Source organism: Cajanus cajan, chromosome 10, assembly GCF_000230855.2.
Source record: "Cajanus cajan strain Asha chromosome 10, NIPB_CcT2T_4, whole genome shotgun sequence".
In the NCBI taxonomy this organism is placed as follows: domain Eukaryota; kingdom Viridiplantae; phylum Streptophyta; class Magnoliopsida; order Fabales; family Fabaceae; genus Cajanus; species Cajanus cajan.
In genome coordinates this window covers 30329688-30401776 of record NC_138526.1, presented here as the reverse complement: position 1 = coordinate 30401776, position 72089 = coordinate 30329688, and the positions used below count along the sequence as shown (strand labels likewise).

Genomic DNA, 72089 nt, shown 5'->3' with positions numbered 1-72089 from the left:
TTCATAATTTTTCTAACCTAAACTACAACCCTAAAAAATCGATAGTAACTTCGGATAAAATCCATAAATATTTCTACTAATACGATGATAAACTAAAGGTCAATGCATTAAAAAGTCCCTCTTTAATGCATCTGGAGTGGCCCGTACTGAAACCAGAACGGGCCGTTCCAGGTTCAAAATAAACAAAGATTTATGCGTCTGGAACGACCCGTTCTAAAATCAGAACGGCCCATTCCAGCTGCAATAATTCTTTGTTAATTGTTTATCTGGAATGGGCCGTTCTGGTTTCGAAACGGCCCGTTCCAGATCAACAATAAACAAACAAATAAATCAAGCAGAACGGCCCGTTCTGGTTGTAGAACGGGCCGTTCCAGATGAACATTTAACAGAAAATTCAGAAATTAATTCGTTTAAGAAAGTTACCTCAAATGTCGAATGTGCAGAATCTTAGGCTTAGTCTGGAATGTGCAAACACACGAACTTAGACACTTAGAGATTGAGAGAAGAAGATTGAGAGTTAGATGAGAGAAAACAAAGGGACGCGAGAAATGAAAAGAACGTTAGCATTTTAGTGACTAATTTACGTCGAACCCCCCAATGTCCGACGTAAATTAGTCAGTCCATATTTATGGAATTGCCACCGTGTTTTTATAACGTCGGGTTTACGTTTTTATGACGTTAATTAGGTGATGTAAAAGCCTATTTTTGCACTAGTGCATCCATGAGAGAGAGCAATATATAAAGCAAGCTTGATAGTTTGAGTCTTGATAATTGGGTTGAAGGTGTCCTTGAAATCAATACCAGGTCATTGGTAAAAGCCTTTAGCAACCAACCTTGCTTTGCGTCGTGCAATAGTTCCATCAATGTTATGCTTATGTTGAAAAATCCACTTGTTGCCAACCATATTGTAGTGGGGTTGTGGGGGAACGAGACTCCAAGCTCCATTCTTCATGAGTGCATTGAACTCATCTCTCATAACTTGTTTCTAAACATCATGTTTTAGTGCCTATGTCACACATGAAAGCTCCACTCTAAGAATGGCATTGGGTATTTGGTGACAAAAAATATTTTCTTTGGCTTAAAGATGTCATTCTTGCTTCGTGTAATCATGGGGCGAGAGGCACTAGAGGGAATATCAGTAATTGTGGGGGTTTGTGTAACATCCCAAATTTTCTACTAGTATAAGGGTTAATTATTATTTATTTTTATGAAAATTATTTTTGAAAAATATTTTGATTTTTAGTAGTCCAGAACGGGCCGTTTCCAAACTGGAACGGGCTGCTCCAAACTACTAAAATGGCCTTTAAACCATAGACTGGAACGGGCCGTTCCAACACAGGATTTTATGAGCAATATGCGAACTCAGAATGGGTCGTTCCACTTTGGGAACGGGCCGTTCCAAACATGGTCGTTGTGGGTTAAATTGTAATCCCGGAACGGGCCGTTCTGGTTTGAGAACGGGCCGTTTTGGATATGAAATTTAAGCATGACAAATGAGTCCAGAACGGGCCATTTTGGATTCAAAACGAGCCATTCTGGCCACTCTTGATGCCTATAAATAGAACGCTCTGGCACTCCCAAAAGCACATTTTTTACTTCTGATCTCTTTTTCTTCTACACTCTCTGAAGACCAAGGGGGAACCCAGAGGAGGAGACCAGCAAGATCTGGCTTTAGTTTTAGCTCTTGCTTATCAAGGTAAGGGGGGAGTGAGAAACCTTGCTCTGGGTGTGGGAATATATGTTGGGTAATGGGATTGGCTCCCAATCCTATGTTTGTTGTATGCTCATGTGTGAGGGGTTTTTCCCAATTATATATGTTTCTTCTGTTGCTCTTCTTATATGTAAATAATTGTATGATTTGAGATCTCTATGGGTTCTTGAGAGAACCCGAAACAGGTAAAATATGAATTTTTTCTGTTTTGTTTTTTGATTGCTATATTGTATTCCTTGTTGAATCTAATGTGTGAATATGTGATTAATTTTGAGAATAAAAATGTTTTGATATGAATTAGAGTGCTCTATGGGTTCTTACGGGAAACCCTACGAGGAACAGACAAATTTCTAATATTTTCTGTTTTGTTTTCTGATTATTTTGTTGTATTCCTTGTTGAATAAGGTGTACGAATATGTGTTTACTTTCGCAAATAGATAACTTTTGATATGAATTAAAGTGCTCTGTGGAAACTATGTGAATATAATGAGATATAATGATGTGATATGATGATATGATATGATGATAAGACATGATGATGAGACATGATAATGTGATATGAGAATGCATAGAGTCTTGATTGACATGCATCATTTACATAAAGGTTTTTAAGTGTACGATATGAAATACACCGCTAAGGAAGGCCCCCTTGTGTAAAAGCTTGGGAATTAGTCCTTGGGGATAGCTCGGTTTGTAAGTCCTAGTCTCACCCATTGTGTGCATGGGATGTATCTTGCGCGGCTTAGCTATCCCGACGAGACCCTAGTAGTATGTCCTTCTAGTGAGAGTGCGCATAAGGTGTGACCCAGCATGTACTCCTAGACTACTCTTCGTGTATTGCTAGCAGCAATATGCCATGTGATATGTTATTGGCTCCACGTGCATGATAATATGTAGTCCTGTCCATTACATGTGCATTTTAATGTTATATGTTAAAGTGATTTTTATGCCTTTGATGAGTGGAATGTGACATTGTTATTAATCAATCTATGCTATGTACATATACATGTCTTGTTTGTGTTTGACTATCCGGTGTGTATTTCTACACTAAGCTAGAGTGAGATGTTTCTCACTCCTTTTTCTTTTTGTTGTTTTCCTTTGACTGTTATACAAGTTATTATCAGCATGAGGATGAGGTGATGAAGCTTAGGCTTCTATGTTGGGCTATGCTCTGATAGGACATGTGACATCGGGGCGTAGATATGATTAGATTAGGGTGTTATTTCTATTAAATTATTTTCAAAACCTTAGCCTTATTTCTTTTGTAATTACCACCGATTATGCTATTTGTTTAAGTTATGGATGTGGTGCTCTCTATCTGAACACGTTTGATATTCTAAAAATGAAAGACTGTGTTATTCTAATTTTATTATTTATGTGTTATGGTATGCGAGGTAGAGGGTGTCACAGTTTACAAGGGACTGAGAGGATGTCACACTAGAAGGAACTACATGGAGGGTTAAACTCAAAGAGGGTTCTGTATTTGGAACATGAGGACTAGAGGAACATGGGGCAGGTGATTGGGGAATTAATGGGTGATGGGTAGTGAGTGGTAGACTAGGCGTGGAAGTTAGAGCTAATGAATTCATGGAATAGAACTAGAGTTTGAAGGCAAGGTGGTGTGAGTTGGTGGAGTGTAAAATGGAAAAATATCTTGAACAAATTGTACATGCCTAGAATGAATATTTTTTTATAAATTGAAACAAATATAGGCACTTTGAGAGAGACAATAGCCAAGAAACACACAAGGTTCAGAACGTGATTGAAAATTATTATTTGTATAAGGCTTAAGCCAAGGGAAACAAAGGCACCCAAAAACCTTTAATTTAGAGTAATTGGGATTTTGATTGAATAACTTAGAGAATGAGCTTTGCATTTTAAGGACTATAGTAGGAAGCCTATTGATTAAATATGTAGCTGTTTGTAATGAAAATGTCTAAAATGTTGATGCATGTTGCATTAAATCACAAGTTTTTTCAAGCAAATGATGGTGCTTACATTTTGAAAGTCCATTATGTTCTGGAGTGTGAGGAGGTGAAGTGAGATGTGAGATGCCATGAGCATGGAAAAAAGATCTCAATTTTAAAAATTCTCCATCATTATCAAAATACAAATTTTGAATTTGCATTCAAATTAATTTTCCACCAGATTCTTAAAAATAGGATAAATAAGGGAAACATCATATTTTGATTTCATTGGATAGATCCAAGAGTATTTAGAAAAGTGATCAATAAAAATAACATAATACCGAGAATAATCAATAAAAATAAAGGGTGTAGAAGCCAATATAAAATATAAAGGCTTATGACTAACTAAAGAAGATTTATTGAAGGCTAATTTATGGCTTTTACTACTAAGACAATTGGAACATTTATTAGAGGGACCATGAAAGGAAATATGACTGGACTTGAGAGCATGTAGTAGAGTGCAAAATGCTAGATGACCAAGATATCGGTGCCAAAGATGAAAGGATGATGCTAATTGTGTGAGAAGGATTGAGGTGATGGAGGTGGTAGTTTGTAGATATTGCCATCATTCAATCCCCACAAAAAAATCGCCTCTATGTTGATATCCTTGACCTCAAAATTCCATGGGAAAAATTCAATGGAAACATTGTTAGATTGGCATAATTGGGGAACCAAAACCAAGTTTTGTGTGACCCCAAGAACACATAAGACATTGGACAAATGTAAAGGTTTAATGGAGGTAGGGATAAAGGTGAACACAATGAGAAATAGATAGTTTTCGTAACATTAACAATCTACAAGTGATATGAACCATTTTAGTCAGATTTGATGAAGAGATTGTTGAAATCATTGGTTGTGTGGTGTTAGCTACGAAGTCGAAAATCCATTTAAAAGGGAGCATGGTAGGCTGATTACTAGTTTGCACAGCATTAACATTAGGAGATGCATGCTTGTGGAGATTTTTCTTAAGCTTGTAACATTGTAGAGAAGTATGACCTTTTTTGTTGCTAAACCGAAAAATAACATTCGAGTTATTGTTGCAACCACTTGAGGAAGACCAGATCTTGGAGACATGGCCTTTGTTACTTCCATTGTGACGTTGTGTATAATCGGCAATCATTGGGACAAAGGGTTGAAGACTTTCTTCACATCGGAGAAATAATTCAAAGTTTAGCAATTTATCAAAGTTCATCAAAACAAATAGGAGAGTCATGGGTTCTAATGAAAGCAATCAACTCACAAAATTTTTGACCTAAGCCATTAAGAGTATGGATGACAAGGTCAAAGTCATCAATAGGATGACCAATTAAGGCAAGCTCATCTGCTATGGAGCAAATGGATTGTAGATATGACATGACGAATCTAGAACCCTTGGAGATATAGTTGAGTTGTTCTCTTAATGATATGACTCTAGAGTGAGAATGGTTGGAAAAAACACGTTGAAGTACAAGCCACGCTTCACACAAGGTATCCATAAATGCCATGACAACCCGAGCTTCAACATCACATGATCCAAGAAGTACAATATATAGAAACTTATCCTATTTAATCCAAAAGGAGTAGGATGGATTTGAGACAAAAGATACCCTAATAGAGATGGTGGATAATGGGCAAGGTGTGGCACCGGAAACATAACCTTACAAGTCCTTTGCAATGAGAAGGAAGTGAAATTGATCATGCCATGCAAGATAATTGGAAAAGTTCAACTTGATTGGAAGCTGAACAATAGTGTTGAATTCCATGAGATCCTTTGAATTAGTGTTGGTTGTTGGGTTGGTAGTATTAGATGTTGTAATAGTGGAAGTCATGATTATCGAAATTGTTGTAAAGCTTAAAAAAAATCAATACCATAAAGAAGAAATAATTTAGCAGAATATGTGTAATTCAATTTTCAAGTGAGTTACATCAGAATATATATACACTACTAAATAAATAAAAACCATATGAGATACACGATTATAATCCAATAGATAAACCAAACAAACTTATCTTAAAGATTCAAATAATTGAAATGTGGAATTGAAGATAAAGGAAAGTAACAAACTTATCCTAAAAATTCAAACATTTGAAAAACAATTTTAAAGATAAGGAAAGTAACAAACTTATCCTAAAAATTCAAATATTTGAAATACAATTTTAAAGATAAGGAACGTAACAACTATGATAATATTCCAACAGTAAGAGTGTAGATGCCATGAATATCATGTTTTTATGATAATAATTACACTATGTTGTATGTTGGAATATTGAGGGTTAGAGTTGGTTGTATGATTTGGAAATTTGGTGTGATTTGTTTAATTATGAAATTTTTTGTATGAACATATCTCAATATTTAAGTGATTTCTCTCTATGTGAATAACTAAATAGAGCTCCATTTGTTAGACTACAAAATATACATTTGGGACTATATTTTAGACTCAAGAATCACATAAAAAAATATTAAGAAATAATCGAGTTATGTGAATTATAAGACGAGTCTCATATTCTATGCAAGAAAAGTAACATTTGTAACTTGTGAGCCTTGTAAGGACCCTTAAATGATGAAATTGAGTTTCCTGGTATTTATAAAAGTTGTAGTCTTGGATATTAGATTTTCAATGACATTGAAATCGCTTAAAAATAAGGTCTACAACTCAAGATATGATCAAATTAGTGAGAAATAGTCAAGTTGTCAAATTTAAGCTTACACACTATGATTTTGTAATTTTTAAAAATAGTAGATGGTAAAATCAACTCTTAAGGTGAACATGGAAGTTGTAGTTCTAATTAAATTTAGATTAATTTGATATCATAAGTATAACTCTAGATCGCGTTTAGATCATACATTGTCATAGAATCTTAGGATAAGAAAAGATAGTTTGTGAGTTATGATGGTTTATCCTTAAGGGCTTGATGCATTGCATTTGTAGACATTTAAGAAGCATTTTTACTTTGCTTTATTTACATGAATGTTTGTCTTTGTCCTCTTTGTTGCAAATTTCTCTTTATTTGTTGAACCTATTACACTTGGGTAGTTTTTGTTTCTATATAAATATAAGGTTAAAAGTGTTTAGATTTGATGTAAAAATAAGAATTTTGGAATTACATGGATCATCAAAGCATGATTAATTATCATGGACCTATAGAGGAACAACTTTAAAAGGTTTCAACCCTTTACTATATGAAAAATCATGAGGCAGTAAATGGCACGCTTGTGCCATTCATTGAGGAAGCCTCACAATCATTAAAGCCATCAAGACCACAATTGGCACAACATGCAACTCGATTGCACGCCCGTGCAAATGTCCACGATTTCTTTTCTATTTTTTAATTTTAATTTTAATTTAATTATATTTCCTTATCTTTTAGGATTGGGTTTTTTAGGACTTTAAATAGTAGATGAGTGGAGAGAGGAGGCATAATTTTATTTGCTTTCTACCATCTAGACTTGAGGATTTTGAGTCTTGCTCTCTCAATTCTTAGGTTTGTTTTTATGCTTTCTTGTTTTCTTAAGGGGAACTACCATGAACATGTGTGAGTAGTCTCTTTTATTTTAGAATCAGAGCTTAATCCTTGAGAACCTTTTTATTTAATCAAATCATTCAATAATTTATTAATTTATTCTCTTGATCTATTTTTTAGTATTATTACATATATCATAGACCAAGTTGGACAATCTTAATCTTCAATGCTTTTAGATCCTGGTTTCCTCACATTTAGCTTCATTGCTAGTATTTCACTTCATTCTCATACTTTTCACTTATGTCTTGAATTGATCTAACCTTGACTTATAACTATGTTTGTACTCCATTACAAAAATATACCATCCATCTAAATCTCACTTTTTATACAAGGTGAGACTCTATGTAATTCAAGATGACCTCCTTTATACATGGTTAATACGTATATGATAAGTCTCATATTAAATTTAACAAAATTTTAGTTGTATTTTGCATTAGTCTCCAAGTACATGAAATGATAGTGTTAACATCAAATCTATCACAATCAAGTATGCTCCTGAAGAATAAAATGGATTGTGATAAATTTAAAATTCATCAAATTTAAGGTAAAATTTACTCTCTATGCATTAACCAAGTACACGCACACAAAAAAAAACAATCAGCCTAAAATGTTTAATCACACAATTTAAAATTCAATATATTGATTAGTACTTTAATCATTTGTATTAAATCTAAAACAAAAAACTAATGTTCATCTATAGTGTATAATTTCAATGTAAAGTAAATATAATTTATCAAGCAAATTTAGCATAAATAAAGATATATTGCTAATTTACTAATTAATATTAAAAAGACTAAATTAGACTAAGTTTTATTGATTTTCAATCTTGGTAACCTATATTTTGTATATAGGGTACCTAATTAAACTAAAATATATAGTTAGTATACTAAGTATTAATATAGGTTAAGTTTTGATGAGGACTAAAATAGTTGCCAAGTTTTCATATGGGCTAAGTTTTAATCGTGACAAAATAAGTTTTAATGGTGACTAAAATAGTTCCCAAGTTTTAATATATCCAAAATTATGGTTGTTAAGTTTCAATATAACCTAAGTTTTAACAAAGACTAATAACCTATAGGCTAATTAAGTTATACTATAGGCTATACGGGGAAGCTAAATTGAGTAAAGATCAAGCTATTAGTTAAGGCATGTCACTCCAAACTAATAATCTAATATTCATAAACATTCTTCATGGAGGTAATTTAACAAAATATTCATGTGCATAAAAGGAAACATGCCAAATAACACTTAACCTAGCATAATCGAACAATTTTTTTTTTTTAAATGCAAAGTATGACACACTTACTATATCAAGCATTGAAATCACCAATTTTTTACGAAACGAAGGAATGCGACGTCGTCGTGCCCAAAGATCACTGAAGGAAGGCTCATTCACAATAGGTTCGAGGAAGATGAAATGAGACCACGAAAGCAAAAATAGCCTCTAGTGCGAATTAAATGACATTTTTGAATTGGTTTCCTCTTAAACCATGCAGGATATTTCTTTTTACATGGTTCACATATAGAAAATAGTATTTTATATTGGTTAAGTGACGACCAATATAGTAATGTTTACAAATATTTCAAAAATATCACTATACATTAAGTTTTCTAAAAATAATAAAAGGATATTTTTAATTAGTTAATGTGCTTTATAAAATAATTGAGACTTCTAAAATAGTTATTTGTGTTTTTAATTAATTGAGGAAGATTTTGTAAAATTATAATATTTATTATATGAGTTATTTTGGAGAGTATGATGTTTTGATTATATTTGTTTTGATTAATATAAGAGAAGGGAAGTGTTGCACTATGGTTAATCTTTTATCGTGAGGAATTATATTTAAGTTAAGTGGTTAAGTGAAGAAGGTTTATCGTTAGTTTCATTTTACGCTCTTTATTCCTACGTTTTCTTTCTCTCAAAACATAAAAGCTCTTGAGGGGAATGTGAGGTCATAGGAGTGCATCCTAAAGATCTTCGTCTCTCATCTAACACTCATCGAGGAAAGGAAAAGTAAGTGATTTCACCCTAAGGTGTAAGATAATTATTGTGTAGCAGGTTTGACTTCCAATCTCATTCTATGTATGTCTTGTTGATGATCTATTACTTAGTTTTCTAACTAAATAATTGTTTAAGCTCATTTTCTTAATTATTAATATAATTTTTGTATTTATTTTATTTAAATAATTCAAATGTCCTTTTATATTGTATAGCTCAATTTTTAGTGTCTTTAGGGTTCCTAAACCATAATGATAGTTAGTAGGATAATGCGAAGTTAATCCTAATAAAAAATAAGTGCTAGTGGGAATTTATTTCTAAGTGAAGTGTTAGTGAAAATTTACTATTTGTTATCTATCTAAGTCTATAAATAGGAATCTCTCATAAGATGCCAAGGGAGAGAAAAATTGAATTAATCTAAATTTGGATGTTTTTTCAATTGAGAAAATTGTCTCTCTCTAGGTTCTTAGGAACTACTTTTCATTCTTATCCTTAATTTTTTTAATTTAAAGTGACAAATCTTCTTCAACTTATCAATTTTTAGGGATTGTGACCATTCTTCCATTTCTTACCTCAATTCATATTTTTCCTTTTTAATTTCTTTATTTTCTTATAAAAATTGTACAAAGAATTTCATATTTTGGGATGTTGAACTTTGACCCTACGGGGTTCATATCAAGGGGACCTTTGGAGTCCCCTATTTTATTTAAGTTTTGAGTGATTGTTTGATATTGTGATTACATTGCTTCGTTTTGCTCTACATGTTGTAATTGATGATGAATTGGTAAATTGATGAATTTATAAAAACCCTTAGTTTCTGTTGAAAATCCAATTTATAGGGTAGAATGAAGATTAATGAAATTGGACCATGTTTGAGATATAGATGTATGTTTTTGATGAATTGATGGTAGGCTTTAATCATGTTTTCTATTGATTAAAGTGGAGGGTGTGGGTGAGAATTCAACTTGTGCAAAGTTGCACTTTTTGCAAGTGTTCATGAACTATATATCATCATATTGGGCGCTAGTTGAGTGTAGCCTAACGCAAGAGCTCTAGGAGCACAAGTTACTCTTTGTGACTCATGCACCAAGCGTGGTATTCACCACATTGGGCATAAAAGCTTTAGGAGCTCTCTGTGACTAATTCGTCGGGCATGAACATAGTCACGTTATGTATAAGGCCTTTAGAGATCAACATGTGCTCTTTGTGGATTTAGCACCAGAGGTAGAGTGAACCTCATGGGGTGCCTTTTTAAGGACAAGTGAGGACTTATATGCTGAAGTTTTTAGGTATTTTGATGGTGTTTCATTAGGGATATAATTTGTGGTATTCAGTGATATTATAAGAATAGTTAAATGATAAATCAAGGAGTTGGCTAAGATTGAACTTTAAGTATCTTGAATGGTTAATTGAAGTAGAAGTGATGCATGCTATGCTTGTGTATGGACCATGTGATGGTCACGTGACATAAAGTTTAAGTTGAGGGTTACTCGATTTGAAAGTCTTGGCATGTGTGCCTAGGTGTGATGTGATTAGCTGTGAACTGTGTGAAATGTGAATGATTTTTGCGATGAACATGTGATGTGAGTCTTGTATGACATGTATCATATATATAAAAAAAATTGTGATGGGGTACGATGTGGAATATGTGACAGGAAATATCTCCTTAGTGAGCTTGGAGATTCGTGACCTCAAGGACATGCAGAATTCGATAACTTTATTTTTCATCCATTGTGTGCATGAGGTGTAACTTTCCTAATTAACATCATTGCCCAGACATACCGTAATGTATTTTTTCTTTATAACTTGACGTATCAGTAGGTGACTCACCCAACACTTTAAATTAACCCTAGTAAATTTTCACTATCTCCATTTAACTTTATAAAAATGATTTATATAGTCATTCAACTAATGAAGTTTCTCCAAGGTTTAAAAAAATTATGAAATATTGACAATTAATTTTAAAATAAAATATTATATATATTTGAACTGTATGGACCATTAGAATGAACTGTAGGTGATCCGTTTACATCGGTCTTTCTTGATTAATTCTTGTGTCATCTTGATTACCTACCTTATACACATGTTTCTGAGTTCGTTGAATCTCACTGTATATGGTTGTTAAAATGTGTGGTATATATATTTGAAACCTTCAAGATTAAGCCACCATATATCACACTATTGATTAGTGATGTCATGATGATATATTACCATAGTACTAAAATTTTCAACCCCAAATGACTAATATTACGTATTGCTTAGAACAATGTAATAAATTAATAACTAGTACCTTGCTCACAAAGTTTTTCCTGTTTTGTTTTCTTTAATTTGGTGCCTTAAATTAGATATAATCTGATATTCAATTTGAAAGTTTTAATTTCCGTTAATTTTTGTTGTTGAATTTTTCGAACAAAAAACACCAAATTAACAAATGAAAATTGCAGAGGCTCAATTTTTCAAAATCAGAAATAAATGAACTATATAGAAAAAATGTTGTACCCTTATGAAATGATATGCTCTATTTTTTCAGCTTCTTGATTAACACTATCTTACTTTCTTAAATCTCTATGATACCCTACATGAAAATTCAATACATAAAATTGTATAACTAATTGCAAACAAAATAAGTCTTCGTAATGTAGATAAGTTTTTCATGCTTTTTGAAATTTTGGCCTAAGATTAATCAAAAATAGTTATTAAGTGAAGGAAAATTGTAGGAATCGGTCTATTCGGAAATTACGTATATATGTAGGTAAGTGTAGCCAAACTCTATTGGCTGCTTTTGACTCAAATATATAATAATAGTATTGAAAGCAATATTTCTTCCACTCCCATGCAAACAATATCTCAGTGCACTAAATAACTACGATGCCGCAACAACATGGAAGACATATCAATATTAATTTCAGATGAATGCAACTTATCCATATTCACACATTATAATTATTAAAAATTTGAAACGGAAATGGAATATATTTTAAGATTCGGTTATAAGGAAAATTATATAATTAATCCTTTTTTTAAGAACGATATAACACAAAAAATATTATTAAGAATATGAATAGAAAAAAGGGACTAATACTAATATGATACTATAATTTTTTATTTTGTAACTTATTTTTTCTTATAATGTGACACTTATTATGAGATGGAAGGAATAATTTATTTTTTCTTAATTAATGTCTTTTTTATTTTTTCTTAACATTCCTTCTACTATTATAATTAATGTTATATCTTTGAAATAAAAAAAATTATAATTAAGGTTGTAAATAAGATAAATGTTATAATCGAGAAAATTTTAGTTAGTATTTTCTTAAATTTTAAATAATAAATAGTGTTCTTACCAGAGATCAGTCGTAGGACGATCTTTTGGACAAGATTGGTGAGCCTCCTTCGCTAGGTACGCTTGCTGCTCCAAAGTGGGGGTGGTACCTGTAAAAGAGACTCTGATGTTCAAGTTAGTGTTTGCAGGTGTATGAGTCTCGTATAAGTAATGCACGTACCTTAGTGTGAATTAGGGTTTATCGGGGCCTTGGGCCCGAGATCAATAGATGATGGGCCTTTGTCTTGGCCGATGTCACGCAGCGCGTGTCCGATTTCAATCTGCGCTATGATGCCGAGCTCAAGCTCGGCTTCGCGGTACGGATAGTACACTAGCCCCCCGAGCTCTGAAGACCTTGGGTCGAGGAGTTAATACCGAGCTCGATGAAGGGTCGTGACTCTTTGCGTGCGCTTCTCTAACGTGACGCCATGTGTCATAAGTGTCACTTCGTTTCCCGAAACGCGTGGGTGACGTGTTAATGGGGGGTGACGATTATGTAATGATGGGTGCAGTCGTCATAATGGGCTCCATTAATGTGTCGTCAGTTTTTTTCCTCTCTCTCCACATGTCGCTTCCGTTTTAATTTTAGGAAACCCCTTTTTCCCTTTCTCCTTCGCGCTCTCCCCTTCACTTTACTCTTCCACTCCTTTTCTTTCTTGGCTTCTCATGCACGCCGAACTCTGCACATTTCTTTTCATCGTCTTTGTCTGACTCTGTCGTCGCCGTTTCCGGCAACCCAGTCACCATTAAGGTCACTTTCTGAGGAGGAGTACCAGGTACTTCTTTTCTGATCTCTTCTTTCCCGTTCTTCCTCTCCACTGGTCTCCCTCTTCTTCTTTCTTCATCTTTCTCCTTTTTCTAGCCTTTTCTATTCTCGATGGCTGGTGATAGTGGTGTCGCACCTTCTGCGCCGGCCAAGGGCAAGGGAAAGGCGCGCGGCAAAGTGGTGGCCGACGAGACGGTCGCTGCTGAAAAGAAAAGGGGTGAGAATAACCCTAGGGATTCCTTCCCCGTCATCACTGACTATGAATGGGTCAGAGGGGACTTCGGAGAGTTCTAGAGCATCCTCAAATGATTTCTTGAGGTTAATGCAATGTGGAAATCACTCAGGATCTGCCAAGGATCCATTTCCAAGCTCATCCGACTCGAGCCTTGTCAGCTCAACGAGCATGTGTATATGGGAGGTACTTCTAATCCCCCCTTTTTCTACATGTACCAGTGTTTTTTAAGGGATTTAGGTGTATGCCTACCCTTCACTCAGTTCGAGTGCGATATTTTAAATTTTATCAACGCGACTCCTTGCCAGCTTCACCCCAATAGTTGGGGTTTTTTTTAGGACTTTTCAAGTCCTGTGCTCGACCCTAGGAATAGGGTTGTCACTGCCTGTTTTTCTCCATTTCTACCAACTTAAGTTGGGTGAGCCTCCCCATGGTTGGGTTTCTTTGAATGGGAGTAAGCTTGGGGGGTTGTTTTCGCTATATTCCCAGTCATACAAGAGATTCAAGAAGGAGTTCTTCCGAGTTCTGCCTAAAGAGGTCGACCCGCTAAAGGATGAAGTATTCCATTTCGACGGGTTGCCGAGTTTCCCTCTCTACTGGCAGCAAGATCCAATCAAGTTCAACGGGTCGGCGGTCTTCAGCTAACGGCTTCGGATACTGTGGCCATTACCAACCTAGTCGTGCTCCCACATTCCTTGGATTGAAAGCTCGTCTTGTCGCTTGCTAACTCGGCGAACAAGGAGAGGGGTCTAGAGAGTGAGTATCTCATCATCCTTAGTCGTCAGGGCTTCTTTCATTTTTTTTATGTATTTGACTTTTGTGCTTGCAGGTATAATGGAGATAAGCAAGTGGCGCGTGCTGAAAGCCCGCTACAATGTTGCCGAGATCGAGGTTCTTGAGCCCCTCGAGGAGGAGGTTGCTCCCCTTGAAACTCGCCAAAAAAGAAAGAGGGGAGAGAAGGAGGTCGGGGGGACCTCTGCCTCTCAAGATGCTGAAGAGGTGACTTCGAAGGCTACTAATGCCGACGCAGTCGACTTAACTGGAAGTCCTCCTCCTGGGGGATCATCCCGAGCTGCTGTGGAGGAGGTCACTCGTGAGGCGCAGGTTTGTATTTTTCCTCTTATGGTTTTTCTTCCACGTCGTGTGATTTTCTTGTTTAATAACTTGGAGAATTTTCGTGCTTTATGTAGGCGGGGCCTATGCCAGTTGCCGCCGAGGCGCGGATGGAGCCGAGCTTAGAGGCGCCAGGGTTGAATGCCTCAACTGCTGAGCAAGCGACTCCCTCTTCAAATCCTGTCGAGGCCCGCATAGAGGGGCCGAGCTCTAGGGCACCTACGTTGACCCCTGCAACCGCTGTACCGCCTCCGCCTCCGCCAGGGATCATGTGAGCATGTCATCTGATGTGGACTCGATGTGGAGTTCAGGGATGACTGCCGAGACCTTCTACCCGCGAGGTTCGCTCTGCTCGACTGACAAGGCAATTATTGAGAAGGTCGGGGCAGTGGAGGGCTTGGACTCTGCAGAGGTCTTCATTCAGAGATCGATCACCATCATCGACCATTGGAAGCGCAAGTGGTCGAAGCTGCAAGGGGATCTCGAGAGTGCCAGGAGCCGAGTTCAGCCTTTGGAGGAGGAGAACAAGGCCTTAGGGGCCGCTCTCGGCGAGGCCAAGAGGCAGAACGAGGCCGAGCTGCAAGCCACAAGGAGGGATCTTGCGAAAACTCAGAAGTCTTTGGAGATTGCTCTGAAGGCTAATGAGGTTTATGCTGTCCAGATGGGCGAGCTGCAGGAGGTTGCTAATTCTGCTCGAGGCCGGGCACGCTCGCTAGAGGATGAGGTCTCGGTGCTGAAGGCTGAGCTGGCGGAGGCGGCTGAGAGACATCTCTGCGACGAGGTGCTGCTTGCTGGCAAGGAGGAGGAGGACGGAGCCTTGAGAGCGGACCTTGATAAGATTGTCGCGACTAAGGCGGAGCTAGAGAGGAGGCTCGTTGAGACCGAGCGAGCTGTTTTGATGGAGCACAAGAAGGGCTTTGTCAAGGCGGCTCGTCAAGCGAGGTTACTTGCGCCCGGGGTCGACCTTTCTGCTATGCACGTAGAGAAAGAGGTCTGAGCTGGGCGGCTGGTGAAGGAAGATGACCTCCCTGATAGCTCGAGCGAGAATACCACAGCTTAGGCCGCTGTTTTGTAATAGCTTAGTTTATTTTTCTCTCTTTCTGAACTCTTATTTTGTGTTAACGAACTTGTTTGTGTATATAATTTGCTTTTTTGATAAGGTTCGAATTCGACCTTAGTTTGGGATAAAGTAATTTGCACCAAGGTTCGAATTCGACCTTGGCTTACTGTAGAGTAATTTGCACCAAGGTTCGAATTTGACCTTGGCTTGTTGTACAGTGATTCGCACCGAGGTTCGAATTCAACCTTGGCTTATCGTAAAGTAATTCGCGCCGAGGTTCGAATTCGACCTTGGCTTAACATAAAGTAATTCGCACCAAGGTTCGAATTCGACCTTGGCTTAACATAGAGTAATTCGTACCAAGGTTCGAACTCGACCCTGGCTTAGCGTAAAGTAATGTGCACCAAGGTTCGAAGTCGACCTTAGCTTAACATAGAGTAATTCGTACCAAGGTTCGAACTCGACCCTGGCTTAGCGTAAAGTAATGTGCACCAAGGTTCGAATTCGACCTTAGCTTAACATAGAGTAATTCGTACCAAGGTTCGAACTCGACCCTAGCTTAGCGTAAAGTAATGCACGTACCTTAGTGTGAATTAGGGTTTATCGGGACCTTGGGCCCGAGATCAATAGATGATGGGCCTTTCTCCTGGTCGATGTCACGCAGCGCGTGTCCCATGTTAATCTGAGCTGTGATGTCGAGCTCAAGCTCAGCTTCATGGTAGGATATGTTTTCTTCTGGTTAGAAAATGCCTGGCTAACAACTGCCTATTAATAAATTATATATATATATATATATATTACAATTTTTTATTTTTAACATATTAGCAAGTGCTGGCACTTATTAACATTTTCTAAATTTTTTATAAAATATTTATTTAAATAAGTCCATAAATAAAGAGAAAGTCACATCTAACAAACATAAAATAGTATTTAATTATCAAATTTGATTTTTATAATATTAAAATAATATTTGACTAATAAAAATCACAATGTGTAGATTATTTTTTATTCATGAAAAAAATCATATAATCTGTTGATTGCTTGAAATCTCAATCTCTTTTTTAAGTTTTATTAGTTTTAATAAGGTCATCACTCCAGATCGATCCAAACGTTTAAAATAATTATTTTTATATTATTTATATAATTTTTTTTCAAAATCTATAACTCAAAAGTCACCTCTTATATTCATAGAAGTTGATTCTAAAAGTTCATCTCTAAATCATACAAATATAATTAACTTTTCATGATTCAATGATTCATCACTAAAACATTTTCATTTTTTATTTCCACTTTACGAGTATTTGCCGAAAACTCGACTTGTGCCATATAAACATTAACCACGTGTATAGTTCCGTCTCCCATTATAATTTCTCAAAATCAAAGAGTTCCTATGAGAGGAACTTGTCCCTATGTTTTGTCACTACCAGTAAAAGGACAAAAAAGGATAGGCCTTTTTCTCTTGTATACTCCCTCTGTTTTTTATTCATAGTCATTTTGTTAGAATTTGTCATTTTTTTTTCATTGTCATTTTACTAAAATCAATGATTTATTACTTTTTTTCTTCTCATTCTTATCCTTGATAATTAATGTATGTTTACTGAACAATGTGTCTATTTATTTCTAATGTCTATCTATTTTTTCTCTAATTACTTATGTAAAGTTAATGTTACATTTAAAAAGGCAATATGTTTCCAACGAAATACTATAAAAAAAATAGAGGGTAGAATAGGAAAGTACGTAATAAATATTTTTGAAAACTAAAATATCAATCATTTCTTTAAGTCTCGTGCAAAATCTTAAACGACTTTGAATAAAAAACGGATGGAGTAATTAGACAAACTTTCATTTCAAACCACGTTTAATAGCTGCTCATTTAATAATAATCATAATCATAATAATAATAATAATAATAAACACAAGTAATGTTGATTACATCTTAGGTTTTCTACGAGTGATTAACTCACTTTCACACCACTAACAATGTGAAAACTCTTGGCATACGCTTTTCCGAATTCATGTCATTTTCATTGCATTTTTAGAATATTATTATATTAACTATGATAGTAGGTTTAACACATCAAATATCAGAGTTTCATGTCCAACCAAAGTTACTTTTCCTTAAAGGAAACTCCAAGCACACACAGGACACAGCCATGCAACGTCTCTGTTTCTAAAATCACTATTTGGTATTGGAGAAAGCAGGTTTGCACATTTAAATTTATTTTTGAGGATATTGGTTTTCATTTGATTTTGTAATCCATTTCTGATGAATGCTTCCAATGTATATATAGGAGAGAAACATCAGAGAGGGTAGGCCATTGATATTGGAAGAGTTCATATAACATATTAATAGAAACTGAGGGTATTTGTGATAAGATGGGAAGAGGAAGAGCACCATGCTGTGATAAGAGTCAAGTTAAGAGAGGTCCTTGGAGCCCTTCAGAAGATCTTAAGCTCATTGCTTTCATCCAAAAGTATGGCCATGAAAATTGGCGTGCTCTCCCAAAACAAGCAGGTATGTGTTTCTGTAATGTCTTATCTTGATAATATCTTAATAAGAGTATGTTTATTTATAAGTTTAAAAGTGTTTTCAAAAAAATTTCTACTACACGAATAGAGAGATTCTCATATAACACTTATAATTTGTATCTAAACAGACCATAAGAGACATTAATTTCAAGTTTCAATCTCCTTTTGTATATGATCTCATTCATTTTGTATAAATTGCAATTTTCATATTCCATCCTTTAATCTGCATTATTGTATAACCATATATGAAAATTTGGTATTCTCTGGAAACATGGTTTGTGATAAATCAAATTTCTCCATTTGCATGGTTTCACCCACTTTTTGTTTCATTCACCGCCAATTCTCTGCTACCTGGTTTGTGGTTCAAATTAAATAAATTCATTAATTGAGAATAGTAAAAGGAATGAAGACATGATAGTTTGGCAGAAATTGGTAACATTTGGCTTAACCCATGTTAGTAACATAAGTTAGAAAGAATGGTCACCAATATGTGACTGTGGACCCTCCTTTCCTACCTATAACTGTGACATCTGAAATCATTGTTAGAGAAAATCAGACACATTTTAAATCACTAATTTCTGATAATGCATGTTCACCTACCATTCATTAATGCTAAAAACAAAGTGTGTTGAATTTTTTGAGGACTTAAATAGTTAAAGAGTCATCAATTGAGACATCCCTGTCAAATAATGTATCCACATGTAACGTAGTAGTAACTAGGCCCTTTCTTCTCCGTTTTCACTATCTTCCACCAGAACCCTCTCTCTTTGATCCCACTTTTTCTTTGCAATATTCATGCCTTTTAAACTAAGATGTCAAGAAATTGAAGTATTATAATATCAGTGTACTTTGCTCTCACTTATACTTAATATGTGAACTTTATTAAGGCCTTTTGCGATGTGGGAAAAGTTGTCGTCTGAGATGGATCAATTACCTTCGGCCTGATGTGAAGAGAGGTAGTTTTACACTGGAGGAAGAGGAAACCATAATAAGGCTACACAAGGCCTTGGGAAATAAGTAAGTCTTCTTTTCTTTTTTCCTTCAAATTAATCATAAAGATAATTTCTTGTAATGTTATTTTGGCTTCTTTCCTACTCATTTTATGGCATAATTATGTTAACAAAACTTAAGTACAGTTTCTTGAAGTTCAAGTTTTATCTCGAAAGTATGTGTACATGTATATTAATAAGACCTGTATTAAATGTAAATATATAATACAGAGGTAAAATTTAAACTTTGGTCAGAGAACAACAACTACTATACCTAAGTTTTATCTTAATTATATCTAGTTATGGTTTCTACACAAATTGGTTTCAGGTGGTCAAAGATTGCATCACGTTTGCCTGGTAGGACTGACAATGAGATCAAGAATGTGTGGAATACCCACTTAAAGAAAAGATCGGTTGCAAAAAAAAGCTTAAATTCAAGTGCAGATGAGTCCAAGCCAGATTCATCAATAACTTCCTCCTTTTCCTCTTCATCTGAATCATTTTTCTCAAATGAGAGACCAAATTCACCAAAGACCACAACACTTGGTAGTGAATTTAATGACCAACCATCACAAGAGACAGATAAAATTGAGCAAGATTTAGAGAAACAAGTATCCAATGAATTTATCATCATCACTGAGAATCCAAAAGAGTCATCAGTTTCATTATCATCAATTGAGTCAAATATTGCAACCTCAAGCCAGGATGTTGCATGCAAAGCAGAACAACTATTGGCTTCTCCATTATCCTACCTAGGATCCTATGATTTTGGTAGTATATTGGAAGAGGTGGATAAACCAAACCACCTGTTTGAAATACCATGGGAATCAGATTATGATTTTTGCAAGTTGTTAGATGACGATAACTTTGGATCTTTTCAATCAAATGAAGTCCAATTAAGTGAGTTCCCAGCAAGCCAAAACGTTATACTTGAAGAAGAGATAGTTCAAGATGTTAAAGTCACACAGTGGCCCCATGATTTTGAGAATAAGTTTGGAGTTGTAGGTGAAATAAAGGAGTCAAACAAGGATCATTTCTTACCAAAGAATTATGAAGTTGGGCCAGAAATAGACCACACTCAGACATTTGATCTCGATGACATGAGAACACCAGAAGCTGAATTAGACTTTGGTTACATTCAATTATGGCCATCTTGGTCTTAGAATAATAATCTTTAGTTTAATACAAACCAATAGTTGAAAAACATACAAGTCCATTTGAGAATCATCAAATTGTGATTTACTTAGGAATACTGACTATGGTAAATTAATCGAGCAGATTAGGTCTATTTGATGTATGATAGTTTCATGTATCCTCCACAAAATAATGTTAGAATAGGTTATAGATTGAAGCACATATATGCAATGTAATGTATTAAATAATCGGAAAATTGAAGTCCCTTAAAATAATGTCATTAGTTAAAGTAAGAAAAAAAGAAGAAATAAAAGTCAATTTATATTCTGTCAAATATGTGCACATCTATCTTTTATTTTTGAATTTCGAATAATATTATGTCTTCTTTATGTAAATTTTCATTATTTTTCAATTTTGAAAATAATAATTTATTACAACACACATGATATTTAAGATATAATTTAGGAGTTAAATCACAATACACAACATAAAGGACTAGTTAAAGAAAAAGAGAATAAAAGGAACTCGATGTTGTTGTGGCATGTGGTGGTGTGGTCTACATGGTAGCAAAGAAATAACATTATCTTTCAATAAGCTTCCTTTGAATTTCTACAACTAATGGAAACCATTAAATTTCTTTCTTGGACTTGGTTAAAAGCTAAGTCAGATATTCCAAGTATTGCATTTATAGATCGGTTCTACAACCCTCTAGAAAGTTGACAATTGTGTGATTTACTTAATATCAAGTGTGTAAATCATAACACTTATCTTTCTTTTTCCTTATTTTTAGTGTTGTTAACCTCTTTTTGATATAAGTACATTTAGTTTACATTTCTTTGAAATTTTTTATAAATATTGGCTTAAATCTCACATATGAATAACTCTTTTTTTTAGAGAAGTTGAAGATGAAGAAAGTTGCAAACGTTGACACTTAGAGAATCAATAAGAAAATTGGGATCGTTGAAGTTGGATTTTCACTTAGTAAGCCAATCCAATTGTTGAGCAAGGGTTGCATGATGTAGAGCCATAAAGAAGTTTGCTCGCTCAAAGAGAATGTGGTCGTTAAGTGAGAATTCGATGACCAACACAGATCAAGTGACTTGCTCAATGTGCCCTTTTTGGCTCAGCGAGACAAAAACACAAAGTTTCTCTTGTTGAGGGAGACATGGGTGTTGAGTGAGACAATCTTGGAGCAACAAAGACTTTTCTAGCTTAATGAGCCAATTTGGTTGCTGAGCGAAAGTTAGTGAATGCCTGGACTTATGAGACATAAAGAATGTTCTATAATAGGGATTCAAAGGCATTATTGCAAACAGTACTATTGGCAAAACTCTTAGAGGTTGGGAACATCCTAAGAGAGTTGCATTTCCTCACTTTTTCGATCCTTCTCCATCTTTAGTGGTTACAAAATAGATGATTGTAGCTAAACTCCCACTCATTGAGATTGGATGTAACTATAGTTGAACATCATGTATTCACTTTACTTCATTAATATATGTTTCATTATATTCAATAGTGTTTTTACTCTTCTCTTAATGCTCTCTTAATTTATTGTATCTTAAGTGATTTATTGCTTTAGCTTTTATTGGAAAATGCTGCTTTAGTTATGTGGAGTTAAAACACACATTCAAACTCATATGTAGGAATGAACATGAAACTCAATGGATATTTGTGAACTACCCATTTTAATGCTTGTATTTCAATCAAGTCAACGAAGACATTGGATATTTGAGTGAAATACATGGTTTTAAACTCTTAAGGAATTGGGGGTTGGAGACTTTTTGTAGTTTTGTTAATTAATGTTGAGATGGACAACAGAGGAAATTCTTTTATTAACTAATACATGATGATGGTCTAGTGAAACTCAATTCCAATGATTCTCTCCTTTTGATTTTACTTAAGTATTGTCTCACATGTTTGGCGAAAAAATCTCAAAAGAAAAGTTATTGTTATTACTTAGGTTGTTACTTTAGAGTTCATTTATGCAAAAACTCAACTTCAAACAAAATACAATTTCATTCTTTTGAGTTATAGTATAATGTGTTAAGTAGGGATGGCAACGGGGCGGGGCGGGTACGGGTTTCATGATACCCGTCCCCATCCCCGCAAGTTAAACTCATCCCCATCCCCGTCCCCATACTCGTCGGGTATAGATTTTCATCCCCATCCCCGTTCCCGTCGGGTATCGGGTATACCCGTACCCGTCAATTTTTTTTATTTTTTATTTTTTGTAAAAAAAATGATATTTTTAAATTATTTTTTTATATTATATTATAATTATAATTAAGTTATTTCTTTATCTCATATTATAATAAATAATCACACATAAAAAATATTAAAAAATTTTAATATAATTAAATTGAAAGTGAATATTAAATTAAAAATGAGAACGGGGACGGGTACGGGGCGGGTAAGTACATACCCGTACCCGTACCCGTACCCGATTTAATATATCGGGTTTTACCCGTACCCGGTCAAACCGGGTATTCCCCGTCAAAGTCGGGACGGGTACGGGTATATTTGCCATCCCTAGTGTTAAGTTATATTTGTCATACATTGCATAAGTTCTCTTGGGATATGATCTTATTTTGAAAATACTACACATAATTTGATACACTTGTTAGTCGTCCAACAAAAGCATGATTAGATAATTCTATCCACGAAGTACAACACTTGATTTTGGGTTTAGTAATATAGGTGGTGATTCTGATTGGTTGTATGTATTTGTTAGGTTGGTCAATTGAAATGTTATTTGAAATAGCATTTTTTCTGTTATTTGTCCATTGATATATTACTAGGGGGTTCATTTTTATGTTGTGGGGTTGAGACTCTATTGATATATAGGGGAGTAAATCCATCGTTACGTTGTGTCAACCTTATATTTTGTTGTTTGGCAATGCTTTTGCACCTCTTGTGTTATGTTGTTTAATAAAATTATTATTTGTCTATAAAAAAATTGAAAGTTAAAATTGAGTAAGAGATTAATTTTTATTCAATTATTGATATTTGTATTAATAATTTTTTATATCTTAATAGTGTATGAATAGTGTTATCTTATATAAGGATCATATGTGTTATTTAGATAAATAAATAAAGAAGATTAATATTCACTTTAAAATTAAAAGAGAAATGTGTGTGATTTAAAAAAAAATCTCAATACAGGTTGGTGCAATTTTCCATTGAATAAATTGTTTGAAAACAACAACTATCACACACACTAAAATGGGTAGGTGAGACTCTGCTATTGCTGTCACTAGTGACATTTTCTCTTCATCATGTTCCCAAACCTTTAAAGAATTGAAATAGCCTTGCAAGTACAAGACTTGCATCGTAGGATTATAGTTAGCCACAAATGTTGGTTTTTACCAATTCAAATTCTCATTGAAATCCAAATTTTTTATATATATCAATTTACAAGACTCAAATTGTACTTTAATTTTATTCAGCGAAACTAGCTAATTTTTTGTTAATTAAGTTAGCAACCATTAATTTCTAATCAAGTCAATTTATGTTTTGGAACAAAAAGTGGTAGAACGTGAGATTTGAGCAAGGTGTAAATAACGTGTTGGAACTGACAAGAAAGATCGATAATTCAAAAGATTATTACACATACCTAAATTACAAACAATTTGACCTCATAAGTTCTGTACAGGTAATATCGTTTGGCTACACCGTTCAGCACAGAAAACCAATAAGAGTGGCCAAACGACGTGGCCGAAGGAATAACTCTCGACAAATAGGCCAAAGAAGCGAAGGTCGACAATTGATCGCACCAGATAACCGACACTTGATCGGCCAAACCGAAGCCTTAGAGAAATACGTCATTGAGTTAGCAATTATCCTTAATCAAGGATTAAAGAGTAATCACTCGGATAAGTTAATTAGGGACGTATTACCTAATCTGGTAATCGATCCTAGTACAAGGCCCATGGAGGACAGGGCCCATTAATGTCACTATAAATAGCTCATGTTTCGAGGTAACGTCACTGTTCATTAATTACTATCAGTATTTGTGTTTGTCCTGACTTGAGCGTCGGAGTGCCTTTTGTAGGTACCCTCCCCCTCACCAAAATATTCGCTCGGAGTTCTCGTTCGACCTTCAGAGATTTAGAAGATTACTTGTGTGCCTTTCAGACAGGTACAAGATCCAAACCGATATTTCCACCTAAACCTGCCCCCACTATATTATATATATTATATGAGTTAGGGTTTTATTTTTATATTGATTAACAATATAATTTAGTTATTCTAATATTTAAATAATTTAAGTTATAATAGTTAAAAAATAATGTTAAATTTATCCATTTAAGTAAAAGTTTTATTTAATTCTTAATTTTTTATATTTAAGATCTTTTTATATTTGTTATTTTTTTAATAATTTTTTCATTAAAAATTAATTAATAACTTAATATATGATTTATTTAAAATATATAGGAAGTTTTTCTTAAAAAAAAAAGAATGAGGTAAGTTCTTTGCTAATTTTAGTGAACTCGAGAAAATCTCATGAAAATGACTTTGGCTTCAAAATTTTCAAATATATCTTTCATAAACATATCTCCCTTTGGATTAGGCACAGAAGAGTCAAACTTGTCATTACTCATCTAGTTGTTATGCTTATTTACTCATGGTAATTAAAACATATAAGTATGAAGCCAAAACAACAAATCAATTCTTGCAGCTAATGACAGACCTACATTATATATAGTGAGAATAGACGGATGCACTTCCTCATTTTAATTAAATTATTAGTGTATGCATACAAATATTATAGTTTTGTTAGATCAAAAGAAAATCTTAGACCTCTCAAGTTCAAAAAATTTGTTCAAGAAGACAACAAAGAAGTTATATGCTATGAGTGTAAGAAATCTAGACACATAAAGGTTGAATGTGTTACAATTAAAAAGCAATGAACCAGAAAAAAAAAGGGCTAAGAAAAGTTTAATGGCCACCTAGAAGGATCTGGACAATAGTAGTAGGAGCAGTTTATTACGATACACGATAGTTAAGTACTAACTAGTGGAAAAAGGCTTTTAAAATCGGTTATTTTCAACTTTTAAAATCGGTTCCGTAACCGATTTTAAAAGAGCCGATTTTAAAAGTTAGACTTTTAAAATCGGTTAAATAATTGATTTTAAAAGTTAACTTTTAAGATCGATTGTTTTATAACCGATCTTAAAAGTCCTGGCTGCGAAAAAAATAAACCGGAACGGGCCGTTTCAAAACTAGAATGGGCCATTCCAAAACTAGAATGGGCCATTCCAAAACTGGAACGGGCCGTTCCAGGTTGTTAAAAAGGCCTAAAAAGATAGTTTGGAACGGTCCGTTCTAGCATAGTTTAACCAATCTAGAACGGACATCAAAACGGCCCATTCTCCTTTTAGTACGGGCCATTTTCTCTGAAGAACGGATCGTTCTCAAAGGAGAACGGGTTGTTCTCCTTTCAGAACGGGTCGTTCTCCTTGTAGAACGGGCTGTTCCAGATTAGAAATTTACCCAAAATTGAACCTACAACGAAAATAGAGACAAGAGAAGAGCATGAGAAGACAAAAAGAGACACAAGAAGAGCATGAGAAGACGAAAACGAAAACGACAACGAAATTTACCTTATTGGAGACTTTAGAAAATGAGAGCGCAAGAGAGTAAAAAAAGGAATGGAGGGAAAGATTAAAGAGAATGAGAATGGAGGGAAATATAAAAGGTTTCTGACGATATTTTTAAAATCGGTTATTTAAGAACCGATTTTGTATACTACATACAAAATTGGTTATGAAATAACCGATTTTAAAAGTAGCACTTTTAAAAGAACCGATTTTAAAAGTAGCACTTTTAAAATCGGTCATAAAAAGATTGGTTATTTTATGACCGATCTTAAAAGTTATGTCTGATACAACTTTTAAGATCGGTTCTTTTGTAACCGATCTTAAAAATTGTGTCAGACATACCTTTTGAGATCTGTCATAAAATAACTGATCTTAAAAGTGTTCATATTATTTACAAAATTGTCACCGCGTCACTTTTAGGGTTTAGGGTTTAGGGTTTAGGGTTTGTCAATTTGAAAGAAATGAGGTTTGAACACTTGTTCCAAAGCCTGAACATTAAAGTATTATAGGAACTAGATGGGTCTTCAGAAATAAGTTAGATGAAAAAGGTAGAGTGATAAGAAATAAATTATATTAGTAGCATAGGTTACAATCAATAAGAAGGTATAGACTTTACTAAAATCTTTAAATTATTGCTAGACTTAAAGCTATCATGATTATGTTAATTTTTGTAGTTCATAAAGACATCAAACTTTTTCAAATAGATATAAAGAGCACCTTTTTAAATAGTATTATTGAAGAGAAAGTATGTAAGACAACCTCCTAATTTTGAAAATCCTAATTTCAAAGATTATGTTTTTAAACTGAAAAATGCTCTTTATGGTATGAAACAAGCTCTTAGAACTTTTTATGAAAGATTAAGCAATTTTCTAATAAACAATGGCTTTACGAGAAATAAGGTTAATTAACATAACTCTTTTTGAAAAAGAGTCTGACATAGATTTTATAGTAGTACAAATTTATGATAATGATATCGTATTTGGTATTACTAATGAATCTTTGTATGATGATTTTTCTAAGCTAATGTAGATGGAGTTTGAAATGAGCATGATGGGTGAACTCAAATTCTTTTTAGAACTATAGATCAAGCAAACAGATGAAGGCATATTCATTCAACAACAGAAATATACAAAAGGCATATTCCTTCTATGAGAGGATTCTTAGATATTCTTTTAATTTCATATCTAATTCAGTTTTTATTTATCTTAATTATTTATGAATTACATAATAATATTTTAAAAATAAATTATCAAAAAAAATTTGTATTACAACATAAATTATTTATCATAAATGTAAAATATAGTTTATATATTTAAAATATCTATTTATTCAAATTTTAAATATTATTCATAATATTTATTTATATGCATAATTTATTTTAAATTTAAATTATATATAATAAATATTTAATATGGACATTGCATATGCTTAAAAAATAGTTAAATTATAAAAGAAATTTAAAAAGAAAAGTATCTAAGCCATTAATCAAAAGGAGGGGAAGAAAAAGAAAAGAATGAATTGGTGGTTGTCATGCATAGTACCAGGACAAGATCTTACCAAACCAGAGCTGCCTAGAGGATGTAGTTATCATTCACTTCTTTCTCATTGAGTTCATTTCAATTACTCTACCTACCAAATACCAATGGGAAATGGGGAATGTTGAATTCAGGTTGTGTATTGTGATCAATCATTAGGGTGAGCAGTGAATTTCACTGAGTAAAGTATGTTTCATTTGCCTTTACAATTCTTAGGAGTAAAGAGATGATTTGATGAAAGCTAGATTTTGATGGTGAATATGATTGGATCAAAGCTAAGCATATATCGTTGTTGTACCTTATCCAGTATATAGTTACCACCAACGTTTAACTCTATATACAAGTTGCGTAGTCAGACATGAAAAATGGTTTATTTTGGACTCGCGGCTAAAGAAGCAAATTTAATTAGAGTATATTCTTTTTAGAATAAGTTTTTAATATCCCAACATTTTACAAAATTACTTTTTTGTCTCTCTTAAATTTTTTGTCAACTTTTATTTCTTCATTAACTTTTTATCACATAAATTAGTCTTTAAAATTAAGTCTTCTTTATTAAATAATAACATATAATATTAAATGATAATTAATTTGTTTATTGATATTCACGTAAATATATAATTGGTATTATATGACAAATATAATTTTTTTATTCGTTTATAATTAGACATTTTTTAAATAAAAAATCTTGTTAAAACAACTCTTCATTTCTGTAAGTGATCATAATAAAATTATACATATATGATATATATCCTGTGTAAGCATACCCATGTGAGTGTATAAGTAATCATGAGTGTGTGACTATTACACTACAATAAAATTGATTATTATCGATAATTATTTAGTGACAATAAATTAATTATTTTTATTTTATTATTTAATAAAAATATTAATGACTAATATATAATGATCACTAAAAATATATTTATATCACACTAAAATTTATTATTAGCGACAATTATTTATTTGGAAAAACTTAAGTCAATCATCGGCTAGAAATAAGATAATTAAAGAGTATATAAATGGATGATAACTCTCACTTTATAAGTTTATTTTGTAGGGTTAAGTTAGACCTATAACTTACTATTCTAATTTGGTATCAGATTATTCACCATTACCAAACTCAATAGTCCCTAAACTTGAGGGGGTGTATTAGAAAAAATCCAAATCCTACATCAACTATATTGATAAATTAATTAGGAGATAAGATAATTAAAAAATATATAAGTAAAAGACAATCTTCATCTTACAAGTCCCACATCGAGTAGAAAGTAAAAAATGTCACAAAAAGTTATATACTTTTTTCGACCATTATAAGGATTTTTACCAGTATTCAAAATAATTGTCGCTAAATATTTTAGCGACACTGCATTCAATGACTATTGTGGAAATGCTGCTAAAAGATTTTGTAACATTTTTTATTACTACTAAAAACCATATTAAATACCATTAAAAATCTATTTTATTGTAGTGTGCAGATCATGATGATGTGTTCACGGATACCACTGTAGGGTATAGTGCCCAAGTTTAGAGGGTAGAATGAGATTCACAAACTGTGAGAATATATCATTAATTACTAACACTTTTGTAGGCGTGAGTAGAAAATTTCGCCTCGACCGAAATCGAAAGTTTCCACGGTGAGTTTCTTAGTTCGGCTGGTTATTTTTGGTTTTTCCGGTTTTGCGGGTTGTTAGACTCGGTTTGTAATGAGTTATGTTGGTTGGGTTCGGGTTAAAATATTTGAACCCGTCGGTATCCATACCCGACCGACCCAAAACAATTAAAAGGTATGTTATTTATTCTTGTAAAGCTAGCACCGCGAGAGTAAAACTAAAAACCCTAAGCGTCTGCTCCGTGCGAAACCTTCTATTTTGCTCACAAACTAGAAACCCTAATCGCTGCTCACACCGGTAGAAACTACAAATTCTAGCACTACGAGAGTAGAAACCTAAGCGCCGCGAAACCTTGTACTCACACCAGTAGAAACTAGAAACCCTATCGTTACCCGTCCCGTCAGGATCATCCCCCTGCAGCACCCAACCACCACGTCCTCCTCGCCCACGCTGAGTGAAGCCTTTGCGCGCTTGACCGCGAGGCTCCGGCGAATGACGTCGCTCGAATGAACCCTAGCACAGAGGGAATGGTTTCACTCACATGGACGACGAGGTTCATCGCTGCAGCCAGAACGAACACACCTACGCTTGTTGCTGCGAGCTTCGTACTCCTCACTACGACGCTGTCGGATCTATCGCGGTCATCACTGTCATCACGCGGGACAAAACCATCGTCTCCAATTGCGGCGACTCCCGTGCTGTCCCCTACCGCAGTGGGTTCGCCATCCTTCTCTCCTCCATTGTTGTTATCTTTTTTTATTGTTTAGATTTTGAAAAAAAATAACAAATAAAAATAGGGCCCAATATGACCCAATCCGACTAAACCGACCCAGTTAATCCGAGACTCGACAAACCCGAACCCGATAAAACCCGAAACACTATTACGGTTAAAAATAGATTAATTTTTTTTTAGTCGGTTTGGATTGAGCTAAATATTTTTGACCCGAACCTGTCCAAACCCGACCCGTGCTCATGCCTACACTTTTGATAGGATCATCATCTTTCTTTCCCTTTGAGTGTCACTTTGGAGTCTTGTCTTATGATGGATGCTAGGTGGGATGTTCGCTACTATATACTCGTATGGATTCTTCATGCTGTTCGGTAATAATCGATGTAACACATTAATAATTAACATATATTATATTAATAGTTAATTAATGAGTAAAAAAAATTGTATAATATTTTAAAAATTAGTAATAAAATATATAATTTTAAAAGTTAAATGATAAAATAAAAAAAAAGTCTTAAAATATGAATGATAAAAGTAAAATTAAGTCTAAAAGTTTAATATACACAATAAATTATTGCTGATGGATATAACTTTATCCAAAATAACTTGCTCCAATAAGTAAAAGACGCATCAAGTAACATATTAATGATTTTTAAATCTTATCATAAACAATCAACATTAAAACATATAAGGCGTCTAAGGGTTTTACAAAACTATATAAATAATTATGATTTTGAAAAAATATAATTTTTTTTTAAAAAAAATTATTCACTTCATTCTTATTTAATTTTTCTCACTATATATACACATATTTATTTAAGTGTGTGTGTTTGACTAATTTTTTTTTTATCCAAGATGATTAAAATTAATTATACGGTTGAGTTTGTATAATATTTTTGTCAAATCCAAACTGTAAACTTAGTCATGAACAGGTTAAATAAAATTGTAATCATTTAAAATTATTTAATATTTTTTCTTTCTCAAATTTAATTAATTTTTATATATATAAATTCTATTTGTATCAATATTAGATATATTCGTCAAACAATATAAATAATTCAATACTACCTCAGGTCCTAGAAACAAATTAGAGATTTATTTTGGTTCAAATTATTAAAAAAAAATATTAAATCTACTTTTAAATGTATTAATTGATATTTTTTATATCATTAATTTATGATAAGTCTATTAATGAGTCATCTACTCATTTTTTATAAAAGTAAATTTTTTATAAAAGTAAATGTATTTATTAGACAACTAACATTATAATTAGTTTGATTGAAAACATTATTTCTTGAATCATGAATAGTGTTATTAAATTTAACTACTACTTACTCCATTTAATTTATTAAGTATTTTTTAAATAAAATTTTAAATTATGATATTATTAATTAAAATTAACTACTTTATTTCGTTGATTTTGATGAATTAGATATTTATTTTTTAGATATAATAAAAAAAGTAGTATAAAATAATATTTTTGAGAATAAACCTACTATGCTACAACTTATTGAAAAATGAGTTATATATATATATATATATATATATATATATATATATATATATATATATATATATTTATTTATTTTTTTATTTTTTTTTTCATGTATTTGTCATTTGAGGTACATGAGAGATAGTTGAAGATGAGGTTAGACATTTTTGTATTGATTGATTTGGGTTTTCTTAATGATATATACACCTCTATAATTTAATAAGTACGTCACCCTTCTTTCTTTCTTTCTTAATTTTTTCAAAAAAATTTTATATACCCTTTAATTTACTCCCATTTTTTTAATAAATTTTTTTAAAAAATTATTTTATCTCTTGTTAGCCACTTTTTGTTGATTATTTTTTTTTCTTTGTTGGTTTTTTTATATCTAACAGTCAAGACACACGTACATCATCATCTTTATTATTCTTAAAACCTAACATTTCATTTTATCTTCATTATTCTTTAAATTGCTCATTTATTTTCCAAAGCATAATTGTATTCTCTTATTAAAATATACTTCTAAAAGGTATTTTTTAAAATAATATATATACATATTATTTTGGAGAATGGTTTTTCAAAATATAGTTTAAATTAAAACACAATGTAAAGAAGTATTTTCTAGAATCGTACATATACTATTTTGAAAAATATATTTTCCTTAGATATATATGTTTTAAAACAAACATTCAGAAAATATTTTCTAAAAAATCTTCTGGCAATAAAAAGAAAATAAATAGAGGCAAGGAAAGAAAACGAGGGTGCACAGTGAAAGGGGGTGAGTGTTAAAAAGAAAAAGAAAAAAGAATGAGTATTCAATTATATTTAGGAATTAAATAATGAAAGAATAAAAAAGATATATTATTAATCAATGGACGTGTATTTAAGAAAAGTGTAATACATATGCCAAACCTATCCCCCATGCAATCTTATATTTCAGTCCAATATGTCTACCTGCATGAAAATGACAATAAAAACGTGACATTAAATTAAATAATAAATAGCATTTAGTCTCTGTTGGGGAAACTAACATTACAAGGCTTTTGTAACCATTGGGTACCTAATTTTGAAAATTTTCTCTTTGGGTTAGTAGGGTTTTACTTACCATTAATGACTTTGAATGGCTACCGAACTTAACAAATCGAAGGAGTAAACGAGAAAAATTAAAAAAAAAATAAATAAATAAATTGAAAAAGTAGATGAAAGAAAATGAAATAATGTAGAAAATGAATAAAAATAATTTGCAAATGAATGACGTATGGCCTATGTGTGGATGAACTCAACATGTTTGATGTGTTGTGAGTTTGGTAGCTGTGAACACAAATCCCCAAAGGTCTATTTCCTACACGAGTGCTTGGATTTTCCAAAAGAGAAAAAGAGTTTAGGTTTGACAAGATGTTAATGGAGCAAACCAAAACCATCTTTTCTCATTGATAATGAAATTAAGTATTTTAATCCATCGTAATTACTAAGATCAGGTTGAAACTTAAAATCATGCACATTTCAATTCAATTCTTAAGCTGATCTAGTGATTCTTAAGTCGTATAGGAACTGAATTTTTCTGTTTGAATTTAGAAATGAAAAAAGGAAACGAGGAAGGAAAATTAATTAGATTTCACTTTTCACTATAATAATTTTCTAAATATAGTAAAAAAAATATAACATTAATTAAAAATATGTTAATTTAATGTACTATTAATGTAAGCCTTTTTTACACAAACATTTAATAAGAATTCATTCCATTGTTAAATATTAATTAATAAGACCGTGTCATAAAATAATCGAATTTTATTTAGTCATAATTTTTTTATATACAAATCATTGATTAAATTGGATAATTTTAATTGAGTTAAAATAACTCTTTTAAATATTTAATGAAATAACTCACATGCTTAATTAAGTGGTCAAAAATCATTCTTAACCATAGTAAATACAAATATTCAAGCTAAAAATTGGAAATATTCACCTATTTGATATTTGTTAAATTTTTGTAAAAGATTAGTCCCCGTATTAAATGGAAAGATACTTCTTTATAATAAAAACATAAAAACAAACATCAAATTTGAGACCATTAATTATATAAGTTAAAACAATTTTATGTCACTTAATTTACATGCGTAAGGGTAATCATGATGATTATTTTTAATTAATATTTATAATTAATTAATGTTTTTTTCATCCTTGGAGTATCGAGGGTCACCGCCGATAGTTGGTCCCAAGATTTAACGTGACTGCATACACAAGGCAAGATTCGAACCCCTAATCTTACTTAAGCGTGGATTAACACTTACCGCGCTGAACACACTTGGGATTCAATAAACACTAATTTGACACTATAATGAAAATTTTCATTAGCATGTCAAATTATATGTTTTTGTAAACTCCTATTCGTCTAGACTGAATAAAATATATGCACAGGATATCCTTTCACATATCCATTACTTACACACAATCTTTTTTTTTTTTCAACGACTTCTTACTTAGGAGAATTATGTTACAAAAGATGTATGCACATATTTATAAATATTCAACTTTAGGTGAATAGACAAATCAATATTCTGAAGGATGACATAACTGACAATAATTGAGTACCAAAATGAGTTCGAGGTATTATCAAAATTAAAGCCATGCACTGTGAGTGTGAGTGTGAGGTATGGTTTACGTTACCCACAAATTAAGTGTATGAAAATTGGAACATGCAAGTTGCTTCAATTACTGTAATAAGCGTGTTGCATGCAACACCTAACTTAATTGCGCCAGAACATGGCAAGAGTAAGGCAATTCCAAGCACTGTGCATGAACATGCACACATTCTCTCTTCTTCATTTACTTCCTTCTAATTATTACAAACAAGATAATTAGCATTGATAATGTAAAATAATATTGGTTATAAATTTCATATATTAACGTCACTTAGCCACAAAGATGTTTATAAATATCATTATTAAAGAATTAAACAAATAAAATCAATTTCACACATATTAAGAAAATTCATTAAATACATTTAAAAATATAAATCACATTTCATAAAATATTTTTAACCACATTCATGATAAATAAATAGTATTCTAATTTAATCATAGCGATATTTTTAAATTGAGAATATTAAATAAAGTTGACTTTAATAAAATTTGTTTAGATTTTAATAAAAAAATTTGGCATTTTTTATGTATGTGTATGTGTGTTTAGAAGAAATATCACAAATTATCAAGTATAATAAATTTTTTAAGTCATATCTACAATAATTTTTTATTAGTTGACGATGTATATAAAATATTTTATATTATCCGTATATGAGTTAACCTCAAATTAGCATACATATTTAAGCTAGGTGAGAAAGAAGGAACAAAAACAAGATATTCTATTATTATTGTCTTCTTTAATATTTAGAAGAAGAAAAATTACTTGTCAAATAGGTAAACCCATGGATTAGTGCTTGATGATTTCATTTGTTAAAATAAGTCAATCTTGTGCTTAAAGTCAACACTTGACTAACCTAGCTGACTTACCCATTACAACAAACGTTGAAAGATTCCTGCAAGAGACTATAGTTTATTATTTATGGAACAATTCAACAAATATATAATATGAAACAATTAAATACGTTTTCTGAATCAACCCCTCGCCCCTCTAGTATTATCGACACCCTTTTGCATATTGAAGGAATTAAAATATTATATAAGATATTTTATTGACTTGAAAAAAATGTCACCAAGTGATATAAGAAAAAAAGTTTATTTTTACATATATTCAAGCTATTAAAAATATTTACGAGGTCACAACTAAGGTGAGAACACAAAATAACATAAGATCACAATAGAATTTCGTATAAGCAAATATAAGACTAGTTACTACCTTTAACTTTATATATAGAAATATTCATCGAGAAAAAATTAATTAATTAAAATTAAATTTTACAAAACTTTTTTAAAGGTCAATCATATTTTATATATTTAAGAACTGGTTTAAAATCACGTTTAACAGAAAAAAAAAAAAAAAATCTGTACTGATAAAAAATAATAATAAAAATTTTTGAGTATAATTTTGTTTTTATATATATATAATTCTAATTGAGTTTAACTTCCCAAACACAGTCATTATTAAATGTGTTACCTTGGAGAATGTTGACATCATAAAGAAGGCAAGTGATATCAAATTTCAGAAAGTTGGTGGCTGTTATATCAAATCCAAATGTAGTTTTGACACGTATTAACTGGAATCCTTAATCATTTATATAGATACAAAAAACTTACAAAAAATTACCGAGTTATGGAGATTTCATTTTAAATAGGGAACGGATATTATAATGAAAATACTCCAAGATTTTCGTTGTATTTATTGCATAGCATATTCTAACTTGTGGCATGACTCTTGTGGGTTCATTTCATTGGGAGCATTCTCTTTATGCACGAGCTAGTATATATAGGCAGAGGGACTAATTGAAGGGATGGTATATAAATGGCATAGGCCATTGAGAGTGGAAGAGTGCATATATATAATATATAAATAGAATAAACTAATTAAGGGTTTGTGATAAGATGGGGAAAGGAAGAGCACCATGTTGTGATAAGACTCAAGTTAAGAGAGGTCCATGGAGCCCTTCAGAAGATCTTAAGCTCATTGCTTTCATCCAAAAATATGGCCATGAAAATTGGCGTGCTCTCCCAAAACAAGCAGGTAATGTTCTCATATATAATGTGTTTTGTGTAATGTCTTATTTTTGTAGTGTTTTAATGACAGGCATAATTAGTTTCAATCCTCGTTTTGTATTTCATCTTCCATGCTTTAACTTGCATCATGCTAAATGTGAGTTCTAATTTAGATAAAAATGAATAATATATATATATATATATATACGATAAGGGATCCGTTTATTTCAAGAGTAAGTTTAAGTATACTTATTCTGTTTAATAACTCATGCTCTACATCAAATCTCTATAATTTAACTTTTGAATTTAAAGTTTTTAATGTATAGATCAAATCTGCAAATTTAAAAAAAATTAAAAATTATTTAATAGTTCTTTTTATTAATTCAAATCAACGTATAAAATATTTTTTATGATTATCTATCAATTTGAATTAATGAAACGAAGTATTAAATGAATTTTAAAATTTACAAATTTGATATATGTATTAAAAACTTTAAATTCAACAATTAGATCGTTGATATTTGATTAAAATATAAATTATTGAACAAAGTAAATATATATATTATATATATATATATATATGAGAAAATTCATAACACGTTATAAAATTTTGGGTTAAAATATGATATAAGTTGATCCGGGTGATTTACTTATTATTGGTTAATTAATGTAGTGTTTTTTATTTATTCATTATTTGCTGATAGAGTTTTTATGTTTAACACAGATCCATTTTCACTTTTTGTTTCATTCTCTGCTACCTGCTTTGTGGTGCAAATTAAATAAATTCATTAATTGAGAATAGTAAAAGGAATAAAGACATAATAGTTTGGTAGGAATTGGTGACATTTGGTTTTCCTAATGTTAGTAAGCTAAGTTAGAAAGAATGGTCACCAATCTGTGATTGTGGGCCCTCCTTTCATACCTAAAACTGTGACATCTGAAATCATAGTTAGAGAAAATCAGACACATTTTAAATCACTAATTTCTGATAATGCATGTTCACAATATTTCCGTTAATATGATATGGACCAGCAATCATGATTGTTTTGCTACACATGGAAAATTACCACTGTTTCCACGAATAAAGACTCTAACATAAGGGTGCTAGATTCCATTATGGCAGTGATAAATCTTGATGTCAAATTTCTTCCCTCATAAAGAAAAGACAATTCGATTCAAATTTGGTGTTCCTACTATGGATTATAATTGATTCCTTGCCTCCCTAAAGTAGCCAAATTATGGTCTAGGCTTTTAGCTATTTTCGTGACTATTATGATTTCACTTTGTTCATTTGGTTTCAATTACTCTCTCAAGGAGCAAATTGATAAACACAATTCGAGGGTCGATGAGTGGTTTTGGATTTGATTCTTATATGTATTAAAATAATATTTGATTAGTAAATATTATAAATATAAATTAATTTTTAATTGTCAATTTTACAGATCAACCAAAAATAAACACAATTATACATGAACAGTCACATTACCCAAAATTGTAAAATTTAATAAGGAAATAAGTAAGTATCAACTTTATATTCCAAGCAAGTCATACAAGATATTTAAAGAACTTGTAAATTATTTTAATCGGTTTATAAGTTGATTCGATCAAAATAAATTTATTTGGGACCAAAGTTTATTATAAGAACTTTTTTCATAAGTTAATTGAAGTGATTTATAATTTATAAACTCGATTTCTAACTTTTTTTTTTCCTTTTTTATCATCATTAATTTACTTAAATTTTTTCTTTTTTAAGTTAAAAACAATTTTGCCTACGTATTATTTTCTCCTCCCATTGTTAAATAAATAAAAATATTATTTTATATTAATTAGTTAATTTATCATCTAATCTTATTAAATACTTTCAATTCAATTAGTTAGTTTATTGGCTTCAAAATTTTCAACTCCTAACTTATAATGTATAAGTTTTTCAAGTAGCTTATAAGCCTCTAGTCATTTTATAAGCTAATTTTACCAAATACTAATCATGTTTAGTACAAAAATTCATTTAGCATGTAGTCATGAATATATATATATATATATATATATATATATATATATATATATATATATATATATGTATAGGGAGCATATCAAGTGAGAGGAATTTATTATGAGAGGGTGAGAGGGTTAAAATATAACCCTTAGATTAATTTTCTCTCACTTGATTAAATCCCAAATTTTCTCTCACTTGATTAATCTAAGGGTTATATTTTAACCCTCTCACCCTCTCATAATAAATTCCTCTCACTTGATATGCTCCCTATATATATATATATAGTGTCCATGAATATTTGTGAATATTTATTATAATGTAAAATTTTAAATAAAAAGATAAGATATAATTAAATAATTATGGCATACTCCCTCTATTCCATTTTGTTTGATACTTCAACACTTCTTGTTTATTTCAATTCGGTTGCCATTTTATAATATCAATGTAACATCAATTTTTTTAATCATATATTTAACCATTACTAATGCATTATTTAATTATTGGTGAAAAACCCAAAATGTTTAATTAAGAGTATGTTCATGATTTATTTTATGAAATGTATTTATTGTATTTCTTAATTCTCGTGCCAAAACCTTAAATATCAAATAAAATAGAACAAATGAAGGATATATTTATTATAAAAATAAATTAGAAATTACTCCATAAATAAATAAAGTATCATCCACATCCTAATACTAAGCAAGTACCTTATAACTTGTCTTTATCTTATTATTAAGCAGATGCACATTCAATTATTGTTACACATTAGACAAGTATACCAATTATCGTAGATAGTAAATTGGACACAAGTCTAAGTTATCAAATTTATAGGAACTTGAATTATAATTATTTAATTAAATTTATGATACTAAATGGATAATTTAGTAACAATTTGAAATTGTTCAACAAGAAATATTAAATTTAGTGAAAGTAAAATAAAGTAGTAAATTAAAAAGACTTCAAATTTATAATAAGAATGATCAAAAATTGATTCACTAACTTTATCTATGTAAACCTCTTAATTTTTCATTCAATGTTGTAATTATACAGTTAATTCTACAGCCTATAATTATATTTAAACCCTAATTTTTTAGGCGAGAAAGTCTAGGTTATTTAAGAAAAATCTCAATTATTTAGTAATTTTTGTTAAGCAATTCATACATTAAGGTCAAGGATCAAAAGTTGACTAATAAGATTTATCCCAATTGATTAATAATAAATATTATTAGCATTTTATCTAGGTAGTAATTTTAAAAGGGTTTCTCAATCCCAATTAAAAATTATAAAATCATGAATAGAAGTTGATCAAGTCACAACAAGTATTAAGTACATGAATAAAACAATTAACTGGATAAAGACTTTATTGAAGGAAAAAAAAACATAAAGAAATTTATATAGTTTCAATAGCTACCTCAATCCAACTGTAGAGACTCAGTTACTCATGACTAAGGATTACACAATAAAAGAGAGAATTTGAGCAATATATGATTATAAGAGTAATCTCACAAGGACTCTCTAATCTCTTTAGAATTATGCTAAGAAAAATATTGAATAATTGGAATGGAATACAAAGACCTCCTAGAGACCTTATTTTTATTACAATTCTGATTGGCTTTTAGGTTTGATACACTCACTCAAAGTGCCCAAGTAGCTTGCTCTGAGTGAGCATGTACATGCTTCCAGGGGTGCTCTTTGACTTTACTCATTGAGAGTGCTCTTAGTTACTCATGACTAGAATGGAATACATGATTACACAATAAAAGAGGGATATTTAAGCAATACATGATTATAAGAGTAATCTCACAAGGACTCTCTCTAATCTCTTTAGAATTATGCTAAGAAAAGTATTGAATGATTAGAATGGAATACAAAGACGACCTCCTATAGACCTTATTTTTATTAGAATTCTGATTGGCTTTTAAGTTTGATACACTCACTTAGAGCACCCACATAGCTTGCTTTGAGTGAGCATGTGCATGCTTCCAAGGGTGCTTTTTAACTTTACTCATTCATAGTGCTTTTGTGGTAGTTCTAAGTGAATTTTTCTCACTCAAAAAGTCCAAGTAACTCACTCTGAGTGAGCATATGTATGCTTTCATATCATTCAAAGTGTTCTTGTGGTAGCTCTGAGCAAATTTTCACTCAAAGCGTCCAAGTATCTCATCCTGAGGGAGCTAGTATAGTCTTCTGGAGTTGCTCTCTAACTTGGCTCGCTTAGAGTGAGTTGTTGATCACTCTAAGTGAATTTCAATAGTTTGGAATGATGGTTCCCTTTTGAGACTTATTGCTTCCAAATTATTTTCTCTCTTTCTTATATCTCAATAAAAAAAAAAACATTAAAAATACCTAATATTTAAACAATTAAATCCAAAAATAAAATTCACTCTTGACTAAGTGTTTTGTGACAAAAACAAGATTTAGAAGTATAAGATATATTAATAATTGTCTAATTTAAATAAAAATTGTATATATATTTGACTATTATCAACTATTCATTTTGAATTTATAGAAGGTTTCATTTGCAGATATCAACTTTTTTTTGTCATCCATAATCACAATGTAATTCGTGACTGATGGAATTTGATTATAAAATAATATTAAGAAATAAAAGAGTATGCAATATTCATGCCTTTTAAACCAAGATGTCAAAAAATTGAAGTATTAATATTTGACTGTTAATACTAGTGTAGATGTTATCAAACTTTTGCTCTCACTTACACTTAATATGTATGTTTGTCTATCAAGGGCTTTTGCGCTGTGGAAAAAGTTGTCGTTTAAGATGGATCAATTATCTTAGGCCTGATGTGAAGAGAGGTAATTTTACACCAAAAGAAGAGGAAACCATAATAAGGCTACATAAGGCCTTGGGAAACAAGTAAGTCTTTTATTTCTCAAATCATAAAGATAATTCTTGTTTTTTTTTTTTTCTCATTTTGTGGTACAACAATATCTAATGATGGTTTCTACAAAAATTGGTTTTAGGTGGTCAAAGATTGCATCAAGTTTGCCTGGTAGGACTGACAATGAAATCAAGAATGTGTGGAACACCCACTTAAAGAAAAGATTGACTGCCAAAAAATGTTCAGATTCAAGTGCAGATGAATCCAAGCCAGAGTCATCAATAACTTCCTCCTCTTCTTCTTCATCTGAATCATTTTTCTCAAATGAGACACCGAATTCACCGAAGACCACAACACTTGGTAATGAATTTAATGACCAAGCATCACAAGTGACAGATAAAATTGAGCAGGATTCAGATAAACAAGTATCTAATGAACTTAATGGCATCATCACTAAGGATCCAAAAGAGTCATCAGTTTCTTTTTCATCTATTGGGTCAAATATTGTAACCACAAGCCAAAATGTTGCATACAAAGAAAAACAACAATTGGCTTCTCCATTATCTTACCTAGGACCCTATGATTTTAGCAGTATGTTAGAAGAGGTGGATAAACCAAACCATCTATTTGAAAGACCCTGGGAATCAGATTTTGTTCTTTGGAAAATCTTACGTGATGATAGCCTTGGATCTTTCCAATCAAATGAAGTCCAATTAGGTGAGTTCCTAGCCTGCCAAAACAGTATTCTTGGAGAAGAGATTGTTCAAGATGTTGAAGCAAGGAAGTGGTTCCATGATTTTGAGGATGAGTTTGGAATTGTAGATGAGATAAAGGAGTCAAACAATGATCATTTCCTGCCAAAGAATTATGCAGTTGAACCAGAAATAGACCACACTCAGACATTTGATTTTGATGACATCACAAGACCAGAATCTGAATTAGACTTTGGTTATATTCAATTATGGTCATCTTGGCCTCAAAATACTAGTCTTTAGTTTAATACAAACCACTAGTTGGAAAAGAAGTCCATTTTAGAATAGTGAAATTGTGATTTATTTAGTAGGTACACTAACTATGGTAAATTAATGAAGCAGATCGGGTCGTTTTGATATATGTGGGTTTCATGTATCCTCCACAAAATCAAATCAGAACAAGTTGTTGATTGAAGCATAAATATGCAGTATAATGTATTGAATGAATTGTTGGTAAACAACAACTATCACACTCACTGAAAGTGGGTAGGTGATATTCTCTACTTACTGCCACTAGTGAGACATTTTTTCTTCATTTCCCCACACCTTTGCAGAATTGAAACAGCCTTGCAAGTACAAGACTTGCATCGTATTTACCAAGTCAATTTCCGGTTGGAAAACAACTCTAGAGGATTTTTGTGGGGAGACAGAGTTGAAAAAGAAAGTTAATTAATGGAGTGGTTTGGCCTATTATTTGTAAGCCAAAGAGAGAAGGTGGTATTGGGTTACGCAGTACTCGTCATATGAATTCTTCATATGTGATGAAAAATTGTTGGGAGCTGTGCAAGTGTTGAAAGCTACATATAAGGTTGTGTTTGAATTGAAGGATGAATTTGGGAGAGTGGAAAAGGAAAGATTTGAAGAGAAAGAAACTGGAAAGTGAGGTTGTTTGGATTAAGGGAAAGATAGTGGAAAGTGGGTGGAAAGTTTGTAAAAATTTGTGTAGAAATTAATTGATGTGATAGATAAAAATAAAAAATTTAATAGATGAATATGTAATTTACACTTTTACCTTTGGATTAAAAATGAGTAGAATATTATTTATTGTAAATAATAATAATTACAATAAAATTATATTAATAGGTATAATTTATTAAAAAAATAATAAATAATGATAATAATAATAATAAATATTAGAAAAATAATAAGAATCATAATAAATAATAATGATATTAATTATAATAAATAATAATAATATTAATAATAATGATAATAATAATATTTATAATAATAACAAAATATATTATGATAATTATATTTTCTACATTATTTTATTAATGTTTATGAAAGTGTTATTATTTTAATTTTATAAACATGTATTATTTTATTTTTTTTTATATTTCCACTTTTTGATGTCAATATTTAAATAATAGAATTTTCTTAATATAAAAAAATGTATAATAAATTTTTTGAAAGTTAATTAATAAATTAAAAAAATTGATAAATCATTGACATAAATTAAAATGAAATGAAGATACATTTGTTAATTGTACAAGTTAATTTTTATCAATTAAAAAATTAAAAAAAATTACTCAGAACAGCCCATTCTTAGACCAGAACGGCCCGTTCTAAGATTACAAATTAACCCACAACGGTCATGTGTGAAACGGCCTGTTCCCAAAGTGGAACGGCCCGTTCTGAGTTCGGTTCGCATATTGCTCAGGAAATCCAGTGTTGGAACGAACCGTTCTGAGTTCGCATATTGTGCACCTGGAAGCAAAAATATGCCACCATAATCGATTATGTGCCATGCATAATCGATTATGCTGATTGGGGGTATTATCAGTTTTCTCATTTCTTACATGACTTTCATCTCTTTTCTTCACAATTTCGCGAGGAACGGTCACGCGGGTTCTCCCGCTTTTCTTTTGATGCAAATCAGCGGAAACAAACGTCAACTTTCTTCACCTTTCATTCGTTGTGAATAGTAAATCCCCTAAAACAAAAAGGGGCTAAATGTGGTAATGATGATAGTATTAGATATATTGGTACTGAAGATGTCCATCTGGTCTTTGATTAAGTAGAGTCCAAAATGGATAAGATTGAATAGAGTTTTTATGCTTTGTTTCGAAGGGTGGGAGAAATTAAAGGGAATGGAAGAGATTAAATGAGAATTAATTTGATAAGAAATAGAGTGAAATTTGTAATTATTTAATAAAGTAGATTTAGATAAGAAATAAAGAGAAATTAATAATTTATATTTTTATTATATCTAATTATTATTTAGTAGAATGAGATAAAAAATAAAAGTAACTAATGTATAAAAATTTATCTTTTTCTTAAATTTATAGCAAATCTTTTCTCTTTAGAGAGTACTTTTTTTTATGAGGTATACCTCTATTTATTCTCAAATCTTCACAAATTACTCTTCTAAACAATCTAACTTTTTTCAATTCTCTACAAATCATCGCTTTTCTCTTATAATCCACTCTATATCATGCCTCCCAAACACACTCTTAGGAAAATAGTCGACAATAGAAAATCTATCTAAAAATTGACCATAATTCGAATAAGCTCATAATTTCTAGGGACAAATCAGAGAATTTGAACTACAATATATCCATGAGATCCATTCTCATAATCAAAAGTCCACCACCTTTTGTTTATCTATATAAACACTTATGTTTTACTGATTTCAAAGACTGTGAGACTTCATTCTTGTAAACTACTTCACAAATACAACAGTTTTTTTTTTTGTGGAAAATTGCTCATGAATGTATGCAGGAGCGTAAAGGAATTGGTGTTGTGGCTATGTGTCCCATTTCATTTCTAGAATTTCTCTTATTACATGCGACTTTTTTTGCGACTTTTTATGAAAAATTCGCAAGAAATGTTGTTCCTACAAATTTTTATGCAAAATTTTATATGCAAGTAATACCTTCGTGAATAATATATTTTTGCGAATTTTAAAATTCACAGGAAATTTTCCTGCGAAATTTCTTGCGAAAAAAATTCGCAGAAAATTTTCCTGCGAAATTTCTTGTGAAAAAAATTCGCAGGAAAGTTTCCTACAAAAAAAATTCGCAGGAAAGTTTCCTGCGAATTTTTTTGCAAGAAATTCTGCAGGAATATTTTTTACGAAAAAAATTAAAGAAATTACTATAAATTCTATCAATAATTCTTCAACTTTCAAATGCTCACAATGAATTCATATGAAATTTGTTTTCATGCCTCCAACATGTGATACATAATCTTTTAAATTTTAAGGTTGTGGATTATAAATCTAACACTCAACCATACAAATCAACTTGTAAGGTAAGTGTTGCCACAACTTATATACTTTTTAATTGTTTTATTTTCAATCGATGTGGAACTTGAAGTTTTTTTAAAATATTAAACTTATAAATTTTTTTTATTTTATTTTTCCTACGGATTAAAATTTGCAGGAAAAGTTACTTGCAAAATTTTTCTACCATTTAGTAAACATTCTTTGCGAATTTATTTTTGCAAGAAAATTTACAAGAAAAAAAAATAAAATTCTTACAATATTTTCTGCAAATTTTTACCATAGAAAAAAATTTCTATGATTATTAAAATTGTAGCAAAATTTGTAAGAAATATCTGTAAATTATTTTTCCCAAAATAAATTCGCAAAAAATTTTTGCGAATATTTTTTTATATGAAAATTCACAAAAAAATTTTGCGAATATTTTTTTGCAAGAAAATTCGCAAGAAAATGACACTTTTCTAGTAGTGTTTGCATAGTAGCTAATGAGACAACTTAGCATGTCTTGTGTTTAGGGTTTTAGGGTTTTCTTCCAGCCCATTTTTCTAGTAATGATGTGCGCCATTGGATACAACAGAATTTTAAGTTTGCATCAAATCTGTTGGAATTGGGGAACTTTATTTGTTGTTGGGATTGTCACAATTCGGCATATGCGTAATAGAATTATTTGGAGTGCTATAAATTAAATTGTGATGGTGTTGTAAACCATGAATAGCCTCACGTGGTGGTATAGTTCGAGATAGTGACAACACTTTTGCTGTTTTATCTTGCAAATTAGGATATTGTTCAGTTGTTAAGCATAATTATGAGCAATTTATCCTAGTGTAAAAATTGTGCGTGATAAAGGTCTTATTGGGACAATTATAGTCGAAACTCATTCTGCAGTGGCAGTGAAGTTTCTTAATGAGGGTGCTTTAGATATCATTTGTGCTATTCCTTGGTAAACATGGCGGTAAGTATGGTGGGTGAAGATTATGAAGCAACATATAGCCAAGTCTTTAAAGAAGTTAACCTGGTTAATGATAGTGTGGAAAACGTGGACATATGTTAGAGTAAATTTCAAATCCTTCATCTTAGATTCAGATCTCTTTGATTCCTGATGTTTCATTTTCTTTTCATAACTTTTAGTTTCCCATTGTGTGAGGAAAAAAAAAAATGCAGTAAGAGTAAGGGGTATCATTAATTCTAATTTAAGCCATTTTGGACTTGGGGTATGAATTTGGTTAGTTCATTTCATAATATACTTAAGTTAATTATAGTATTTTTATTGTTGATGATAAATGTTAATATATTTTAAAATATTAAAAAAATAATTAAGAAATATCAAAGAATGATTATGAGTGAATAACAAAAAATTCGAGGATAATTATGTTAACAATTTACTATTTACAATTCATTTAATTAACCAACCAACCACCTATATTATGTCTTTTTGTCTAAACGATAGATTACCTCTCGTAAAAGGAAAAAGTATAAATAATCATATTTAAAATTTTTGGATGTACATTTTATCAATTTAATTAGTCTTTAGGTTTATATTTCATGAATTAAGAACCATGGGAACATTAATTTGACTGAAAAAAGAATATGTATTAAACAAATTTGACAGAAAATTTGAGTGCTTCTTCTAATTCTATTAAACAAGCCAAGGTTAAGAAGAAAGAAAAACCTAAAAATCAAAGGTGTTAGGATTAAGATCTTCAACACAAAAAGTTGCTATATATACATAGAGAGAGGACATAAACTAGTGGTGTATAAGCCTTGAAAACCAAACTAGTAGTGCTTATTGCTCGGAGCTGAAGGAGGGACTGTACCCTTTGAAAGAAGTGCACGATGAGGATGCACCCTATTATTATGCCAAGGTGTTGTGCCAAGACCCAACAAAACTTCACTTTCTGAGCCTGACATAGCAGCAACGCCACTCGAAACCACTATAATAAACAAAATTGCAAGGTGCCAAGAAGAATAATACGTGCCCATAATTATGATCTTTCTTAATTCTTGCTACAAAGTACAAACCAAAGAATTTATATTGCTGTCACAGTCTTTACAAATGGCGCATACTTGGTCTATGTTGTGCTATATTATCGAGTATTCCGGCGGCGACGCATTGCAGTGAAATTAGCGATCCTCAAGTTGTTAACTTTTGAATGATCCCCTTAATTAGTTAATTTAAGTCTTACGCAACACATTTTTCTAATACATTTTGTTTACCTAAGTTTTTAATATACAAAAAATAAAGTTAAAAAAACTTAGACCATATTCTTAGATGTACCATTTTGTACTTTATGAGTGTTATAATGTACTAGCATTTCTGATATCATGAAATTGGTATGAATCAAAGTTGCACCTCGCAATTTTATATATATTTGATGTGCTGTAACTATTCATGCAACAGAGATGCTTGTTACATCGAGATGAACCTATGATAGTAGGGATTTCTTTTTCTATTTTTGTATAGTAGGAAATAAAAGAACATTTCCACAGGCTAAACATTTTATACAACGTGGCCTCAAATGTATATACTCATTCATCACTCAAGAAGTCACAGGAAGGGAGCAATTGAGACGAACCTGACCTTGTTGTCCAGTGAGAACATCAAGATTGGACATTTTCAACATGACCCTTGCAAAATCCATGCGAAAGGTTGATCCATCATCTGAGGCATAAGCAGAGACCAATCTTGCAGTTTTCTCTGCAGCCATGAGTTGCTGATCAGCAAAAAGGAGTCCTCTTCCTCTCAACAGGCTCTGATAGTAGTGAGTGTCAAATGCTGCTCCTGATGAGACTGAAGATGAGAGTGCTTGCATGTATGAAATCCCCATCTTGGAGTGAGCAAAATGATCACTGTCCACTGGCTTTGAGGTCACAAACTCATCTTCACTGCTGCTGCTGCTGCTCATGTTCCTGCTGTCTGGGCAGTTTTGCCTCATCTGACCAAGGAAATCAAGGGGTATGCTGGGATCTGCCTGTCCTGTGCCTTGAAAATTGTACAGCCTTTGCTGAATAAAATCACAACCAATTTTCCCAATGTTGTGTCCTCCTTCACATCATCAACAATCCAATCCATCTCATTAGTCACATTCTATTACGTCAGAAACAAACTTTATGATACGCTTTCCTCTTAACACATTCTCTCATTAGTTAAAATTCATTGAAAAACTGTAATTTCATTAAATAGAAGTGATACCTATCAAATTTTGTGATTTTTAATAAATTTCAATCTATCAAAGAGTGTTCAAAAGAGTATGACTGAGAGTGTGTTTCCCACATTTCTTATAGTGAGACTATATTAAAAAAGAAATAAAAATTATGAGGACAGGATTACAAAATGTGGAGTAACTAGTACCAAGAAGGCTCACTGTCTCCCTTGCATTGAATCCTCTCAGATTGAAGAGATGCAGTGTGCGTGTAACATTATCATCAGGTCTGGGAATCTGATCAGTTGCTTCCTCATAAAATGACTGATGGCTATCCCTTCTTCCTGTTAAAACTGGATAGAAAGGTCCACCAGCCTGCCATGGCCATGTGCAGAAAACATATCATAGGTGCAATAATGCTGAACTTTTAAGAAGTGAAATACATGCAGCAAAAGTTATATCCTTAAAACACTTTTCTACCCCAAATCATGATATCAATACATCAGAACTAAGGAACAATCTGAGAGGATTTAATGCAAGAGAAAAAGTCAGCCTTCTTCGTCTCCACATTTTGTAATCATGTCTTCATAAGGCTGAGTGCTTGTCTTGCATTAAATCCTCTCAGATTGAAGGTATAGTTCCTGAAATAATAATCTAGACACATTATTGAACAAGCACTAAAGTGGCATAAAAGGAAAAAACACATAAATCTAGACAAACTTACAAAAAAACCAACAAAACAGTTGTTGGAAAGAGAATAAAAAAAAAAGTTGAATTCAAATGATTTAGTAAACAATTGTGTGAGTTAGATAGCATGAAGAAGAACTTGGTATCACTATGTGGCTAACAAACAAACAAAAGGTACCAGAAGAACGGAATCCCTTGCCGCAAGAGCAATTATGTCAGCACAAGACACAACCCCAGGACATGCTTGCTCCACCTCACTCTTAATCAAGTCAATTTTGTCAAAACCTCTCAACGTCTGATTAGGCACAGCCTGCTTCTCCACGGAACGGTTCCTATCACCATTGTTCTCATCCAACAACAACGAAGCATCACATCCCTGATTCAAACCAACAAAAGAAAGTCTAGTTGCAATTTTTAACATACACAAAAAATAAAAATGTCATCAAATTCTAGATTACCACGTTTCATAATATCATCATATAATAATAATCACTTCAAAAGTCCTGTTTAGGGTAACTTTTACATAGTCGACAATGCATCAAAATTAAACTAAAAAAAATCAACAAGAAAGAGATATCTATATAACAGCACAAGATCATGATGAAAACTACTAAGATTAGCCTGGTGGTGAAGGTGCGGTAGTATGTACTAGATTCGAAACTCAATACAACCAAGATCATGATGAAAATTTAGGATCTTCATGATTCACTACTCCAAGTTTAAACAGCACAATCAAAGAATGAATCAAAAAAAGCAATCAAGAAGGACCCATTTGAATGAACATAACAAAAGACTCACTATTCATGGTCTTGCAAGCAAGTAACTGATAAAACCAAAAACACCCCATTTGCCATTTCAACACGAAGCACGAAACTTTAGAGAAAAATAAGGAACCCCAAAGAAAGAGCAGTATGCATAAGGTACTAAGTTGGAAACTCGGTGCAACCAATATCATGATGAAAATTCACGACATTCACGATTCACTAGTCCAAGTTTAAACATCACACTCAAATAACGAATCAAGAAAATCAATCAAGAAGGACCTACTAGAATTGACATAACAAAGACACTTAACCCATGGACTTGGAAGCACGAAACTGAAAAAAAAAAAAAAAAAAACCGAAACCACCCCATTTGCGGTTCGAACAAAAAGCACGAAACTTGAAAGAAAAAGAAAGAAGCCCAGAAGGAAAAAGAAGGACCTGGATGAAGCAATCGTGGAAGAAGAGACGCAGCAGAGCCGGCGCAACGTCCCTGTGGTCGAAGTAGATTCTTGTGAGCGCGGAACGCACGATGGTCTCGGCTTGGGGACACGTGTCCCTGTAGAAATCGTATTGAAGATTGGAGCCGTCACGGATTCGCTGGTTGAAGGGGAAAGAGTTGGCAAGGTTGACGGAGAAGGAAGAAGAAGAATCGGAGAAAGAAAGAGTGGTTTGGGTTTCCCCTCGCGGGCTTCTGAGAGAGAGGAGCACAGGGACCACGAGTGCCACAACGATCCACAAGCTGATGCAGCTTCGCATTTTGCTTCTTTCTGAAGAATCTTTGGTGCAGAGAAGAGAAGAGAAGAGAAAAAAAGAAGCGGGAACTTATGTTACTTCTTATAACTCCTTCATTGCTTATTACTTATTACTTCTTGTCATAAACAGACAAGGGTTCATTACCTGCAAGCATTTGGGCTCTGTTGGGCCTCGGGTTTTATGGGCCCAGTAATCATCTTGCTTAGGATCATGATATATACATCTCTTCTTTTTTCTTTTTTCTTTTTTTATAAATACGCTCCTTTTTTAAAAAAATAATTAAAATTTTAAATTATTTTTAATTTATATTATTTTTAATTTTTTAATTTTACATTCCTAATATTTAATTAACACTTTTTTTAAATACTTTTTTCTCTTATTTTTACATGCACCCCTTAATTTTTCTTCATTCCTACCTATTTTGGTAAGTAATTTTAATTCTTTTAGTTTTACATTATTCTTTTCCCTTCCTCTTTTAGTTTTCTCATTGATTTCACTATCCGTATATTACTCTAGAATACTGAAAATGCCTTTTTCATAACACTAAACTTAATGTTAAGGTTTTTGGAAAGGTGAAAGAAAAGGAAGTGTCAGAAGTTTGATAGAAACTGTCGAGGAAGCTACATGTACCTACAATGTTGTTGCCTACCAGTTCAATAATTTGGGTACATGTGAAAAAAATGAAAGAGATGAAAAAATAAGAGAGTAATATAAAAGTTGAGAACTAAAAGTACCCACTGAAATAGGTGATGATGAATTAAAGGAAGACAAGATGGTGCATGTAAAAACTGGAAAAGAGAAAGAAGGAGATATAAAAAAATAGTAAATTGAAAGTTAGAGACGTAAAATTAAAATTTTAAAAATAAAAAAAAATTATGGATATTTTAGGATTTTTTTTTTTAAATAAAGGAGTCGTACAGTGTACTTAAATAAAAAAAAAAAAAAAAAGGGTGTATATATCATTAACCTCTTGCTTAATATTGTTCCTGAAGGTGGAATAAATTTGGTGGGCAGAATGTGTATTGTGCAATCATGTGAGTTTTCGTTTGATTTGATGTTGGAAAAATGATTTAAAAAAAAAAAAAAAAAAACTACACGGAAAACTTCATTTGTATTTAAAGATAATGTTTTCGAAGTAAATTAAAAAAAATTGTTTGCTTTATTTAGAACTGTGTGAAAATGAAGGAGAGAGGAGGAATTCTTTTCAAAAACTTCTTGTTTTTAAATATTTGAGTCCCTTCCTTCTCTTTTCTTATATTAAAATCTCTTCTCTTACACTTGAATATTTTTCTCCTTCCTTGAATCAAATAATGAGGTTTAGGATTTAGAGTATTGGGTACAGAGATGCTGTTAACACTATTTGATTTTTTGTAATATTTTATTATTAAATCAATTGTTATAAAAGTAAAATTTTATGGTTGTTCTTTCAACAATTAGCAATCTTAATTTAAAAAGTTTATTTTATTTTTTTAGACTTAAATATGTTTTTATCACCGTAAAATGAACATATTTTGATTTTAATTTATGTAAAACTTTTTTTTTTTTGTTTTTCATCTCTAAAATTTGGAGTCAATGTTTTTAGTCCTTAATAAGAACAAATTTTAATTTTGATCCCTATAAAATATTCTTTCTCTTTGATTCCCATCTCTTTAAAATTTAAAGTTATTATTTATTGTCCAATGTTCATTTTAAAGTAAATAAATAATATTTATTTTAATAATTTATAAATAAAAAAAATAGAAGTATCACATACTAAGATAGTATAAAAATACAATTGTGGATGTCACTAGAGATGATCACTCAAGCATAAAATAAACACAAAGGTAATTAAAAATAACTAACATACTAAAAACATTAATTTCAATTTTAAAGGATGAAAAATATAAAATAAATAAATAAATAAAATTACAGGAACAAAATAAAATAAATAAATAAATAAATAAAAACTCATTTTATATGGACTGAAAACTTATTTCATCTCACAAAACCTTTTACATAAATAAAAAAAATCATACATATTAAGTGTCATGATTTTATTAAAAGATAATATATTCAATGGTAATTTCCTTTTTAGCTTTGAGTACATTAAAGATGTACAATATAACAATGTTTGAATTCTGTTACAACATTTTCTTAATAAAAAAAAACATGTAATACAACAAAATTTTGACTTTAGTTTATAATAAAATAAAATTTCCACTTTTCCCTTTTAATCAGCATTTTCTTAATGCATGAACCACATAAATTTCCACAAGCTAGTTATGTATATCTCTCACTTCTACATGCCAATGGTCATTATGTACCAAAATTTGCAGCATTGTGGACAGGTTTAAAGGTTATAATAGGAGCCCCAATAACAAACAATCATAGCTATTGGGTGCAAGCATAACATTTTCAATTTGATATTACTTTGATTGATACCTCTTCCTAAGCCTGGCATGTCACGGTACTAAAAGAACATTGTTTTGAAACGTGTGAATTAATATGAAAAATCATGCATCATGTGGATGATCAAGACTTTTGTCTCGTTTCTTAAGAACTGCACCAGTTAACAGGAAATTTTTCAAGAGAATTGCTAAAGATTTCAAGTTGAACATCCAAAGTTCCAGTTACAACTAATAGTCAACATGTTAGTAACACATCAGAAACAAAATTTGGCCAAAGCTATTTTTTTCTCTTTTGCTTTGGAAATTGCGCAAAACTTTGTTTCACACATAATACAAAAAAAGGCTTAGAAGGGATGGCTCATGACTGATTAAACTAACTTTTCCACACTGAAAGGCCAAAAGCACCTAATGGCTGTTTAGAAATTCACAAAAGCAATTAAATATACAATGCAATTGTTATTCTATACTTCATTAACATCACAGCCAGCACACCACAGAGGAGATGTTTTCAAGGGTGTAGAAGAATTTACAAATACATCTAATCTACTTTGAAATCTCACTTCATTGGTTTTTAACAAGGCAGGGAGAGGAAAACACACACCCATTTCTACACACATTTTATGCCTAGGCTTAATTCTATTCTCTAGGCTAAATGAGAAATACTGTGGGAATTCTTTCAGCTCCTTCAAATCTCTCCCCATCTCCACCACAAAGTAACTGTATTTAGGCTCCAAATTATTTTTAATACTATAACAAAAGAGTGCAGGAAACCTTTGAAACATTGAAGTTGCATCGCGGCGCGAAAACCCAATATTCTCAAAGTAATCAATCCTGGGCATGAACTTTTCTTCAACACTACAGGATAGCAAATCAGTGTGCTTGTTTACCTCTTCTATGCCAATACTTTGGAGGAAGTATAGGGTAGGACGAAGTTGCTTACTAACACTGCAGACAAGCAACCTAGGACGACGATTTATGACCCGCTTGATATCCGAGCCAAGCACATGAACCTCGCGATGAAGGAAGGTGAAGACTGGAATGAGGTCTGAGACTGGGGTGGTCAGGATCTCGGGGCACATGCCAACCATTCGCCGAAACTCAATTGCGGTGAAATCCATGGAGGTGATGTATTCCACGGTGGATCTTATGTCACCAAGAGAGGTGGTGATCAGCGTCGGGTGGTTTTCAATAAGTGAGAAAGAGTCGATACCAATAGATTCCAGATACAGGAGTTTCTTTTGGAAACCGGTATCACAATTAGGAGGGAGTGTTTGCTTTGGACATCTCCACTTTATAACCTGTAGTACAAAAGAAGCACAGGAATTTTCAAGATGATGAAAATTTATTCATTAATCAAACAATTTGACATGCAAGCAAATAGTCCATTCTCTCACTGAAAAGAAAGTGTATTATTGACACCAAAATGTACCATACAGTCTCCCAATAGAAAACAGAATGTGTTTCAAAATCTTGTTCTACATTAAAATGGATGCTCACTACATGAAAATAATATGCAATAGCAAAGGTTAACCGAGAGTAATTTCTCAAAATGATAGTTTTATCACAAAAAGTAATTATTTTGTCATACAGTTGATACATTGCATATTCCAACAGGATATTCGCTGAATGCAAATTTAGACAACCAATGCCCTAATTGAACCATGGAACAAGATTTTTATTCCCCTATAGATTGAATTTTATAGCTAAAGCTAGATTTGTTTCCTAGCGTCAATTCTATCAGCATTTTCCTTTTTCTATAACAATTACTCAGTAAGGGCAATCAAAATTAGAAAACAACATGTTGAACATACAATGCAGATAAAAAATAAAAAAATATAAAAAAAAAATCCCCCATTCCAAGGCAAGAGCATGTTTGTTAAAGTTTCAAATCACAAACTTGTATGGTTTTATGTTTTTGCATATGAAAAATGAGCCAGATTGCTTGTAAACTCCACTTGGCTTCAATCTCAGATGAACTCAGCTGAACTCTAAAATTCATGAGTACATAGCAATGCTGCAAAAATCCCTCAAAACAACAGAGTTTAAGTGTTGCTTCCTCCCTTTTGTTTTGTTCTGAAGTAAGTCAATCAAAACCCACAAGACTCATGTCTGCAAAACCAACAACCGGAAGCCAGCAACCTATGAAAGGACCAGCCAACCACAAACAGAAGGCAGCAACCAGCAAAAGAACTAATCACACCCTTCTAACTTGCAAATTGAAAGCAATAAGAGGTTTGCATTGAGCCCTTGACTGCCTTCATATATTTTTAAAACTGAAACCTGCATATCCAAACTCCAAAAACAAAAGGCCAGCAACCCTCTTCTCAATTATTTTATTTTCGTATTTGTCAATCAATTAGTTTCTTTCAATTGTTATTACTAAAAGCATAATTTTTTTGGTTTATTTTTCCAATCATATAGAGACTGAAATTTGAGAACTTCATTACTTAGATGGTTGACAAAGTTTACAAGTCTAGTTTACCAACCCTCTACGAGTTTACATAAACTCTTGAATTTGGCAATCTTGATTAAGATTACTATGTAAAAAACTAAGAACTAATTGTATTAGAAGCAGCTCAATGAATACAGAAATTGAGCATAAGAAGATGAATGAACTTCCAATTTGGAATTCCAAGTTTTCCCCTTTGTGCTACTAAATTCTTAACCAAATACACCACAACACAATTCCAATTCACGAAAGACCATACGCACCATGTATCTACTTTGAAGCCAAGGAATCGTCAAGCATTTAAAAATGAAAAGGTATTTAACAGCAATTAGCCAATGCTTACAAACTAGACAACACTCAATACTGCATCTCTTTCGAGAAAAGTAGGTACCAAGGAACAATTTTCTCCAAAACATAACCAATAACCATGTAAAAACTTCAAAGAATTTTTTCAAAAGTAGGCTAAATCCTAGATGTTACAGAACTTTCCCTCCGCTGAATACTACCGAAACTTCATATAACATTACCAGCAGCAATTTCTACTTTGGTACCACACCTTGAGAAAGTAAAATATTACACAAGCTTTTGCACACACAAAAATACCCCCTCCCCAATTGAAAAATAAATAAATAAATAAATCATATCCATTCACGGGGCAAAGAACACTATAGGATTCAACAATAAAATGAAACACCCAAATCCAAAAATACCTCCCAACCTTGCCAAGGACAACCAACAAGTTCATAACACGAGTAAACAATTAAGCATAGACCCAGAAAGAAAAATCGAAACTTGAGCATCATTGAGCATAGACCCAGCAACAAAAATCCAAACTTGACAATAGCCAACCACAATTTGGCAGCTCCTAATATACCATGAAGCAAAAAAAAAAAAGAAAAAAAAAACTTTTTTACAACATTGGGACAAGAGGGTGAGGCAGGAACACTCACAGTAGCTCTTACAAAGAACTTCGGTCTCCTGCAATGGAAGAAGGGGAAGGAAGTGGGGACCCTAGAATGGAAGGGCTTGCAGAGGCCAGTGAAGGATTTGGGAATGGTTGGAGAGGGAGAGAGAGAGTGGTGTTCAGTGGGGAACATGGGGTTGTGGGAGAAGAGAGTGGTGGCGGTGGCAGCAGAGGCCATTTGGGTGTGAAGGGATAACAGCAAGGCAGAAGAAGAAGGGTTGTGGTGTGTGTGTGTGATGTGGCTATGTATGAACACTGAATGTTGAATAGTAATAGAGCAATAGGATTGTTGGCGTGTGCTTCCAATTGGAGAAATGGTGGATGAGATGATAGAGAGAATTCCTGCGTGTCACCTCTTGTGGGGTCCTTTCTTTCTCTACACTTCCACATCCATACGTTTGGAAAATCAGTGTCTTGTACACACAAATGACATGTTCTTGAAAAAATTATTCATGCTGTGTCAATTTTATTATTTTTAACTGTATTTTATTTTACATATTTTTTAACTGCATCTTCATCTGTTTTTTTATTTTTATTTTTATTTATGAAGAGAAGAGGCTAAAAGCCCAGAGCAGACAATAACAACACTACATCAGAGTTAAAAATCTGGTCGCAAGAGGCGGATGCAATGTTTTTTTAAGAAATTGATTTAACATTAATCGGTTGAATTATGATAAAATTGATATTAATAAAATATTAATAATTATTATTTTTAATAATATAAAAATAATATTAAATAAATATAATATCATAATTTTAGAATATTAAAAATTAAAATAAAATATTATTTATGAGTTATCTGATGGATAATGGGATTATTTCTTAATTTTATTGTTTGTAATTGAATTGTACGTGTGAGGGATTAAATTCAATTTTATTTGTAATTGCAATATGTGACTATTGTCTCTTGATTTTTATGAATGTGTAATTGTGTTATTGATATGTGAGTTGTTTTGTTTATGAATTTAAATATCTGCGAGTTATATGAGAAAACCCTAAAAATTTATAATTGAACAACAATTATTGGAGAAACGATTTCGAATAAGAACCCTCGTAATAAGAACAAATTAATTAGACGGTAGATATCTCTTGTTAGCATGAATTCATGATAAGTAGTAAAATTCAAATTGAGAGTGGAACTAACAATTATGTAGAAAAACAAGTTACTCACACTAGACCAGACGCCACTTAAGAGATGCCAAGCATTAAAATCCAAAATGCTTGCAGCATCATTGACATCGGGTGTGAGTTGCTCATGTAAGGCATGGGAGCTCCAAGAGCTCCCTATTATGATTTCGTTAGGCATGGGTAGGGTCACGCCAATCGTGATCCTTGCAGAGGCTCTCAATCTCAAATGCATTAGGCACAGGGTAAGCCACATCAAGCGCTACCTTACTCCTAAAACTAAATTATTTACTCATTTGATCAATGAATGTGAATTAATTATTAGTTAACCCTTATGAACCAAAAATGAGATATAATGATGTGCATAGAATGGGAGATTAAGAATGTGAGTGGTATTGATATGAGCTGATGATATTGTGAAATATGTGAAATGCGATAAGTGTTAGTGGTCTTGTGAATAAGTATAAGTATAACTTAGCAAGTTTGTGAATTGTGGAATGTGAACTTTGAGAATATGAATTTGTGACCATGCATAAGAACCTGCATAACATGCATCATTTGTATAACGTGTTTTTTGATGGGTACGATGAAAAAATATACTATTAAGGAAGGTCCCCTTGTGTAAAAGCATGGGGATTTCATGACCTTGGGGATAGTTAGGTTTGGGAGCCCAATCCTGCCACTTTGTGTGTATGGGATGAAACTTGGCCAATATAGTTATCCTGACGTGCCACTGGTGCATTTTCTCCTAGTGTAAAATATTGTGATGGGATAATGATGAAGTGTTTCACTGGTGTCAGTGTCACATGCATGTAGTTAGGAAAGTTTTGTTCTTGCATGAGTATAGAATACCCTTGTGTTTAAAATGTGACATTAATGTGATGAGATAAAATATAATTGGATGATTATTAACTTGATTATTATATTGTTATCAATGGGATAATTAATGTTGATTATTGTATGATTATGCTATGTTGTTGTATGTGTGTGGCTACCTGGCCATTTCTTACATCAATAGTTGGAGTGAGATATGTTCTCACTCCCCTATTTTCTTTATCTCTTGTTTTGGTATGTTTATGCAAGTGAATTTAATTTTGTAAGAGTTTGAATTGTTGGTGGGATCGCTTTGATAGGATGTAACATTGAGGCTTTAAATATGACTTATTTTCTGTTTTATTAGGAATTAGTTTCTTTTCTTTGAGAATATTTTTGCATTATTTATTATTCCTTGTGATTGTCTTAGTTTTAATCTTGTTATTTTTTGAGTTTTGAATATAATACCTTTATCTTTAGTTTTAATTTATTTAATAAAATATTTTTCAAACTATTATTTTTATATTATTAAATTTATGCAAGAGGGGTAGATGGTGTCACATTTTACCAATTTTGGATCAATTTTCTATCAATTCATTGCAAAAATAGTTTTCTAAGCCAACCAAACCAGTTAAGGATAGACCTTAGTCAAATTGGTCTAATTGACCGATTCAGTCCGATTCCAAAATCATGGGCAGAGGAGACTCAAAATACAGGCATCATCCTCTAAAAAGAGACCAAAGTTTGCAAAAGAATCAGTAATCATATTATGATTCTTATTGATGTGAGCCCACTTAACATGATGAAACGAACATACTACATAAACGATGGAATCCAAAAGAGAGATACAGTCTTTGTTTGACATGGTGGCTCCATCATTCTATGATAGGGCTTAAGAAGAGTCCAAAAAAATAGCCAAATGAGTGAACTCTTTGGCAAAAGCTAGTCTTAATCCATGGATAATGCCCCAAAGTTCAACGTGGATCACGTGTGTAGACTCCAAATTATGAGAAAAGCCCTCAACATAGTTACCAAGATGATTATGGATAAAAACACCACAAAGCAACCTTATGGTATAGGGTGGAAACTGCACCATCACAAAAGACTTTGACCCATGGATGAGGTAGTGGGTCTCTACAGGTTTTGAAAATGAAAGAACCTTCCATGGTCTCTTTGAGCTTGCTCAATCTCCTCAACTCGTCTCGTCTTGTTGGTCAACAAAGAGGAATTTATTTCACATTACTAGCATATTAAATGCACTTCGTACCTACATATATTTTTTTAAAAAAATTGTAATTAATAACAAGATGTGAATAGTTTTTAAGTTGTTATGCTTATAAGGGTAAATGAAAGAGAAAGAAAGAGTAACTTAATAGATAATTTTAAGGCTAAGTGTAACTTGAGAGTTGAGATTAAGATGGGATGAATTATGCTAACATAAGATGTGATTATCTGTGTTTAGATGCTACTCATATTTCCAATGTGCATATAGATGTATAAGATATTCTAACTCTTTTTTCTTTGTTGTTGATTTTTTTGTTTGGGTTGAACGCGGATCAAGTAGATAAGTTTGAGCCTATGAGAGACGAAGTTTAAGCTTAGGTTTATGTTTTGATGGGATTGCTCTTATTAGTGCTACATTAAAGCTTAAGGATTATAGTTAATGTTTTCTTTGTTTATGTTTATTTTGAGAACTTTGTCTTAGATTTTAGAGTTCTTTTCATCATTGTTTTGTTTTTATTTAAATTTGTTAGCAGAACTTGTAGATGTTGGTTTATGCCTATTTATGAACTTATTCTTATTTTGTTTCTATTTAATACAAATTGTTTTATTTAGTGAACTTAAGGATGTGAATCCTTTTAACTTGCATGCGAACTTTTTATTTTTTATTTTATAATAAACATCCATTTTATTATTATATTATATTAAAATGATTTGGGATAGAAGGGTATTACAAAAGTAAGTTAGAGAATTTATATACATATAATCATCAAAAAAAAGTCCTTGATAAAACAACATACAAAAGACCCCTTTACGAGCCTACTATTGACTCCAAACCAAAAGTGGTTCTAATTATGACAAACAACCAATATGGAAATTACAAGAATAATACACAAAGATTAAGATATATGACATTTACTAAGTGTTTTATGTAAGAGAGTAGAATAAATAAAAGCAAGTCTTCTAAAGAGTTCATAATGAAGTTAGAACAGATGAACCTTTGTACATCATGGAATATCTAGAAAGATCTAAATGAAGTTCATCTAAAAACATGGAAGCATACACATCTTTGATGTCTTGGTTCTAGCACAAGTGTCAATTAATGTACTGTATAGAAAATACATCTCAGTATACTATATATGAACTACATTAGCAACTGCATCAAAATGATGTTTTAACTTGAAGAGTTATTAGACTTTTGTTCAACAAAACCTTTAAACCCTCAATTGAAAGATCATCAAAATGGTTGGTGATACCATCATTTGTAAATCAATTGCAAATCTTGACTCATCAACTACATGAATATTAATGATGTATATCCTTGAGAAAGCTTCTAAATGAAGCATCAAAACAATTTGTGAGCCAAGGACTAACCACTAACCAAACAAATAACAACCTAAAAATGATTAAAATGTTTTTTGTTTTATATAAAGTCTCTATGTCAAAATATAAGACGGAGTCCACTAAAGGAAGAAAAAGATCAAAGGTAAACTTCAAAAAAGGACAATCAAAATGAACCATCACTTGTACACCAAAATGAGCAATCTCAAAATAATCAGATGATCATCAGTTGTGAAAATATGTTCATTGAGATAGTAGTGTCATATACAAGATGAAGAAAAAGATGACCAAAATACCTCCTACAAAAAAGGGTCCATATCAAGAGATAAGATAAAGACAACTAAGTGATAAAGGAGATTAGGATAGATGTAAAGATTCTTATATTATGCCATCAAAATGGAGGAAATCTAGTCATGAAGAATATGTGCATAAAAGTGAGATGCAACTTAATTTGAGTATTATGTTAAGATAAGGATGTGAATGAAGAATTAGCTTGTAACAATTTTGACAAGTCAATACACTTACTACAACACAACGACTAATCAACAAAAAACATAAACATCATCTAACCTATGATTCTCATGCAAGTATACATGCAACAATATATGTATCGAAGCAAAAAAACTTCAAACAATCCTTACTTATAACAACTTGAAAACATAAAGTCTTTCAATGAGATAACAACAAAATCTTGTACATATATATATGCGTTTTGTTATGAATTTGCAAGCTTTTACACAATGAGACCTTCTCTGATAGCGCATTCCATATTGTATCCATCAAATGCAATATCATGTTATCACGGTGCTCATTCACAATTTGCCAAGTTGTCATCACATGACCCTCACAGGATCCATACACATCGATTTTCCAATATCAATTCACATCATTTACATCAATCATGTCTCATAATATCATAAATACATACTCAACATATCATACCCAATTATCCATATTATGTAGCACAAGAGTCATATATATATATATATATATATATATATATATATATATATATATATATATATATATATATATATATATATATATATTAATCACACAATAGTTGTAAGCATGGAGAATTACCAAGTATAGGATGACATTCGATGTGGCAGCTATCCTACGCCTAGCGTGATGCACCCAAAGATGACATGTTTATCTCTAGATGGCCCACACTTGACATCACTAAACTCATGCCTGGAGACAACACCTCAAGTGGCACCCTACGTCGCACAAAAAATGTTCAATTCTATAGAACAATGAAACACATCCAAAACATGTACAAAATTTAATTCACGGATTCCAATTGGTAAAATTGTTTTTAATCCAAAAAAATACATCTATAAGCCAATATTTACACATTCAAACATGAACATCATAATTACTACTCTTAAACCCAAAACATTCATTCACTAGGGTTCCCACAAGAACCCATGGGCAATCCAAGATCCACAAGATTAGTTTATTTCATACAATTAGACATATATACATATCAATAACATCAATTAGAGCACTTAATAATCATATGGAAACCAAAAACACTAGTTAAGTCACAAATTGGGATTTCTCTCTCATACAATGCATACAATAGAGAAAAGATTGGGGGTCAATCTCACTACATTACATACATTCCATGCCTAAGACGAGACTACTCACTCTTGTTGAATCTTGCCTTAATGTATATTTTAATAATGACAAACTCTTAGTTTCAAGTTTTAACCATAAAGAGTTCTTATGTAGAGTACTAATAGATTTGTTCAAGTGTTTCATATTTACTTTGGTTAGTACTTAGAAGCTTAAAAGTATTCCAGCTCAAAAGCACCAATAGAAAAATAACTAAGCTACCTGAGCTAACATGTAGCACCATGGTCTTAGCTATTCTATGAGCACATAAAGCCTACTGATCAAAGGAGTTCAAGTTGAATAATTTCTCTCAAAGAAGATGCCTTGAAGACTTAGTTTAAAGGTCTAATTCTTTGAACCTTTCATCGGGAATCTTTAGTTCAAGCTTAGCTTCTCAAAAGATTGGTACAATGTTCAAAAGGTTGCTCGAAAGGATGTTTAGAAGGAAACTCAAAAGGAAGCTTTAGAAGATAACTACTTTTGAGGAATCTGTTGATCGATAGCACTAATAAAAGTACAACCTGACGTAAGCAATGCTTAAAAATTAAGCTACCCATTATAGGAAGATCAAGGCTGTAGTTTTTAAGTAAGAAAGTTCAAAAAGAGTAATCAAAATACAAGCTTCCATAGTTGTAATCTTTACTTCATACTGAAGTTTTAGAGATTTTCACTTCTACATTTGTAATCATTTTTGTAATAGAAGAATGAAGTGTGAAAATTTCCTTAGTAGAAGCTCCTATTAGGAGAATCTATTGTAATCATAGTTGTGTACTAGGATACATAAATTCTATTTCTACAAAAAAAAAAAAAGTCTTCCCTACCCAGATATGGCATGGAGAGTTGTAGAAAGGAGTGAAAATGAGTCAACTAGTTTGTTGTGAAACCTCATAACAGGTGATTTTGAGTGCGGGTATCTCAACAAGTTATTAAGAGAAAAATCTTAACAAGTGGCTAAGTGTAAAACACTAATAGCAGGTGACTGTGTACAGTGGAATTTATATCAACATGTGGCTAGTGTTGTAACCTAAACAATAGTTCTTGTATTAGTGGAAAATTTCACAAAGTGTTTGAGGACTAGATGTAGCTCAGATTGGGGTGAATTAGTATAAAACTTTATTTGCAATCTCTAACTCTATTTATTTACTTATTGTAGTTGTTTGCGTACATTACATATCATCACTGCATAATTTATTATTGTTTTAAAATTATTTAAAAGATAGCTTGATAAGAAAACTAAGTTTTTAAACACTTAAAAGATTCATCTTTTAAAGGACAAAATTTCTTAAAGAACATATTTTTAAGAAATACAACAATTCAATTCCTCTTATTGTTACCTAACATTCACTTCAATTCCCCTACATCGATGAATGCTAGACAAAGGGCACAAATCTCTAGGGCGATCTCCAATAGTATTTAGTTCTCTTTTCCCAGTTCTCCAATTATAGAGCATGAAGTGGAAAAGAAAAATAATGAGAAGTGTGAAATGAAAAATAACATAACTTCCTTCTTAACTCTTAAACCATGTTTAACCCAACAGTAAAACATTTAAGTAAGGTTCACTTCACTTCCTTCAAAATATCAAAATAAAACATATATTTTAACTAAAACCATGTATTTCAAAATGCACTGATAAAAAATTGGCTCAATTAATTGTTAAATCCTACCTAAATATAAGTTTTAATAATGACAAACTCTTAGTTTCAAATTTTAGTATAGAAAAGTTCTCATGTGTATGCTAACAAGTTGGTTCTAGTGTTTCAAAAGTTATTTATAACTACTTAGAAGGTTGTCTAAGCTTAACAACTCAAAAGCATCACAAGACATCAATCAATTTTTTTGAATTGCCATTTAGCACCAAGAATCTTGTCTATCCTAAGCAATAAGATGAGCATACTGCGTATCTAATCTAAAAGGTTCAAGCTAATCATTTCCTCTCAAGGGAAATATCTTGAAAACTTGGCTTATATGACCAAAACTTTGATCCATCTATCAGAAGGCTTCAGTTAAAACACAACTTCTCATAAGACTTGTACTAAAGACTTTGCTCTGAAGGTTTGAAGAGAATATCTACTTAGAAGGTACCTCATCTAAAGAAAAAACTGACAGTACTAGAAAAGGAAAAGTACAATGATGTCAGCTCTACTTAAAAACTAAGCTAGTTCATAGTGTTGCCGAATCAGTATCTAAAATTACTAGATTTTCCCCCAAAGATTTGTAATATAGGGAATAACCTAGGTCATTCTTCTCGAAGACACAAGTCAATTGGATCCAAAATTATCATGTAATTAGAAAGGGGATTTTTATGACAAATAAAGAGAAATTAGAATATTACAAATGCAAACAGAAAACTCAATCGAAAAAATTTAATTAAAATTTACATTGATTCAAGATTTTAATCGTTATGGTCAAATTTTCATGATTAAAATTATAATCCATATTCAGTCAACCTAAATCAACATGAACATAATCTAAATGTAGATCTAAATCTAGACCTATTGAATTTCATAAAAATGTGAAACGCAATCACAATCTCACAATTTCCTTGAAATTCAAGACCCATAAACAATTGATTTAGGTAATTTAGGTTATTTTAGGTCTAGATATAGATCTAAAATTAATCTTCAAATCTGATCCAGATCCATTAAAGCAAAATTCATAATCATGAAGAATGGAAAATAGATCTAGAACGGAGAAGAAGGTGAAGAGAATTCGTATGGAAAAAATAGATCGGAAACTCAAATTCAAATTTTACTGTAATTCATGAAACATCGAATTGAATGAAGGGATTAACCAAACATCTTCATCAAGATGCTTCAGTTACTTCGTGTAGAAAAATGTAAAGAGAAAATTCTAAGAAAGAAAGAAAAAGAAAAGAGAATTTAGAGAAACTTATAAAGGAAACAACCCTAAAATCTAAAAAATGAATGTAAAGTGTATATAATAAGTCTCACAACACCTATTAATAGAGACATATAATGGGCCTACTCATAATATTTACAAGGCCCAGCCAACTAAATCAACTAATTACATCATTAAACAAATCCTAACATTACATTCTAAAAATAAAAAGAAAATACAATGTAGGGCCATAAATTTGCAAAACATTTTTTGGTTACTTAATGTCCAAATTGGCTTTTGCTCTCAACAGAGAAGTTGTAGAACTATCTATTATCTTTCCAATGACACCAAGAATTCCCAAATCTGATGTTGTGAGCTCTAGATATGGTCTACACAAGAAACAATGTCAAAATAAAAAAAAATTACAAAAATTAACTAAAATTTACAACTAAAGCCAAAATGATCGACTAGAACAAATCAAAGCTAATATATCACAATATAATACTAATTAAAGTCAAATTAACCAAAAATAATGCATAGAAAGATATACAAAAATTGGTCTATCTCTAGTTATAACATATCTATTTCAATGGCTATAAAAGGAAAACTAAGGCTACATTTTTTAAGCAAGCAAGATTAAAGAGAGTTAGCAAAATACAAGTTATCAAGTTGCAATCTTTGCTTTATACTCTAATCATTCAGAGAAATCCACTTTGATATTTTGTATCATTGTTGTAATAAAAAAAGAAGTGTAAGGTTACAAAACCCATCTTTGCAAAACCTTTCCTACCCATATCTGAGTGTGCAGAGGTGTAGGAAGGTAGAAAGGAATCATAATAGTGATTGTGTAATCTCATAAGAAGTGGTTGTGAGGTTGGTTTTCTCAACAGGTTGTTAAATGTGGATATCTCAATAGGTGGTTGTGTAGTGGTGTTCTTGTATCAACTGGTGGTTGAGTTGTTCTTGAACAATAGTTGGCTATAATAGTGAAAATCTCAAAATATTTTGAATCACACTAAACATTGTAATTAATTACTCTTATTTTGAGCAAACTTAAAAATGATTAAATTGTTCGACTTTTGAGCAAACTATTTTGGAGAGAAAATTTATTTCATTGTTAACGACATTATATAATTAGATTAGATAACAACTTTATATAATAAGATATTTATTATTGTTTTTTATTAAGTTTAATGAAAAATTAATTACTCTTCAATGCAACTTTATTTAATTATTATGATTTTTATGAATGTAGTTAATTACCATTATTTTAAGTGAATGACTAAATTGTCTAGCTTTAGAACTGTTTTGGAGTGAAAACTTGTTCCAACTTTAACATTTTTATATAATTAGATTACCCTTATTTGGAGAAAAATATGTTTTTATTGTAATTGTTTATATATTTTGTTTTAGTTATAAATGTGTTTGAAGAAATACATTTAATTATATATTATATATTATATATTTGTTAATTATTAATTATTGTATTTTTTTTTTATAATTATTAGCCTTGAGAGAAATATGTTTATTTGATATATTATTTATTTATAAGTTTTAATGTTTTAGGGAAAGGAAAAGATGACTATGGTTAAAGTATTTAACTGAAGGGTTAAGTGTGGGTTAAGTTTTTAAAAAGGAGATTATGACAATTATTTTATTTTTACGTTTCTCATTTTTCATATTATGCATACGTTTTGAATAACGAGAATGAGAATCAAAGCTCGTAGGAAAACACCCTTGAAGATTCATGTCCTTCATCAAGCATTCATCATCAAGGTAAGGAAGGAGTGAGTAATCTCGCTCTATGTGTGGGATGTATGTAAGTGGTGGGATTGATCCCAATCCCTTCTTTGTTGTCTATATCGTATGAAGGAGGTTTCCCCAATTGATTTCATTATGTGTTTTTTGATCTTCTATATAATTCCTTATTGTTTCATTTGATGTTGTGTAGTTGTATATGTCTCCAATTTCGTGATTAAACATGTAATTGTGAAGTTTGGATTGTCTGTGGGTTTTCATGGGAATCCTAAATGGTTATTGTGTGAGTAGTTAATAGGGATATATAATTAGAATGTAAAATTGATGTTGTATTTGAGTAACTAATGGTATGATAGAGTAGCATTAAGTTTTAATCTATGTTTTTACCAATTACATTAAGAGAAAAGAGTTTAATTAGGTGTGAATTGTGCCTTGTTCTGAAAATTCTAGTATGAATATACTTTGGTATTTATGTGATTTATCTGTGTGTGATTAATAAAATTGAGTTTTAATTTTTGGATTAGAAAGTAGACATTTGGGGTTACAATTTAGACTTAAGAATCATATAAAAATGCTAAGGAATGACTAAGTTATGTACATTAAAAGGTGAACCTTATATTCTAAATGTAACATACATATGTTGTAAGCCTTTCAAGTAGACTCAAATGATAGAATTAGGTTTTTAATCTTCCTAAAACTTGAAGCCCTGAATAACTCCATTGGAACCACCTAAAAAGGAGGTCTATAACTCGAGTTATGATCAAATTAGTGAGTGAAGGTCAAACTGTCAGGTTTAAGCTAAAACATTGCGGTTTTGTATTTTTCAAAAATAGTAGATGGCATAATTAACTCTTGAGATCAACATAGAAATTCGAGATAACTGTCTTATATTTCTAATAAAATTAAGATCAACTTGATATCATATATATAGCTCTAGATAAGATGTTTGGATGACACGATGTCTTAGAAGGTTAAGTTGTGAAAATGTAGTTTGTGAATGAGGATGATGAATAGGTTTACCCTTTAAGTGTTTGATCTTATGAATGGTTTGAGGTACTTATATCAATGTTTAGAAGGATGAATTATGGTAGAAAACAATTGTTAATAAGTTATGATATATTTTGATTGTTAATGACTTGAGTTGTTTTGATAATAACAATGTGTAAGGACTTCATGTGTGATAGTGATAAAGTTGCAAGACTAGTTAAGTTATTAATTTGAATTCTTAATGACATTGATCTCAATGACTATGATTGAGGTGCTAACATATGTAGATACCCAATTTTGTCCGAACCTAAAAGATAAAGAAATGGACCTCTATTATGAAGGGAAGAAGCTCCTAAAGCATGAAGACAACTTGACATGGAAACAAGGAAGCTTGAAGCCCGAGAAAGTTCGTTTCAGTAGCCCAAAAAGGACCATTTTGAAATCGAAACAGGTCATTTCTAGGCTGGAATGGGCCGTTCCAAACTATTAAAAAGACCTAAAACCCTAGCTTGGAATAGGTCGTTCCAACATAGGTTGTTATGAGTAAAATTCGAACCTAGAACGGGTCGTTCCAATTCTGGAATGGGCCGTTCCAAATTCATATTTTACCCATAACGAATTGGCCCAGAACGGGCCATTCCAAATTCGAAACGGGGCCATTCTGGTCAATTTTGACGTCTATAAATAGACAACTCAGGCACTACTTCAAGGGCCTGAAAATTTCGTATAAGACTCCTTTGAGCTCGAAATTTCTCTTTTTTTTTTGTATTTCTTGAAATCTGCGAGACATTTGTGTAGTGTGAAAGTTTGCCACAAAGCACCTAGAACTTCCATATTTGAAGATCTAACAAAGATTGCTACGAGGTATTTCAATCAATCTTCTTCTCTCTCTTTTATTTCTCATCTTTAATAGACATTGTTATAATAAAAGCAATCATGTAGACATTTTAGGGTCAATTGTGTAATTTAAATTTCAAGCATGTAAATAAGTATTAATAAAGGGGATCAAATATTTAACTCATTAATTCTTGCTATGCTAACTTCATCATAAGGGTACCGATTAAGGGTGTTGTAGGGGTGCTTAATACCTTCCCTACACGTAACCGACCCCAAACCTAATTTTGGTTATTAAGGTCATTATTAGACTTTTGAAACCTTTTCTTTTTCCAATGTTTTCGAGCAAAACATTAGTGGCAACTCCTAAGAATCTATTTTTCAAAACCATTAATTAAGGATTAGTCTGGTGTCCGGACATTCCTTAATTGATGAGATTTTTGGAAGGATGTCTAAACCATAGGTCGCAAGATAAAAAATTTTTGGGTTATGACAACATATGATTAAACAATCTCTTAATAAGGTGTATTGGATGATGTTGTGTAATTATTGTATTACTCAATAATTAGTTGTAATGTGTGAGTATGCCATTGATATGACATATTGTGAGTTATGTATGAATTGATTAATTTGCTTTGACATTGTTACATTTGATGTGTGTGAATCCTGTGAGGGTCATATGATGAGAAGTCTAAGTGAGGCTTAACTTTAATATAATATGATAAGATGTGTGATGTGTTATGATATAATACCACATGAATGTAATGTATAGAGACTTGTTGACATGCATCATATGCATAAAATGTTTTTAAAGGGTACAATATGAAATACATCACCATGGAAAGTCTCTTGGGTAAAAGCTTGGAAACCAACCTTGGGGATAACTTGGTTTGGAAGTTCCAGTCCTACCCTTGTGAGTATGAGATGTATCTTGTGCGACTAAGCTATCCCAACCAGACCCTGTTAGTATGTTCTTCTAGTAAGAGTGTGCAAAAGGTGTAACCTGACATGTACTCTTATGCTACTATACGTGAATTGCTAGCGGCAATACACAAATGTGATATGTGATTTTTTACTAGTGTCACATGCATAATAACATGTATTCTGTGTCCATTGTGTGACACCCTCTACCCCAACGTTAATACACAATAAATGTAAACAATAATTTCTTTTTCTTTTTGAGTAAATAAAATCTTTCATAGTTTAATAACATCTTTCATGTATAAAACAATTGTTTCAAATCTCATAAGGTAGAAGATTCACATTCGTAACTCATCAATCATAAAAAGTCAACATATAAGTATCAAAACTTAAAAAGTCATATAAAAGAAAATATAAACTTAATTCCAGCAAAGGTGGCAGTGCCTCCTAGTTAGGAATTAATTTTCAATTCATATAATAAAAATAATATGATAAAGATGTACATTTTGATCTTTTCTCAAGAACGTTCAAAATTACAAAGGAAGAGAAAATTAAAGTTTTTAAAATAATAACATGTTAAAATAAGCCTAGCTATGCCCGATGTCACATCCTATCAGAGCATGCCCAACTGAAGCCTTAAGCCTCATCACCAAGATCCCCATGATGTTGATCATCTGCAACATAATTTAAAACATATACAAAAACAACAAGGGAGTGAGAAACATCTCACTCAGTTTCAGGTGCAGAAATAAAGGTTAGATAGCACCCACACACACACAACAAATATAAGTCACATATAAACAATACACATACATCATCAATATCACATATATAATCATTTATCATGCAATGATGTCATGAACTCGACTCATAAATCCATGCATGTTGCGCCATAAGGAAGTTTCACATATCATCACTGGTGACCCAAAGGTACACCTGGTTACATCACTAGTGACCCTAAGGTACACCTTGTTAGCAAGTTACATCATCGGTGACCCTAAGGTACACCTTGTTAGCATGTTACATCACCAGTGACCCTAAGGTACACCTTGTTAGCATGTTACATCACCGGTGACCCTAAGGTACACCTCGTTAGCAAGTTACATCACCGGTGACCCTAAGGTACACCTCGTTAGCATCGTTGGTATGCGGCCTCAGCGGCACACCTGGAGTAATATATGCTTATGATGCATGACATATATTCATTATTTCATGAACTCAACATTTAACTTAGTACAAGGTTTCATCAAGTATATCATGTCATTATTTTTCATATTTTTATTATCACAGCTTGTCTCAATAGTCCATTTTTAGGTCTCATAGTTCATTCATAGGTCTCATGTCATTTGTCCATATTTCCATGGTCATGTCATAAATACTCCTCATAAGGTCCGCATAGGTATTCACAAAGATTCAGAGAGCATTCTTATTCATATTAAAACTCATTTATTATTAACATTAATTTCATATTCATTTATTACTTTAACAAAGAAAAAGGTAGAGTAAATAGAAAATCAAACAGAACAACGACACCTTCAACAAAGAGCAAAGTAGAGTAAATAGATAACCAAACAGAACAACGGCACCTTCAACAAAGAGCAAAGTAGAGTAAATAGATAATCAAACAGAACAACGGCACCTTCAAGAAAGAGCAAAGTAGAGTAAATAGAAAATCCAACAGAGCAACGACAAGGGATTGGGATTACATAATCAATTATTATTTCCAACAAGGAATAAAGTAGAGCAAACAGAAAATAAGACAGCAAAACGGCAAGGGATTGGGGGCCAATCCGACAAACAAACTATCCAACAATTATCCCCACACCCCTGAGCGAGGTTTCTCACTCCCCCCTTACCTGGATAAGCGGAGTTGAAACTTGGGCAGAGCCTCCTCCTCTGGATTCCCTCTTTCTTTCCCTCTCTTTCTTTCTTTCTCTTTCTTTCTCTCTCTCTCTTCTCTTTCTCTCTCTAAAATTTTCACTTCTTACTCTGTATATAATTTTCACCCCCCATGCCTCTATTTATAGGCAATCTGGGGTACCCGGAACGGCCTGTATTGAATTCGGAACGGCCCGTTCTGGATCCTTCGAACCTGTGCAATTTTTTGAACTGGAACGGCCCGTTCTAAAGTCGGAACGGCCCGTTCCCAAAAAGCAGAACGGCCCGTTCTAAAACCAGAACGGCCCGTTCTCAATTTCAGCAGAACGACCCGTTCTCCCTTCGGAACGACCCGTTCTCCATGTTGGAACGGCCCATTCTGGGTCCGTTCCCAACCTAAAATTTTAGCTTATGTTTAATGCTCAGAACGGCCCGTTCCACTTTCGGAACAGCCCGTTCCGAGTTACTCAAATACCCCTAATACCTTTATAAAATTACGAAAATGTCCTCAGTAATTACAGAAATGCCATTACTAATAAAAATATCCTTTTAAAGAAGTTGGGGTGTTACAATTCTCCCCTCTTTCAAGAAATTTCGTCCCCGAAATTTTTGTAATGGTAGACTCCTCGCTTCTTACTTTCTAATCTTTATGCAACCTCACTCACTATCTTTCCGATATACAGCTCTATCATTTCACCAAAGGATTTCTAATGTTCATAAGTACAAGGTGAGCAAATTCGGTAAGCCTATCCATAAGATCAAATTTCTTAAGAATATCATACATAACTACAACTAAGTCCATAAATACAGAATCTTATCTCCAAATTAGGACGTCTAAAGGTTGCAATAAATCTGAAAGTTT

General features: G+C 31.9%; 4 protein-coding genes across 4 annotated transcripts; 2 read left to right on the top strand and 2 right to left on the bottom strand.

The window, feature by feature from the left end:
- The first annotated feature begins 17694 nt into the window (after positions 1-17694).
- LOC109788924 (transcription factor MYB58) lies at positions 17695-20657 on the top strand. Its single transcript, XM_020347791.3, has 4 exons — positions 17695-17873; positions 17963-18186; positions 19088-19217; positions 19518-20657. The coding sequence occupies exons 2-4, from the start codon at positions 18048-18050 to the stop codon at positions 20350-20352; spliced, it is 1104 nt and encodes a 367-aa protein (XP_020203380.1). The 5' UTR covers positions 17695-17873; positions 17963-18047; the 3' UTR covers positions 20353-20657.
- A 14984-nt stretch (positions 20658-35641) lies between these two features.
- On the top strand, positions 35642-43263 carry LOC109788921 (transcription factor MYB58). Its single transcript, XM_020347787.3, has 3 exons — positions 35642-35964; positions 40675-40804; positions 40912-43263. Exons 1-3 carry the CDS (start codon positions 35826-35828, stop codon positions 41762-41764), a joined length of 1122 nt encoding a protein of 373 aa, XP_020203376.1. The 5' UTR covers positions 35642-35825; the 3' UTR covers positions 41765-43263.
- Positions 43264-47055: 3792 nt separating this feature from the next.
- On the bottom strand, positions 47056-50194 carry LOC109788929 (putative Peroxidase 48). The gene is made up of 4 exons (XM_020347796.3): positions 49777-50194; positions 48753-48950; positions 48097-48262; positions 47056-47790 (listed from the first exon to the last, which is right to left on the bottom strand). The coding sequence occupies exons 1-4, from the start codon at positions 50092-50094 to the stop codon at positions 47285-47287; spliced, it is 1188 nt and encodes a 395-aa protein (XP_020203385.1). The 5' UTR covers positions 50095-50194; the 3' UTR covers positions 47056-47284.
- Positions 50195-52866: 2672 nt separating this feature from the next.
- On the bottom strand, positions 52867-56194 carry EMB3114 (Mitochondrial transcription termination factor family protein). The gene is made up of 2 exons (XM_020347793.3): positions 55878-56194; positions 52867-53776 (listed from the first exon to the last, which is right to left on the bottom strand). Exons 1-2 carry the CDS (start codon positions 56067-56069, stop codon positions 52940-52942), a joined length of 1029 nt encoding a protein of 342 aa, XP_020203382.1. The 5' UTR covers positions 56070-56194; the 3' UTR covers positions 52867-52939.
- Positions 56195-72089: the final 15895 nt, after the last annotated feature.

What these genes read in the sequence shown, in the direction of transcription:
- LOC109788921 (XM_020347787.3), top strand. Translation starts at nt 35,826, where the DNA reads ATGGGGAAAGGAAGAGCACCATGTTGTGATAAGACTCAAGTTAAGAGA. An exon ending in TGCTCTCCCAAAACAAGCAG is followed by an intron (nt 35,965 to 40,674) that starts GTAATGTTCTCA and finishes TTGTCTATCAAG; the next exon opens with GGCTTTTGCGCTGTGGAAAA. An exon ending in CATAAGGCCTTGGGAAACAA is followed by an intron (nt 40,805 to 40,911) that starts GTAAGTCTTTTA and finishes AATTGGTTTTAG; the next exon opens with GTGGTCAAAGATTGCATCAA.
- LOC109788929 (XM_020347796.3), bottom strand. Translation starts at nt 50,094, where the DNA reads ATGCGAAGCTGCATCAGCTTGTGGATCGTTGTGGCACTCGTGGTCCCT. An exon ending in TCCACGATTGCTTCATCCAG is followed by an intron (nt 48,951 to 49,776) that starts GTCCTTCTTTTT and finishes GGTTTGAATCAG; the next exon opens with GGATGTGATGCTTCGTTGTT. An exon ending in CAAGGGATTCCGTTCTTCTG is followed by an intron (nt 48,263 to 48,752) that starts GTACCTTTTGTT and finishes TGGCCATGGCAG; the next exon opens with GCTGGTGGACCTTTCTATCC.
- LOC109788924 (XM_020347791.3), top strand. Translation starts at nt 18,048, where the DNA reads ATGGGAAGAGGAAGAGCACCATGCTGTGATAAGAGTCAAGTTAAGAGA. An exon ending in TGCTCTCCCAAAACAAGCAG is followed by an intron (nt 18,187 to 19,087) that starts GTATGTGTTTCT and finishes AACTTTATTAAG; the next exon opens with GCCTTTTGCGATGTGGGAAA. An exon ending in CACAAGGCCTTGGGAAATAA is followed by an intron (nt 19,218 to 19,517) that starts GTAAGTCTTCTT and finishes AATTGGTTTCAG; the next exon opens with GTGGTCAAAGATTGCATCAC.
- EMB3114 (XM_020347793.3), bottom strand. Translation starts at nt 56,069, where the DNA reads ATGGCCTCTGCTGCCACCGCCACCACTCTCTTCTCCCACAACCCCATG. An exon ending in AGTTCTTTGTAAGAGCTACT is followed by an intron (nt 53,777 to 55,877) that starts GTGAGTGTTCCT and finishes TTTGTACTACAG; the next exon opens with GTTATAAAGTGGAGATGTCC.